Source organism: Peromyscus californicus, unplaced genomic scaffold, assembly GCF_007827085.1.
Source record: "Peromyscus californicus insignis strain IS unplaced genomic scaffold, ASM782708v3 Scaffold_12__1_contigs__length_115047231, whole genome shotgun sequence".
NCBI classification, from domain to species: domain Eukaryota; kingdom Metazoa; phylum Chordata; class Mammalia; order Rodentia; family Cricetidae; genus Peromyscus; species Peromyscus californicus.
In genome coordinates, this window is record NW_026294413.1 from 77,456,720 (window position 1) to 77,528,808 (window position 72,089).

At 43.0% G+C, this 72,089-nt stretch overlaps 1 pseudogene; it reads right to left on the reverse strand.

Moving 5' to 3' along the window:
- Window positions 1–32,576: 32,576 nt before the first annotated feature.
- Window positions 32,577–33,378, reverse strand: LOC128106965 (proteasome subunit alpha type-3-like; annotated as a pseudogene).
- Window positions 33,379–72,089: the final 38,711 nt, after the last annotated feature.

Here is a 72,089-nt window from a genome sequence, read left to right on the forward strand (position 1 = left end):
TCCCCTTTTCCGTTTCTCGATGCCTGCTTCTCCCGCTCACCAAAATCTCCTCACGCTGGGCTGTCTCTCCTGAACTTCTTGGAGGAACACCACAGGTCAGCTCCCTCGGGCTGCTCCTCACACCCATGTTCTTCCTGGTGAACTCGCCCCAAGTTGCTGAACACACTTTCCTCTTGCCCTTGGAGCCATTCAATAAGACGGTTCCTCCAGACATTCCTTGCCCCTTTTCACACACCTCTCTCTAGCTCTTCTAAGCTCTCCCAATGCACAGTTTGCCTAAAATTCTGTCTTGAAACTCTGTTTTGTAATCTATTGCTTTTGTTCCTTCCTTGAGAAAGGACACCATCAAATCTAAGAGTTAACCTCAAAACTGCTCACTCCGAATTGTGTGCGCCACACCTTCACATCGAAGAAGTGTCAAGGATGACATGGGGCGGAGGGGCGGGGGGAGTTGTAACAGCCATGTGATTTCTGGGAATTGAACCTAGGTCCTCTGGAAGAACAGCCAGTGCTCTTAACTACTGAGCATCTCTCCAGCCCCCAGAGAGTATTTCTTAAAACAACAACAAAACCCCCACCTGATTTGTTGTTTTCTTCTCAAAACTTAATTGTTAGAGAAGCTCTTAGGTTCTTACATGACAGTTTGGAATTGTCAGAGTCACAAGGATTTTGTGCTGTGGGATGGTCTGTATGTCAAGTGTGTTGCTGATTGGTCAATAAATAAATCACTGATTGGCCAGTGGCCAGGCAGGAAGTATAGGCGGGACAAGGAGGAGAATAAAGCTGGGAAGTGGAAGGCTGAGTCAGAGACACTGCCAGCCACCATGATGACAAACAGCATGTGAAGATGCCGGTCAACCACGAGCCATGTGGCAAGGTATAGATTAATGGAAATGGATTAATTTAAGCTGTAAGAACAGTTAGCAGGAAGCCTGCCACGGCCATACAGTTTGTAAGCAATATAAGTCTCTGTGTTTACTTGGTTGGGTCTGAGTGGCTGTGGGACTGGCAGGTGAGAGAGATTTGTCCTGACTGTGGGCCAGGCAGGAAAACTCTAGCTACAATTTTGTTTTCAGCCACATGCAGTATCAGCTTTTCTCTTTTCTAGAAAAATATTTAATGCACCACATCACCTTTACAATGTCACCATTGCTATAGTGAATTGACATTTGAACAGTGACAATCTCAATCCAGAAAGTCTAACTATACTGCCTTCTTCCTTGAGAATCTTCATGAACCTAATTTCTTATAATCTCACCAAAATATAATAATAATAATAATAATAATAATAATAATAATAATAAAATAATTTGAATGGGAGTACCCAATGTGGAAAGGTAATGCTTTCCCCAGAAACCATAGCTTATGAAAAAAATAAAGAAAGGAAGGAAGGAAGGAAAGAAAAGAAAAGAAAAGAAAAGAAAAGAAAAGAAAAGAAAAGAAAAGAAAAGAAAAGAAAAGAAAAGCAATGTCAGGTGTGGAACAACTCTCAAGTTCCTGTTTGGAAGAATATCAGAAACCTTCAAAAACAATGCAGGCTAATGCCATTGCTCTTGGCTGTCCACCAAAACTTGATGATAAATAAGATCCTATTTCTGAAAACACAACACATGTTGGTCACAGGTCATGAGGAAGTCAAACTGGCACTGGGAAGCTTCCTCCCTACTCTCGAGCTCATATAACTGCTTGAAAGTGCTACATAAGGTACTGGGGGAAAGTCATCAACAGTCTTACCCAGCTGTAGACCCAGCCTGGTAAAATGTGCTCATTGGTACAATAGTGGCGTGAATGTTATGGGGGTAAACAACCGTTCGTTTTCTGATTGGATTTAAGGCCCACCCCACAGGAGGGAACTCATGCCTGGTGCTGTGAGCCTGGCCAGGAACCCATGAGAGCACTAGGGGTGAAGCCACTACTATTATTTTGCTAAATGGACATAATATCAAAGTGCCTTCTAAACACTTATCTTTATACTCATATATTAGTGCATCTCAGCCCTCTTAGAATAGCTTCTTGTTGTAGTTAACAGTGGTTAATACCAGGCTCACAACTTGTAACTTGTCAAAGTTCTCAGCCCTAAGTGTGTCTCACCCTCCCTCCCCCAAGGCTCAGAGAATATCTTAGAAGAGTCTGTAAGAAACCAGGGAAGATCACTGCCAATCAGTGTCTTCGGGACATGATGGGCTCATGAACTCACAGGAGCTGTGGTTTCCTGTATAAGACCTGCAGAAGATCAAGCCAGTCATCATTCCAGCATTGGGAGGGTGTTCACGGTGCCCCACTCCTAGCTGAGAAGCTATTGGCAATTGATGGCTATTGGGAAAGGGAGAATAATTTCTCTACAGATGTGTTGGCCCCTATGGTATTGGAAAGAAAAGACCTCAAGTTGGTAGGGGTATGCATTGAAAGAAATCCAGGAGAAGCTGGAAGGGGGGAATGAAAGATAGATGTGATCAAAATATATTGTATCCATCTATGGAATTCTCCAAAAGATAAATAAAAACATTATAATAATTTTTAAACATAATCTCTATAGATTCACAAAGCTACAAATGAATAATTACCTGTGTGTGTGTGTGTGTGTGTGTGTGTGTGTGTCTCCTGTCTTCCACTGGCAGCCAGGAGCCTCTTTTTCAGAGCCAGGTGTAACACCTACTATGTTCCCATAGTAATCATCCCCCCAGGAATGTTTCTGGCAAGAATCATGATGTGACTTAGCCCCTGAGTCATCCCCAAATAGTTCCGCCTTTCGTGGAGAAGATCTCAGCCAATATGACTCACAAAACCCCTATCTCTGTGCCCAAAGTCCAAAGTCACCATTACTATTCTAAGTTATCAATAAAACACATATAAACATTCTGTTAAACATTAAAGATTAAAAGCGTTTGCCTCCACTGACTGCCATGTGCCAAAAAATATTACAGTAAAGAAAAAACAAAATATGACGATCCTTAAGGGGAAATTGGAATTTGTTCAATTTTGGAAGCTACAAAGCAGACAGAGTCAAGACAACTGGCTTGGTGGACTTGAGGGGGAGGAAAGCTGAACTGACAGCGATGGCGCAGAGGCAAGTCCATCTGTGCTCCTCAGAGGGCTCAAGCACTGGAGAGCCCTGGTCCCACAGAAGAAACTAAACCTGAACCTAGTGCTGACTACGGCATGGGATCCATTTCAACCCCGAGTGACTGAACACTGTTCTGTTTCCCGCACCATTTTACAGGTCTGAAATTTAAAAAGGGTTCAGCTGCCTTGGTCATCTCTGACCCTAGTGGCATCAGATGGGGCAGCTGAAACAGGAGACCCATTCCAGGGGTGGTTTTGTTGCACATGTTCTGGTTCCTCAGAGACTGCTGACATCTGTTCTCCTGGAACACTTGACACCAGGTGTCAATTTGATTAGACTGAAGAATCTTTCGAGAATGGGTAGAGGAAGGATACGTGTGAGCAGGTTTGTGTGACTCCACTGAAGACTGGCTTCTGGGTCAGTAAGATGAATGGTGAAGACCTGTCTTGAATGTGCACATACATAACATCACCCTAGAAGCATTCCTCCTCCACCCCAGAGAAAGGAAGTTTTTCCTAAGTAGGGCATTTCGTCTCTTGCTGCTGCCCATGGACATCAGACACTAGATTCTTCAGCCTTTGAACATAGACTTGTACCCGGTGTTCTTCCAGGGAGCTTTTGAGTCTTCAGCTTTGGACTGGGGGTTACATGTTGGCCTCCTCACTCTGGGGCCTCTGATTTCTTTTCTTTTCTTTTTTTTTTTTCTTTTTTTTGCAATACAATTCAGTTCTACATATCAGCCACGGATTCCCTTTTTCTCCCCCCTCCTGCCCCCTCACCTTCCCCCCAGCCCACCCCCCATTCCCACCTCCTCCAGAGCAAAGCCTCCCCCGTGGACTGAGATCAACCTGGTAGACTCAGTCCAGGCAGGTCCAGTCCCCTCCTCCCAGGCCGAGCCAAGCGACCCTGCATAGGCCCCAGGTTTCAAACAGCCAACTCATGCAATGAGCACAGGACCCGGTCCCACTGCCTGGATGCCTCCCAAACAGATCAAGCCAATCAACTGTCTCACCCATTCAGAGGGCCTGATCCAGTTGGTGACCCCTCAGCCATTGGTTCGTAGTTCATGTGTTTCCATTCATTTGGCTATTTGTCCCTGTGCTTTATCCAACCTTGGTCTCAACAGTTCTTGCTCATATAAACCCTCCTCTTTCTCGCTAATTGGACTCCCAGAGCTACACCCGGGGCCTGGCCATGGATCTCTGCATCCAGATCCCTCAGTTATTGAATGGGGTTTCTAGCACGACAATTAGGGTGTTCGGCCATCCCATCACCAGAGCAGGTCAGTTCGGGCTGTCTCTCGACCATTGCCAGCAGTCTGTTGTGGGGGTATCTTTGTGGATTTCTGTGGGCCTCTCTAGCACTTTGCTTCTTCCTATTCTCATGTGGTCTTCATTTACCATGGTCTCTGTTGTTGATCCAGCTGGGATCTCCCGCTCCCCCAAGCTCTCTTTCCCTCGTCTCTCACCCTTCATTACCCCATGTCCAGGCTGTTCATGTAGATCTCTTCCATTTCTCCGTCATTGGGCGATCCCCGTGTCTTTCTTGGGGTCCTGTTTTCCAGGTAGCCTCCCTGGTGATGTGAGTAGCAGTCCAGTCATCCTTGTTCCACATCTAGTATCCTCCTATGAGTGAGTACATACCATGTTTGTCTTTCTGAGTCTGGGTTACCTCACTCAGGATGATTTTTTCTAGATCCATCCATTTGCCTGCAAACTTCATGATGTCATTGTTTTTCTCTGCTGAGTAGTATTCCATTGTGTATATGTACCACATTTTGTTTATCCATTCTTCAGTTGAAGGGCATCTAGGTTGTTTCCATGTTCTGGCTATTACAAACAATGCTGATATGAACATAGCTGAACAAGTGCTCTTATGGTGTGGTTGAGCATTTCTTGGGTATATGCCCAAGAGTGGTATAGCTGGATCTTGCGGGAGATTGATTCCCAATTTTCTAAGAAAGTGCCATATTGATTTCCAAAGTGGTTGTACAAGCTTGCATTCCTACCAGCAGTGGAGGAGAGTTCCCCTAGCTCCACATCCTCTCCAGCATAAGGTGTCTTCAGTGTTTTTGATCTTAGCCATTCTGACAGGCATAAGGTGGTATCTCAGAGTTGCTGCCCTAGCTCTCCACCCTGCAAGTGACCATTGTGGAACTTTTTAAATACTGGGATCAAGTGATCTAATCAAATAAAAACTCTCATCTCATATCCTAATGATTCTAGTTTCTCTTTTTCACTCTCTATCCCTTTTCATCTCCATATCCATTTCCCTATATATCTATCCATCCATCCATCCATCCTATCATCCATCATTCATCTATCTATCTATCTATCTATCTATCTATCTATCTATATTTTTCTATCTCACTCACTCACTCATTCCCTTTTTCTCCAAAACCTTTCCATCCTGGCTTGGGGCTTCTCACAGTACAGTGGTCTCAAGATAATTATGTTTTCTACATGGTTACTTCCAAACCCAGCAGAAGCAACTAGACTAATTAACCAAAGTGGCCCAACATAATTACTACCATATCCCATTGGACAATGTAGTCCCAGAACTGTCCAGATTCAGAGAAGCAGAGAAATAGACTCCTTTGGATGAGAGGGCAAGTTGAATCTGAAGAAAAGTACACAGGATGGGAGACACTGTGGTTGCCATGTTCTAGAACTGTAACGCATCACAGCCCACTCTATTCCAGTAGCTTGGAGCCTTCCCACATGCAGAATGTGTTTTTTCTATGCCCGAGATAAGGTCTCACCCTCGGCAATGTGTAGTCTAACACAAGATCTCCTCATCTAAACAAGATCTGGACGCAGATACATTTCTCCAAGCCTGTATCAGTTTCTTTTCTGTGGCTGCGATAAAATCCCATGACCAAAAGCAACTCACAAATGAAAGCATTCATTTTGACTTATGGTTCCAGAGTTTAATAGTCCATCATGGTGGCAAAGTATGACAGCAAGTGGCAGAAGCAGGAAGCTGGGGTGTTTTTCATCTCAACTCATCTAACAAAAGTCTGGGGATTCCTTTCATTGGATCATCATTGCTCATGGGCTCTCAGACACTCTGGGAACCATGATAGTATCTAGAAGGAAAGTGAAACAAATCGAGAAAGATGGAATGGGCAGTGGAAGGGAACCATGACCCCCGAGTCCTTCAAACCCAGAGTATTTTCAGCAGGTGCCTGGCCTGTCAGTGCCAAATACATGGGGTGGGGGAAGAGTCTAGAAATAAAGAGCTGGACATAGAGTTGTAATCTCCAAATTAAGACTTTCTTATAAAAGCCCTAAAAACTAAAAGGTTATAGGGACTATTCAAATATGTGTGATGCTAACCTTTAAAAATGTATAAGAAAATATAACATAGTTCATTTTTCATGATTATCGCTGTGATGTGGCTTTTTTTCTATTTTTTTTTTAAGATTTATTTATTTATCATGTATACAGTGTTTTGCCTGCATGTATGCCTAGAGGCCAGAAGAGGGCACCAGATCTCATTAAAAATGATGTGAGCCATCGTGTTGCTGGTAATCGAACTCCACCTCTGGAAGAGCAGCCAGTGCTCCTTACTGCTGAGCCATCTCTCCAGCCCCTGATGTGGCTTTTTAATATAGCAAATATTACATTGTTTCTGCAAAATGCGGTGCCCACTTCTTGAGTAAAGGCTTCACCTGCGTCCTCCCCGTGGGGATGAAAGTGACTGGAAAAACAGAGAAGCGAGAGAGAACTGCGAGTGAACGGATGCTGTACCTCAGCCACTCCAGCAATGTTTTGAAGTCCACTGGAGTGTAAACACATGATCAATTCCTGAGAGTGATGTCTATAACTCCTTCGTCTTCCAAAGGTAGATTCTGGAATTCTAAAACTAGAAAGGACAACAGAAAAGTTCATACCAACCACTTTCCAGATGAGGACATTGAGGCTAAAGAAGTCCTTCAGCCGAGGTCACAGTTGGGAAGAAAATGACGCCAGCCCCGAAATGTGCCAACATCCAGCAGAGCATTCCTCCATTGCAGAACTACTTCCCTTGGTGACAGGAAGCTGTCTGATAGTGAGATCTCCTGAGCTGTGTGAGGATGAGCTCTGCACTCTCTACTCGGGCTTTGTTGATGCACAGATAATGTGCACATTATCAAAACTTCATGTCACCTCGAGTAGGACAGTCAACTTGGAAGAGCACTGATACGCACTTTCCAGAGACACTCAGTAAAGGGTGGGAGGTATTTTTGCTGGTATTGTGGCTTAGCGACGGTAGGGCAATGGTATGTTAATCAGCAAAGAATAAATCATGGCTGCCATTTCTTTCCTCTTTTCCCCCCTAAAAGGCAAATTGTTTTTGGATGCATAAACTTCAAGTGATATTCATGGAATTGATTATTTTTCACAGTCCTGGTCATAAGCTTGCTCCCCAAGTGGGGACCCCGGTTTAAAATAGCCCTGGCATGAAAGCTACCAGTGGTATGAAATATTCCATGAAGCAAATCCAATATCTCCATTTTCTTGAGTACTCCATTATTCTCACATCTGATATGACCACAAATAGCTTTTTAAACTGGACCAGGTACAGAAAACAGCCAGAAAAACCAAAAGGATAAAAACTGGACAAGCTTGCCATCCATATACTTTCGCTTCCAAGAACAGCAACCAAATTTTAATATTCAACAGCTTCAGCTAAATGTCTCCATGGCTTATGTTCACTGCAGTGAATTCTGGGTCAATTGACTTACCACAAACATGATACCAAGGGAGGGACCCCATGGAGTAGAACCTGTCCTATAGAGCCATACCCGAGCAACGTGGGCCTGATGTCATAGTGTGAGAAGCAATAGAAAAAAAAAATGCACACTCTTTGAGAGCCGTGTTTTAGCCTAAGATGCTTTGTTCTAGTGAGAAGCGGCAGGATCTTGGTCTCTTCTGGTCATCAGCCAGCCTGTCAACTGAACGCCAAATACCCCATTTATGCTGTAAGGCAGATAGTGAATAAGGCTACGTTATTTTCTCTGACCCTGCAGGGCTGTGGTATGATGTCAGAATGTCTTCAGTGGGTCTGAAAAGAGCTTTGTGTGAGATGGAACAAGACTCTAAAGATAGCAGAGCAGCTGGATCGCTCGGGATGGGGCCACAAAGAGTGCCACATGAAGCTGGCTGGGCACAGCTGGTGCCAGAAGCTCCCAGGGACTCTCTGGCTGGTTACAGAGGGCGCGTGGAGGGCTCCAGATGCAAGTCCTCCTCAACACGGAGATCGGGGAGCTTAAAAGAAGAAATCCAAGTCATAAATCCTAATAAACAAGTATTTAAATTTACTAACTCAATAAAAGTGTGATGCGGTAAGACAAGACACTTTCTCCGGGGACAGGTGCACTCTTTAATATTAAACCTTCGGAGAATCGCACGAGAGACAGCCGTCTGCAAACAACGGATGTGTCCTGGCAGAATTTGAGACAAAACTATTTTTTCTCTCTCTGTAAACCTTCCATCAGTGGGAAGGACAGCCCTGCCAAACGGAGGAGCCCAACCTGGAGGCGGTGAGGCTCCCACTTAGACCAGGGCAACCTGCCAAGTCTTCCAAGGCCAAATCGGAAACCAGCACATTGAGTTCATTAAAACAGCCAAGGGATCAAAGGCACCCAAACCTTCACAAAGGCAAACAATTAATCTGTTTAGTACTTGGCTAAATTCTCGACTGCTGAAGTAAATTTGAAATGAAATTCGTCAAATTCCCCTCTTCCTGTGGAAAAATCCTTTGAGTTCCTCGGAGTGCCCACGAGGGGGCAGAAGCGCTCTTCGAGTCAGTGTGTGGACAGTTGCTGCGGCTCCAGATCCGATTTAACATGTACGCGTAGATGCAAGTCAACTAAGGAAATGTGAACATCAAATACATACGGGAGCAGGGGAGCAGGGGAGCAGGGGAGCAGGGGAGCAGGGGAGCAGGGGAGCAGGGGAGGGACTGGAACAGGAGGGCCAAATGGGGAAGGGAGGGACTGCTAAAACTACGGGCTATTTGAGAGGTCATGTGGAACCCTAATACAGTAGAAGCTTGCTAAAATGTATAGATATATGCAGGTGATCTAAATGTAATCTTCAAAAAATGAGAGAGAGAGAGAGAGAGAGAGAGAGAGAGAGAGAGAGAGAGAGAGAGAGAGAGAGAGAGAGAGAGAGAGAGAGAGAGAGAGAGGAGAGAGAGAGAGAGAGGAGAGAGAGAGAGAGAGAGAGAGAGAGAGAGAGAGAGAGAGAGAGGAGGAGAGAGAGAGAGAGGAGAGAGAGAGAGAGAGAGGAGAGAGAGAGAGAGAGAGAGAGCCCCAGAGAGCCCCAACTGGACATCATCACCAAATGAAGTTTCCACTACAAGGAATGGGTTATGTCTAATAAAGTTGTTGGCCCACGGGGGCCCACAAGAACTGTCCACCAGCCAACCCAGGCTATTACCAAGGCTATTGGTTGCTCCCCAAAAACTGATTGCAAGGCCCAATTGCTGAAGACAACACTTGCCTAACTCAGGGAACATGGAGAAGTCTAGCTGGTGTGTACCTAGAGTCTTCACCCCTAGGGAAGAGCTCTCATGGTACTGGAAGGTACTCGGCAGGCTACCAAAGGAGAAAGGTAAACACGAACCTAGCTACAAACCCTGCTGCCTACTGTGGTGACCTGCCTGCGTGATACACCGGTGCCATGGTACACAAGTTGTGGGGACAGCCAAGTCACCATCTGACTAGATTTAAGGCCCACTCCGTGAGATGGAGCCTGACACTGCTCGGATGGACAAGAGTCTGAGACTAGACAGGCCAGGGTCCCGGGGAGGGGGTGGGGGGGAGTGTAAACCAAATACTACTACTTTGCTAAAGGGATAGCAATAAAATGACTCTTAACAACATTCTGCTTGACTCGTGAATCAGGGCCTTGTTCAGCCATCATCAAAGAAGCTTCCTCTGCGTAGATGGGAACAAATACAGAGACCCACAGCAAGACAGTGTGCAGAGAGCGAGAGACCATGGAACACTCAGTCCTAAATGGGATGTCTCTATCGAATCCCTCTTCAGGGGAGCTCTTCAAAGGAAGAGATGGAAAGAAGGTCAGAGCAGAGGGGCTGGAGGACACTGAGGAAGCAAGGCTTTCTACACACAGTAGGAACGACATACATAATGACACGCATATGAACTCACAGAGACCGTGGCAGCATGCACAGGCCCTCACCAGTCTATGCCAGATGGGGTCCCAGGGTTGAGAGGAGAAGTGGACACAAGCCCCCGTCCCTAACTCAGAAGCTGTCTCCAATTGACAGCCACTCGAAAATGAAAAAAAAAAAGCTTTTCTCCAGCGGAGTTTCACTGGGTACACAAAGCACTCTTAAGGGCAGGCCCCAGGCCCAGCAGTAGATGCCGACGCAGCATGAACTCGGTGGCATCTCTGGAGGTCCCTTGTCTCATGGTGCTTTATCAGAGGTTTCCTTTTTTAACCTTACAAATCCTTTGTGTATGTATATATTATGGCTTCTGGTCCTGTGTTTCAATGGGATTCCTGTGTGTACAAATCTGTATGCATGTGTGTGTATGTGTCTGTGTGTCTGTGTGTCTGTCTGTCTATGTCTATATGTTTCTTGTGCTTTTCTTTGACTCTTTGTTTGTTTGTTTTGTCATATTCCAGTTTGTTTTATCTTATTTTATTATTGTTGTTCACATGCCTGTTTGTTTTCTAAGGAGAGACAGAAAGGGTGGTTATGGGTTCAGATGTTAAGGGGAAGTTGGGAGGATCCTGAAGGAGTTAGGGGAGGGAAAACCATAATCAGAATATGTTGTATGGAAAAAAATTATTTTCAATAAAAGGAAAAAATTTAAATACATTTTCAGGCTATCAGGAACTGTATTCAATTATGACTAAGCCTAATTATGCTTAGCAGTCTCTCTCTCCCCTCTCTCTCTCTCTCTCTCTCTCTCTCTCTTTCTCTCTCTCTCTCTCTCTCTCTCTCTCTCTCTCTCTCTCTCTCTCGTGTGTGTGTGTGTGTGTGTGTGTGTTCATGTGGGGGGGGTGCATGTTTCTGTGTGTGCAATTGGACGCTTGTGGAGGCCAGAGGCCAGCCTCGGGTGCCCTTCCTCAGGAGCTATCCACCTTGTCTTATGAAAGAGTTTCCCCCTGACTGGAACTTGCCAGGCAGGCTAGGCCAGCTGGCCACAGAGACCCAGGGATCCACCTGCACTGAAACTATAAGACATGCGCCACACCCAACATTTTACGTGGGTTCTGAGGCTCCAACTTGGCTCGCCATGCTTGTCCAGCACGCACTCCACTGGCAGAGCTGGCTCCCCAGCCCAACAATCCTTCTGAATGAGAAATGGTAAAACCAAAAGGTAAATCTTGGCTAGCAATGGGAAGGCCGATGGGATATGTACCTCTCCTGGCCTCTGAGGGCCGGACGTCTCCCACCCTGCCACACCCCACCTCCCTTCCTTTTATTAGTTTTTAAAGACTCATGCACCTCCAAAGTCACATGAAACCGAGACCTTGTCACCAAATGAAGAGCAGGAAACCTGCCCTCCCCGCCCCCACCTCCACCAACCCCTTCAGCCTGGACCAGTCTTCAAAGCCGGAGGACCTGAAGATCAGGTTCTCCTACCCTGAACACAGTGACCATGTGTTCCTGTTGGACAAGCTGAAGCCAGTGTCCCATCTCAGATTCATGCGTTTCCTGGGAGGGCATGTAAAATATTAATACATTGCACCGTGAGAATCAAAACTCATTAAAAATACATTGAAATTCGCAAAAATGTCCTCACTCTTTATTTCATGAAGTGAAAACATCTATTCCAACGAGATCAGGGGAGAGGAGTAAATATTTTTTGTAGCTCCAATTTCACACGCTCTGGTACAAAATGAATCAACAGCAGCGGGAAGGAGCACAATCAAAGATTTCCTTTCCAACAGTAATAAATCCAGCTCCACCCTACGTGGTCCGGCACTCGGCGGCATACTTGTAAAAGCTGAAGTTACTAAATTATGTATTTCAATAGTAATCCTTCACAAAATTAATAGGAAGGGCTAAGTTAGCACAAACGGCCTCCAATCAAATCCAGATGCTCAACCCACACCAGGTAAAAACTCATGAACAATGAGAAGCAGCATTGACTCTTTCCTCCAGAGTTGAGCATGGAATGTAAACACTTGGGACAGGATCCACAGGAAAGCGTGAGTGATGTGGCAGTCCGAGTCCCAGCTGTGTTTATACTGAGGTTCTGACATATCTGAGCCTAGAAGCAGGCTGGTAGTATAAGAAGGACAGGGGAGCCTCCTGAGACAGGCTGACCACAAGGAGACAGAGAAAAAAAAACACCAACTCAAGACCAGAGGACCAATGTTGGAGGTGAGATGCAGTTGTTCACGGAGTAGAATGCTGGGGCTCAGCTTGTCTGCTAGCTTCCATCTCAGACTCAGATCCGAGTCCAAGACGAAGGAGAAAATGTGGCCCTGTCGGTAGTAGAGGCAATAATAAAGACATCACCACCTCAGTCTGGAGGACTGGCAGTGTCCACAGGCGCATGGTGCCTTTGGAAGCATCTGTGGTCCTGATGCTGCTTGTGCCATTGAGAGAGAAGACTTATTCACAACTGGGGAAGTTATTGATGAGTGAAGCCACACTGTGGTGATCTAGAATAAAGATGACCATTGGGGACAGGGAGATGGCTTAGGAGAGAAAGTGCTTGTCAGGCAAGCTGGAGTTCACATTCACATTCCTCATGCAAAGGTCAGGTACAGCAGCTCAAACCTGTAATCTCTGCTAGGAGGAAGAGGTGGATAGATCCCTGGAGTTCATTAGTCAGGGAGGAAAAGTGGGTAGATCCTGGAGTTCACTGGTCAGGGTGGGAGAGGTGGGTAGATCCCTGGAGTTCATTGGTCAGGGAGGAAGAGGTGGGTAGATCCCTGGAGTTCATTGGTCAGGGAGGAAGAGGTGGGTAGATCCCTGGGGTTCATTGGTCAGGGAGGAAGAGGTGGGTAGATCCCTGGAGTTCATTGGTCAGGGAGGAAGAAGTGGATAGATCCCTAGAGTTTACTGGTCAGCCAGCCTAGCCAAGTCCATGGAGCTTCAGTGAGTGACCATGACTCAAAAAATAAGGTGGAAAATAATCAGAAAGAACATTAGATATCAACCTCTGGCCCCTACATACACATACACCCACCTGTACACATGCACATGCCCACACCAACACATAGACAATACACATACAAATACACAGACAGAGAGAAAAAATAACAGGCTTCATGTTGTGACCAAGAGATAGTGCACACTGGAGTGCACGTGCACACACACACACACACACACACACACATACACACACACACACACATACAAATGGCCATGTTCTCGACCGCAGAACCTGGAGATGTAACATCTTACATGGCAGAAAGGACTTATTTGATGCAATTAAATGAAGGACCTTGAGATGGGGGGATTATGCTGGAAAAGTAAGGCAGGCCCAAGGTAAGCCATCAAAAAGATACTCAATAGAAGGCAGAATCAGAGGCCTTGAAAGACAGAAACATAAGTCAGATACAGCTTGGAAGACGTGGCATTGCTGGCTTTGAAGATAAAGAAAGAAGCTCCAAGCCAAGAACCTTTAGAAGCTGTGAGTTGTCTCCTGATTGATGGGCAGGAGCATCAATCACTCTGGTACCTACTTCAGACTTCAAGTCTGCAGGTTATGAGAGTGCATAGTTTCAAATCACTGAGTGTGGTGATTTTTTACAGCAACAGTGGGGACACGCTTCTCTGAGAGCCTTCACAGTCCTTTGTATAAGATCCAAGAGCTCAGACTTCCATAGAAGAGGCAGCAGCATGAGAATGTGAGGGGCCCATTCTCAGTCACTGTGTTGGCCGTGAAGTTTGAGTCAGGTAGACCAGACACCATCTCATGTTCCCTTGCCAAACCACCCGCGCTCCTGCCTTGATCTGTCATTCAAATCACTAGCAATTGTTCTCTATGACATTAATATTCAAGACCCAAACATCACACATTATCTTGCTCTCCTCTCTTCTTTTCAAGGACATCCAGGAGGCAAGTGTGCCTTAAGTACCCCAGTGGATATCACAGATCTTTGGGAGCGAACTCCTGAGCCATCTAAAGCTGAACCCCAAGCCATTTCATATCTTCTGGATCCTAATAATAACTTAGCAACTCTTAGTCATTGGCTCTGAATTTTAGCTCAGTCCTTAAACTTGCCCTGCTGATGGGGCACTCTGAAAATGTCCTCAAAGATCTGTCATGGGACTAAAAAGAACCTAGCCCACCCACCTGAAGGCCAAGGCTCCTTTCCAACCAGGTCATCATTAAAGAGGGGGGCTGTGTTTCTAGACCAAGAAAAGTATTTAATTGGCTGGACATACTCTGTACATATCCCTGTAAGTGGATTAGTTGTTTCTTCTCAAAAGCCAAATGCATGCTAGGTCTGAAAAAAACACAGCCTTCCTAATAGTAACTCCTATATTGCGTGTTAGAGTTGTACACAACTCTTTTGACAACTGGGATCAGAAAACATTCCAAAGATTGTAGCTAAATGACTTTGAAACTTCATGTCAGCTCTGATGTCATTTATTTTAATCCTTAAAAAAGAGCTATCATCAAGAAGGGGGGGAAATAATGAGTTTTTTTCCAATCCCTTTTGTTAGTGTTCCTGGCCATCTTTTGGCAGAGGAACTCACCGATGCTCAGACAGTATAAATGAAAACAGTAACAGAGCTCAAGCCAAAGGAAAAAAAAATCTCGTGAGCATGACTGACCTGCCCCATGAGTTGTCAATTGAGCAGTTCGGTGACCCTGGACAGGTCACCACCTTTCCGGAATTCTGTTTCCAACTCTCCTTCCCAGAGCTTCCCTGCTTAATATGAAATATTTCATTCACCTGCCAGTGACGTTGATCAACATATTCCTCCTGTTTAAAAGTTGAAATGGGCACCAGAAGAGATGACCCCCTACCATGGAGTTCAGTACTCCATCGGGAAGGCGCGTGGTCTCGGCTGCAAAGCTGGAGTTTCTTCCCTTCTTCACCTCCCTGCTTCCTCCAGCCCACACGCACCACTAGGCTGGGCTGCCACCCTCATCGCCTCTGTTTACTGCACTTTATCATCTGTTTCCTGCCCAGTTGAAAAGTCATCTTCTTTTACCATCTCTCTCACACTGAAAGGGTAACCCATACACTGCCTCTGTGTAAACCTCTCTGGTGCCCATGTTGGTGGTGGTCCTCGCCTTTAATCCCAGCACTGCGGAGGCAGAGGCAGGCTCTGTGAGTTTGAGACCAGCCTGGTCTACAGAGTGAGATCCAGGACAGTCAGAACTGTTTCACAGAGAAATCCTATCTAAAAAAAAAAAAAAAAATCGTCTTCAAGCTTGCGACTGCGCTCACCTTTTGCAGCATCCAGGTAGAACACAGTTGAAACTTCCTGGATACCTTACCACTTAATTCCTGTACTATTTCAGTTTGCTGTGAATGCTCCTGATTTTCCAACTGTATTACAAGCCTCTCAGACAGCAGAGACTATGTAGCCATGTAAGCTATCATGTAGAAGCCGACCTGCCACCCCACCAGCACTCAGATCTGTACCTTGTATTAAGAAGTTCACATTCGCTTATTATTCATTCTCAATGTTTGTTTATTAAAATATGTGGCAATGCATGATTGCTGAGTGATGAAGTTAAAATGCCGCATGTGACCTAAACTCTGAGAAACCTGATGATCCTTGATAAGTCGGAGTGTGTGTTCTCGTCTCATGTTTACTCTGTCAACATTATAAGACAGATGGTTGACAAATCGAAACTACAAATGTTCCAAGCAGGGTTCAAGTGTGAGAACTGCCATTTTTATAATTGCAACTGACACAAAAATGTTACAAATTAATGACATGACTTAGGGGAACACATTTTGCAAACTTGGGAACTGCATAAATGACCAAGACTGACAGGCCAGGAAAAACACTCTCTATAAGTGCTATTTTCAACGGCATATTGAGTGACAGCATGCTCCCCGTGATTCAGTCAAGCTGTGTCTATGAAATGCCGCCCTTTAATTCCTTCAAGACCAACGAAATAGATGCCCTTCCTCTACTTGGTAGGCGGAGGGCTACCTGCCATCTCTACCATAGCTTTCAAGTTTCAGGACTCTAACGTATTTTAACTAATGAAAGTCAGGTTAAGCTGAGTTATCATGAAAACTATTAAACTAGATTTTATTTCAGTTCGTATTAAAATGGATTACATTTGTTGAACTAAAGATAGAAGTCCCCAAACAGTGAGAAGTGTTTCCACAAGTGCTATGTGAGACAGGATCCCTTCCAGAGCAAATACATTCCCTCTCTTTTAGCTATTTCATCCACTAGGAAGGTGCCAAATAATTCCCCTATAAATGGAACCTTGGTCAGCGCCACCTGGTGGTCAGATTTGAACCTTTTTTTTTTTTTTTAACCACATAAATTTTACTGAGAAGATTGAATACTGAGTTTCAGGTGGGGGAAAGATTTAAATCAGACTGATATGCATCTAAATACTAGCTCTAGCATTTTTTTTTGGTCAGTACATTTTTTCATATTGAGATAAGTCAAATCTTATGGGCTTTTTTTCTTATCCATATTGTATAACCATCTACAGAATAGGGAAAATAAAGACTTAAACAGAATAAAATAATACCTTGATTTAACAAGCATCAGTCAATTGCACCAACAGATTCTATTGCTGTTGCCAGAAATGCATGCTTCTGTGCACTGAATGCTTGTCATATACCAGGAACACGTGCTGTTTATCTGTGCTGCCTCAGTTAATTCTTTAAGAAATCTGTCAAGTTGGTATCATTATCGACCAGTTTAGCAATCAAGCCATGACTGCTGAGAAAGGAAAAATTAGTCTCTCCCAGAAATGAGCCCCCTAACTGGTATTCAATACAAAATGATCAGTCCCAAAATCATATACACACAAACCACACTAAACATAGTCAGCAGGTTGTATTTACATATTTATGCATTTATATATATATATATATATATATATATATATATATATATATATATATATATATATTATGTATATCACCAATAGTCCAAAAAGGACACGAATCAATTTGGGAAGAATTAAGAGGGGGACATGGGGGATCTTGGAGAGAGGACAGGAACAAGGGGAACGATGTAATTATATTTTAATTTTTTACTGAAATTCTAAAAACAGAAGACAATGGTTACAAACTTAAGTGGTTGAGGATCATTTAGCAAATAAAAGAGCCAAGATTCAAACTTACCTGTGGGGCACCCAGGCTATCGTCTTCACGAGTATTACAATACTACTGTTATCCCAAATGATGATGAATATTTTACAGATTTCTCCTATAAAAAATTTTTCATAGATAAATCAAGCTGAAACTGATCCAAAAATTTTAGCCCTATGAGCTAGTTTGCATGGTACTGGGAGGTGCTATGCAGAGGGAGTGAAAACATAGATGGAATTACCCAGCAGCAAACCCTGACTGCCGTGATACTAGCCTGCCAGGCAAGATTTTTCCACTTGTGCAGTAGCGGCACAAAGGTTATGGGAGTAACCAACCGCTTTTGGATTGCACTGGAGGCCTGCTTATTTATCTTCAAAAAAATAAATAAATAAAACTAATCAAAAGCCCATATCTCAGTAGGTCAGATGCCCAAGGGGAGAACCTACCACTGCTATCTTCCTAAATGGACATGTTGTCCTCCTGCCTTCTATACTTAGATGTTATCCTACTGTGTTTCTATACTAGGTTGGTGTTGCCCTCAACTTTGGCCAAAGAAGCTTCTCTCTGCAGAGGTCTACAGTTAATACAGATGCATAGCCAGTCAAAGTGTTGAGAATAAGTTACTATTGAATGCTCAATCCTGAATGGCACATCTATGTCAATACCACCACCACCACCACCACCACCAAGGCTCAGGGAACATTAAGGAAGAGGGGGAAGCAAGAATGTAGGATGGAGAGGGGCGCCGTCTGCTGGACATGGCACAGCCATGGCATTCATGGAGTCACGGCAACTCTAGTTACCTGCACAAGACCTGAAAATGCCCAAGCCAAAAAGATCAGTGAACATCCCAAGAGGCAGCACTAATTGAACTCAGTAGGTCACCAAAAGAGAGAGGATGTGTCATAAGAAGACAGATGTATCGGGAATGTCTAGGAGGAATGAAAAGGAAGTAGAAGTGGATGTGACCAAAGTACATTGTTCCCATGCGTTAAATTGTCAACAGGTAACAGATATTCTATGAAAATAAAGTCATTTACTAAAATCATAAATCATAACAAAAAATCATAGATCAAAGATAAATATTCTCTCCCAACCCTGGCACAAAGGTCATATGAGTGCCTATGAGAACAGTCTTTACTGACTTTTCCCCCAGTATTCATAACACTAATTGAAAAGATAGCCTTCTAGTTTACTTATAGGATGTCAACACTCTATCTCGTGTGTGTGTGTGTGTGTGTGTGTGTGTGTGTGTGTGTGTGTGTGTGTGTATTCATGGATGTGATTGCAAGCACGTGTGCACCACAGTGTGAGTGTGAAGGTCAGAGGACAAGCTTGGATGTCAGCCCTTGCCTCTCACTCTGTTTGAGACATTGTTTCTTTGTTGTTTCCCACGGTCAATATCAGGATAACTGGCCTAGAAACTTCCCTAGGTTTTCCTGTCTTTGCCTCCCATATAGCCACAGGAGTGCTTAGATCGTAGATGATCTCCACCACAGATGATGGCTACCACACCTGGCTTTATGTAGGTCCTGGGGATTTGAACTTGGGTCCTCAGGCTTGTGAGGCAGGTGCTTTACCACTGAACCACCTCAGTCCAGGACATCAGTGTTCTCCCCCTTGACAAATGTAACTACCTTCAAATATCCCCTCTTAGCAGAACACTTGGGGAGGCTTATACAATTATATATAAAGTGCTGTAGGAACAGAGTCATTTAAGCATCTGTTCAAATCAGCCTGTTTCCAGGAGCCGCTTCAGAGGGACTCAATACCTTTCCTCCTATTTGACTCATCCAATTAAAACAAAAGGTTTAAAAGCAAAGGTGTTATAGTTAACATTTTATTGTGAATGGGATATGTACTTATTGTTGCTATGTTTAGGAAAGTATGCTTTTAAAAAAGCACACAAATCAACTGTGAAGGCGGTACACAGATCATGTCACTCATATGCAAATCTATCTTACAGAGCATGACACGGAGTGTATGTGTCCCTACACTCTCAGCACCGTCACTGTGCAAAGTGGTAGTGACAAGGGTCATAAATAAAGACCTGTGGCCCGGAAAGTCCAGAGACAGAGGCTATGGTGGTAATACCTAGCTCAAAGTGGGGGGGGGGGGAGTAGCACAAGTTTAGCAAATAAAAGATACCAACCAGAAAACTCAGGGAAATACAGGTGTGCAGGGAACCTGCAAACATTCCGGGGGAAGCTAAGGAGGCCATTCAAGTGATGCAAACTTTGACACCTGTGAGCCAAACCTGTCTCCTAAATGAGAAATAGCAGAGGCCGCTGCTCCTCAGTCCTTCTCAGCAACAGCGTCAGCATAGGAAGTACCTAGGACCAGTCTGGAATGGGAGACACAATCCTCTAGAAGTGATGCAGCCAGGCTACAGGACCACAGTCATCACCACAATGAGCCAATACTGCAGCCGAGGACATCGTTGAAGCATCTATTTCAATGAAGAAGCAAAAACCAGCAAATCGGCGTAGCCAACTGGTGTGACGGGAGGGCCATCAACATCTCTTCTGCATGTCAGTATTACCCTGTGGCCACTGCCCAGAGGACCATGGGCCAGAAGACCTTTGTAAGAAAAGGAGCTAAAGAGCAAAGATATTCATGTCCTGGTTTGATAGACAGGGCAATTACCCAGTGGAGGAAGGAGGAAGTTACACAAACCTAAGCAGGGTGAAGCCAGCCTCACTGGTGCAAAGGGCAGGTGGACTCAGCCAAAGGGCCAGCAACGTGGGACACTTACCTCCCCTGAGTGTGAGATCAGGGAATAAACAAACACTCACACTCAAAATGAGTCACCAAGAATTCACAAATAGGAGGCCTGAAGTCATTGCTTAATATCTTAAGTTTGGTATCTCTGAAAAAAAAAAACACCAATATACAATAGAATATTGTCTTCATTCCCCATCAAGAGTATATATATATATATATATATATATATATATATATATATATATATATATATATATGTATGTATGTATGTATGTATATATGTATATATGTATATGTATATGTATATATGTATATATATGTATATATGTATATATGTATATATATGTATGTATATGCATATGTATATACACACATATGTATATACATAAAATTCTGATATACACACCTTTAATGTGTCTAGTATATATATATACATATACATATATACATATATATATGCATGCTTTTTCCATGAATAGGAAGCTGCCTATCAGGGTCCTGGCACCAGGGAATGGGAGATCATGAGAACTCTACAGAGGCCGTGAAGCATTAAAGGAGGCTCACTTCAGAGTGCTCCATATAGCATCAAGTTTTGCTGGCTGAACCGAGAACAACAAGGACAAAAATGAAATGAGAGACAGGACGCTCCACTTGGCACGTGTGTGTATATAACGAGTAGTGTTGTGAATTGTTCAGACTCAGTTGTGCAAATCGCGAGTCCCTGGCTGAGGGCTCTGCTGGGCCACCTGGATGCACAGATGTGACTGTTAGCAGCTTAGCAGTGTGAGCACCATAAGACAGAGGCCATGAGCATGGCATGCAAGTGTCCTTTATCTTCTAGGCCTCCGTGATCTTTTTTTCTTCTATTTCACTCCATTTTGTCCTCTGGGTTTTTCAATGCTACTGAATTACTGTTTTCCAGAAGGAGTTTTTAAATTATAATTAATTCAGCAGTAAAAATGTACACTGAGCACTCTCAGCTGTTGGAGTATAAATCTCAGTTAAATGTAGGGTCATGCACCAGAGCAAACCACATAGCCAGTAGAATGAGCCTAGAGGGTGATAAGAAGTCAGGGCATTACACAAATGAACTTCTAATTAACATCAACTGTAGACAATTAATGGGCATAACAGGAAGATATCTCCACAGAGACTGTGCTGTTGACTTCAAATGGTCCTGATCAGATACTGATCAGTATCACAAATCAGAAAAAGGATCAGCCCGTGGGCCTGGCAATTTCCCCCCAAGTCTTTTATCCTAAGAAAATAATGCAAATGAAAGAAAAAAACAATAGGCAAGAAAATGTTCTTTGAAAATGATTTATGCATATATAGCTAACAATAGGAGAATGATTGAAATTGTATCACAATCTACTCAAGTCATTATGAAGATCACACGGTATGAGAAATGCTAAAGACACAATACTAATTATCAAAAAAAGAAAGGAAGGAAGGAAGGAAGGAAGGAAGAAAGAAAGAAAGAAAGAAAGAGCAACTATATGCAAAAGGCATCCATAAGAAAAATTTGAATGTACAAATAATGAGTTACACGTGGCATACTTTCATATTTTTAAGGTTTTCTTTATATTTTAAAGTATGTGTATATACATACGCCTGTGTGTATGAGTATACGAATGTAGTGCCTGCAAAGGCCAGAAGAGGCATCAGATCCCCAGGAGTTACAGTTATGAGCAGCTGGTAGGTGCTGGGAACCAAACCCTGGACCTCTTGAAGAACAGGACACACTCATAACTACTGAGCCTTCCCTCCAGTCCGGCTGTCACATTTTTAATAATGCTTCCATGTTAATGTGTTTAAAGCTAGGCGAAAGACAATAAATGGATGAACACATTGTCTTGAGCCACAGTTAGTACTTCAGGATTTTAAACGACAATACAGTGATTTTTATCTCAAGCTATCTTGATTTTTCTTTGATATTGTCCTATTAATGTTTCTATTGCTGTGATAAAGACTGTGACCAAGAGTTACTTGGGATGTAAAGGGTCTATTTCATCTCCCAGCTTGCAGTTTATCATAAAGTCAGGGCAAGAACCCCAGGCAACAACCTGGAGGCATGAACAGATGCAGAGACCATGAAGGAATACTGCTTACTGGCTTGCTTTGTTTGCTTTCTAGTACAAGCCAGGACCACCTACCTAGGCACAGCACGGCCCACAGTAAACTAAGCCCTCCCACATCAATCATTAATCAAGAAAATGATCCGTGGGCTTACCTTCAGGCCAATCTGATAGGGGCACTTTCTCAGTTGAGATTCCCTCTTCCCAGATGACTTGTGTCAAGTTGACAAAAAAAACTAATCAGAACAGATGTTACATAAATAATATCCAGATAATTACATCACTATGCTTTCTTTTTGCAAATTAAAACTAAGGGGCTGAGGTTGTAGCCCAGTGATAGAGCACTGACCCAGTAAGCACAAGGCTTCGGGTTCAGTCCCCAGCAGCACACACACACACACACACACACACACACACACACACACACACACCCCAAAAGAAAATAAGAAAACATAACAGAGAAATGCAATATGAAGCCAGGGAGTTGGGAGCTTACAAGCCTGAGTTTGAATGCAAACTAGTGACCCTGAGCAGTATTTCATTTGTTTTAGGCTTTGGTCTTGTTGAGTGTAAAATAGAAATAACCTCTGTTACTTACATTATGCTTAGAAAGCACGACGGTGTCTGGAAATAGGAAGCATCAATAATCATCAGCCATTAGGTGGTGATGATGACAACTGGTGAGGGCAAGAAAATCCAGATGTGCAGGAGGGGACCAAGGAAGGAGGGAGAGCTGTCTACAAGATGCAACCGCTGGGAGAAACAGACAGGAAGTGTGTTTCCAAGTCTAGGCTTGAGTGGCTTGCTACCTGAATCCCATGACACTAAAGCTGGTGGTGGCATCTAGAGGGATCCCACTGTCACGGAGTCTCCTGAAGACAGGAGCCATATCGTTCCAATCAAACAATGCATAACCTTTGTCAGAGGCGCCCCCCTCCTAGGTACACACCATGAAGAGGAACACATGTCAAAAAGATGTGCACACAGATGCTCATAGCATTCCTGAGATGCAAGCAACCTTTATCTCAACAGAATGCGTGGTACAAACACTGGAATACTACATCATAGTGAAAGTTACAGCCACTTCTATCATCATGGACAAACATGAGAAATACAAATTTGAAGGGGAAAAGCAGATAACAATACAAATGGGAAGTACAATGATGTCTTTATTATCTTAACGTGCAAAATAATACTGTAACTAGCATAGTGTTTATGACACTAATGAAAAGGAATAAAACATTAAGCAATTAACCAAAGAGGTAAAGGACTATGTGCAATGAAAACTACAAAGCATTGGTGAAAGAAATTAAATATAAAACTATGAGAAATAAAAGCATATCCCATATTCATGATCTGGGAGAGGGTACTGCTACAGTGTCACATGCTGGGGCTGGGAATGTAGCTCAGTGATCAGATAGAGCACTTGCCCAGCATGTGTGAGTGACTACTTCCTGTCCATTAGGATGGCTGCTATCACAAAACAAAGTAACAACCATCGCAGAGTAATTGGGAAATGGTGTATTGTTGGCAATGCAAAGTGGTATAGCCGCCACGGAACACAGAATACAGTTTCTCAAATACCATAAACAGAATTATGATACAATTCAACTGTCCTACTTCTTAGAATATATTATCGTTTGGATGTTGTATTCCTTCAATGGCCCCTGTGAAATGTGCTTAGTACCCAAGGAGGTCTTGGGAAGGGGCGAGGTCTCAGGAGAGGCCACTGAGTGTACACCTTTCAAGGTTCCTATGGGATCTGTTTCTTTATTTTTCTTACTCTACTCCTTGGTCCATGAGGTAAGTGGGTGTGTTTCTTTCACAGTGAGTGGCTCTTTCCAGAGTCCCTAAGAAATGGGGTCACTCAATCTTGGACTGGAATCTCCAGAACTGTGAGTAACAGTTAACGTTTTCCCTTTTTAAGTTAATAGTCTCAGATATTTCAATGTTATAATAGAGAATTAACATATGCCAAAAATGACTTAAATCGGAGATTCAAACATCACATTCATATCAATATTATTCATACTATCTAAAACACAGAAGCATCCCAAGTGTTCGATGATGGATGAATCAAGAAGCAAAGTGTGGCAAATTAATGCAGTGAAGTATTATTCAGCCTTGAAAAACTTCTGGAAACATTCCACAACATGGAGAAAACTGAAGAACATTATAACAAGTAATACCACACACCTGTCATCCTAGTCCCAAGGGTTACACATCCTCATAATTCCATTTATATAACATTCTTGAAGTGACAAAAATATCGGAATGGGAATGAATCCCTGATCATCAGTGGTTAAAGAAGGGTTTGCGTTGGAGGTAAGTGGGTGTGGCTGTACAAGAGGAACGAGGGACACTTTGGGTGACAGGCTCCCTGCCTCACTGTCTGTCTAGCTTTCTGATTATAATCATGGCACTACAAGTTTCAAGATGTCACCACCAGGAGAAAGCAGGTGATGAGTTCAGGGATTCCTATATTACTTCTTTTTTTTTTTTTTTTTTTTTTTTTTTTTTTTTTTTTTTTTTTTAAAGAGATTTATTTATTATGTGTACAACATTCTGCCTCCATGTACGCCTGCATGCCAGGAGAGGGCACCAGATCTCGTTACAAATGGTTGTGAGCCACCATGTGGTTGCCGGGAATTGAACTCAGGACCTCTGGAAGAACAGCCAGTGTTCTTAACCTCTGAGCCATCTCTCCAGCCCCCCTATATTATTTCTTATATACAATTATCGTAGCATTTAAACTTTTAAAAATATTAACATCGGGGAGTTGGGGAGATGATTCATTCAGTAAAGTACTTGCTGGAAAAGCATGAGGCCATGAGTTCAGATCCCAGCAGCCACGTGAAAGAGATGAGTGTGGTGACATGCTTGGGGAGGCAGGAAGGTCCCAGGGCCTTGCTGAACAGCCAGACTAAGCAAATCGGCAAGGTCCAGGGTTAGTGTCAGGGCTCTGTTTCAAAAATAAGGTGAGAAGTGACAAAGACACCAGGTGTCAACTTCTAGCCTCCACACAAGTGCGTAGGCTAGCACATACACATACACATGCACACACATGGGCATATTGATATGCATACACATGCAAAAACAAAGATAACAGTACCACAGTTTTTATGGATATGTACAGGACATACTATTTTGGAATCCATGCACAGTAAAAGAAAAAAATAAACATAAGAATGGAGAAAACTGAGTTTAATATGATGTCTATCTTTGAAAACAAAGGGCTACTTTTTTGCATCATAATAAAAATCTGTTCAACTATGATAAAAAAAATATTGAGTTATTAAAAAGCCAGACAAAGATAAATGTTCATCATGTTATTCTCTATAGAACTCTGCCTGTCAGTGACATGCCAAGGACAAAGCCATGGAAGTTGCTTGATGTGAGCAAAGGTAGGACATTTCAGAAGAACAGGGGCTGGGGAATGGCTCACTAAGTAGGTGAAGGGGAAAATTGGTGGCGGTATTAGATTTAATGATGCAAATAAATAATTATTTCATTCAATAAAATAAATACAAAAAGGCGCTTTGCTATCAATATATCAACATAATTGGATCACACCATTAAAATGACTGAAGAAACTTACTGTAGGTAGAGCAAGAACATTTTGACCCCCCAGACATGAAGGTGATGTTTTTCACTCTGTATTGAATAGCAGTCACTATTATAAAAGTTTATTGTCAAATCGGCCACTTTTCTCCAAAGACAGGCATGATAATAGCATTTACAATCACATATCGTGTATTCAGTTGACAATAATGTACAAGCTCATATAAGTGGAAGAAAAGGTAATTTGCCAGCAAGAAACTAACTGTTCTTTGTGAATTTGAAATAACAAGGTTTCAAGGATCTGGTTTGTATAAAATGCAGAATGCTGCCGGGCTTCCTGCCATGATGAACTCTTATCTCTCATAAACCCAAGTCAGCTCCTCCTGTAAGTTGCTTTGGCTGTGGTGTTTTATCGCAGCAACGGAAATATACTAACACAAAGTGTACTAAATATCTATTCATCTCATATAATCCAAATATGTCATGACAAAGACCATTTGTTGTAAACAAATTGAAAGCAATAAAGCTGGGCAGAGGGAAAGATCAGTGAAATGGACAAATTCCTTAAAATAACACTACTTGGGACTGGAAAGATGGCTTAGCAGTTAAGAGTGCTTGCTGCTCTTGCAGAGGACCCAGGTTCAGTCCCTAACACCCACATGGCAACTCACAGCCATCTGTAACTCCAGTTCAGATCTGATGCCCTCTTCTGGCCTCCACAAGTACCAGGTATGAATGTGGTACACATTCATATGAAGGCAAAACACCCCTGGGCATGAAATAAGTTAATTTTTAAAATGTTTAAAGGAAAATAATTATGTTTTCAGGATCTGCCTCTTCCTATAGGAGCTAACTACAGACCCCTACGGTGTCCATTAAAGAATACCATCTGGCAAGCATGGCCTATAATCTGGAAACTTCGTATCCATGGTGGTGCTTCTTCTAGCCTCTACATTTTCAGTTTTAAGAAAAGTCTCCACTTCCCAGTCTATTCTCTGCTGTCTCAGTCACTTGTGGACATATCCTAAGCCATGTCTCTATCTATAACCTTAGACCTCTCTCTCTTCTCTCTCTCTCTCTCTCTCTCTCTCTCTCTCTCTCTCTCTCTCTCTCTCTGTGTCTGTCTGTCTGTCTCTGTCTCTGTCTCTCTCTGTCTCTGTGTGTGTGTGTGTCTGTCTGTCTCTGTCTCTGTCTCTGTCTCTGTCTCTCTCTCTCACACACACACACACACACACACACACACACACACACACACACACAATCTGAGTTCTGCACACTCAGCTTCCATGGGCCATCACTTCTTATCACCACACACCTTCAGCTTCATTGTTCTCTCTTCCTACAACCCTTTGTCATGTTAATTTGAGCTCCTCTGCACCTGTTGCTGGATGTAGGTGGAGAAAAACACACGCGCATGCCAACTGGTCTTGATTTAAACCATTGATACATCAGGACAAGTAGGTCACTGTTGCCTCACGTCCCTCCCACACCTTCCACTCTCACCTTAGGTGTCTCCCTTTCTCTACATAATCACTTCCGGACTCTGCTTCTGTTTCAGTGTGTCTTCACTGTGTGCATCCACATGGTTCTGCAGCCACAGGACCCACATGGACCCACATGGACCCGCAATTGCATCCTGACTTTCCATCTGTTGTGGTGGAATGCACTGTGCATGCTCCTAACCAGCCCATACCCCTTTCTATCCTAGTTGGACATGTGACCACATAATCCTCTCACCTACCCAAGGGTATAACTCTACAAAATGTGCTCTTTCCCCTAAGTTATCAAATGTTTCCTTACTACTGAGTCACTCCACAGGTATATTATTTATATTTTATAAATAATATATTTTAATAGTATATTTTAAAACTTCCCTATTCCCCACCAGAGTTAACACCGCATTTCTGTGCCCCTTTGATGAAAGCTTTTTAAAGAAGTTTTATATATTATAGATGATTTCAAGCAGGATTCTTTCCTGCCCTTCCACCACTGCTGATTCTGTGTAGGTCAAATCTATGGACCTCAAATCTATTTGCTGTCATGCTATCCACTCTTCCAACGGCATTCAATCCACCAGTCACAAGTTCCTTCTATAAATGCTGTTCCTTTAATTTGAGGACACCTCTATCTCTCTTCTCCGTCTCTGTGTTTCTCGATGTCTCTGTGTCCCTGTCTCTCTCTTGCTCTATCGATTTTATTTATTTGTAACATGAATCTTAAATGGTCTTATTAATAAAAACAAACCCAGAGCCAGGTATTAGGGTGAATGCTGAAAAGATCCGAGAAGCAGAACCAGCCACAGCCACCTCACCTCGCTGGTGCCTCAGCTAATCCTGTTTCCTCAGACTGGAAGCCTCTGAGTCCTCACCCAGAAGGGATCTCAGCTGAACTGCTAAAAACCTAAAAGCTAAAAAGCCTCTAGTTCCTGGTTTTCATGCCTTATATACCTTTCTGCTTCTTACCATCACTTCCTGGCATTAAAGGCATGTGTCTTTCCCAAGCAAAACATGAGATCTCAAGTGCTGGGATTAAAGGTATATGCCACCATGCCTGGCTCTGTTTACAGTGTGGCCTTGAACTCACAGAGATTCAGATGGATCTCTGCCTCCGGAATGCTAGAATTTAAGGTGTGTGCTACCACTGCCTAACTTCTATGTTCAATATAGTGGCTGTTCTGTTCTCTGACACTCAGATAAGTTTATTGGGGTGCACAATATATCAACCACATTTTGTGTGTGTGTGTGTGTGTGTGTGTGTGTGTGTGTGTGTGTGTGTGTGTGTGTGTGTGTGTTAGGGTTTGCCAGTATGTATGTGTGTATATCGTATGTGTGCCTGGTAGCTTTAGAGTCCAGAAAAGAGTGCTGGAGCTGGAGTCACAGATGTCATGTGGGTGCTGGGCTGAGTCCTCTGAAAGAGCAGCAAGTGCTCTTAACTGCTGAGCCATCTCTTCAGCCCCAACACCTCTGTCTGTCTATCTATCTATCTATCTATCTATCTATCTATCTATCTATCTATCTATCTCTATCTCTATCTCTATATCTATCTATTCCTGTCTCCCTGGGGGCTGAGCGTGTGTTTCCTTATAGGAACAGGAACATACTCTCCTTGAAGTACACAGTCAACAGGCATCTTTCACATCCTTCTCATTCCTCTATGATTTCAGTTTGTCATTTTTTAACTCTATGTGTACATTAAGAATACCCATATATTTTCTCAATCCCTGATAATCCTTGTTTTTAAGATGTTAACTTTAGGGTTTTCCTCTGTACAACTACCACCCCTCCACACATGGAGGCATCCCACCTTCCTGGTACCCAGAGCCTTACAGTGAGTGACCTTAGAGTTTTCAATGCTCTTGGCTGCATCTCTGACCTCCCTTCCTGGGAACGTGCCCTCACCTACAGAAGTAACTTCTTGACATTCTTCAAACAGGTCACACAGCTCCAGCCTGAAAAGCTTTGCACTTAAAGATATCCACATGCCTCAGTGTTTTAACACCTTCAGCTCTCTGGTAAAAGTCGCATTATCAGCAAAACCCTTACTGGTGACCCTCTATCAAAATAGTAGCCCATCCCAAGACAAAAACTTTTCCCTTTTCATGATTTTTTTTCCTCAATAGGACTTCTTATCACTTAACTTTTGAGACATGTATTTTCAAACTGGGAAGCGTTGGCTGTTTTGTGTTTCCTGCACCCAGAACTTAGCAGTAAGTGCTCAGTCGGGAACTGGTAAGTGAATAAATCAATGGTTTTTTTGCATTATCTTTGTACACTCTGTGACTTGATATCCCTTTAGAAATGTTTTTGTTGCAGCTTATTCTTGGTTCTGAGTAAATTACCCCCTTTGCTTCTGTCAGTGTTTACTGCTTCATTCTCTATTTGGCATTTAAGAATCTAGATACTTTGGGGCATCAGAGTAAATATTTTTCTCTCATTAGCTACTACTGATGTTTCTTGTTGGCAGTTAATACCCTTTCTGTTGAAATCTTCGGCTGGTTTGAATGTTCTGAAATTATAAATGTATTGACAATCTTTCTGACAATTCTCCTCTCCCATTTGATATTTTAACAGTTATAGCTTGGACCCGTGTTTCTAATTTAAGAGTCCGTCACTGTTTTACAACTTTCTTTGGAAAGAGAAAGGGTGGGGGGTAGGATAGCAGGATGTGAGGATGGGTTCTATTAAAAGGCCTACAACACTGTATGGACTTCAAGGCTCTAGAGTCGGAAGTGTCTGCACTGCAGCCCCGTCACTTTCCAGTTCGAGCTTCCTGTCTCACCTAAACAAGCTGTCTAGGGAAACTGTGATCAAGCTGGGGGGGGGGGGAATTAATTAATTGATTAGTAAATAAAAAATAAGGATCACTGTGTAAAAAAAAAAAAGGTGTGCCTCTGCTGGATCTTAGTTCCCTTGTTTCTGAAATGAAGTCGCTGGAGTGGAGCAGTATAATGCAGACAAAACATTTAACCCAGTAATTCAATTCAAGTGTATTCACTATAAATAAGAGGCCATTGACTAGGAGGACTTAAAGCATAGACTTATCAGAGGCACGCCATTAAACTAAAGGAGAGCTCAGAATCTGCACCAGTCTGAGACGGCCAGCCACACAGAGTGAGTGGAAACCTAGAGTCGGAGCTAAGACTGGACAAGTAATAAATGTTCCTTGTTTTTGTTGAAATAAGACTCACTGGGGAGGAACATAATGGAAGGCTTTTCTCTAAGGAATGCTATGATTATATACATTGCTTAACACTTCGCCACTGTTGGATGCATAACTTTGAAGTCTGAGCTTCGGTGTATGATCTGCAGAAGAGAGACTAGCTACAGATAGCCAGACCTGATGAGGATGTGCGAAAGGTCGGTCTGCTTAGCTAATTGCATCAAAAGACAGCTGGCAATCCCCTGAACAATTCAAACTGAATTGAGTTACCTGCGTGAGCACCATTTTAAAAGGTCAAGTTTACAAGTGGGGAGAGCTATCACTTTTTTCAAAACATTATTCTCTTCCAAGAGATACTTTAAAAGGCAACCAGTGGAACCAATGCACAAACAGATCTTGTTATGATAAACGTATTAATAATAGCTTCCAAAATGATGTATTAATCACATAGAAAACCTGTAGACAAGAATTGGTTCTCATGTGAGAGGAAACTAGATTTGAAAGAGGTGGTTAAATTCAAGGAATTTTTTTTTTTTTTTTTTTTTTTTTTTTTTTTTTTTTGGTTTTTCGAGACAAGGTTTCTCTGTGTAGCTTTGCGCCTTTCTGGAACTCACTTGGTAGCCCAGGCTGGCCTCGAACTCACAGAGATCCGCCTGGCTCTGCCTCCCGAGTGCTGGGATTAAAGGCATGCGCCACCACCGCCCGGCTCAAGGAATTTTTAAAGCACAAGTCCACTGAGCACACAGGGCCTTGTAACCACCAGGGAACATCAGAGCCGTGGGAAGAAAGCCGAGACCTAAGTGGAGCAGAGGCTGCCTGGAGAGGAGAGGGACGCTGTCCCAGCTGCCCACATGTTTTTTGTCTGACTGTCTTATCCAGCAGCAGCAAGGACGACCGTGGGGTTTTTGCAAGGCCTCTTCCTTCTTTCAAAACCCCACAGTGGGAGGTTAAGAGTCTGCTGAGTTCCTAAAGAAAACAGGGTGTGTACTATGTCCAGTTGCCTGAGCCAGGAAGCAAGTCCTGTGGAAACCCAAACAGCCTATGTCCCCGTCTAGAAGCCAACCTGGAGGTCTAAAGAGGAACCACTAACCCAAGAGCTGTGTGAGCCTTCAGATGACCTAAAATGAGTTTGCTTCTTACAGTGGCAAAGTAGGCCATTTTCAAACCAACACTTCCTGCCAAAAGCAACTCAAAAAGCTAGGTGAAACTTTTTTTTCCAGATCTGTAGAAAGGCATTGGAGATCTCTTGAGATGGAGGCTTGTTAAATAAACATCCAATAGGCGATTCGGCATTACTTTCCCAAATGTGCTGATTCTCAAAGCAGCACCTGAGAACCTGAACGTAGACTGCACTTAGTGTGATACAAATATTGTTTTAAGTTGAACAAAGATTTCTCAGAGCCTTTCTGATCTGAATACAGCAGAAATTTCTGAGAAATGGAAACTGTCTTCAGGCAGTGTAGCGTGAATCCTAATTGGTCTTAATAGTAAAAACCCAGTGTCAGATATCGGGGTAAATGCTGAAAGATCAGAGAGAGAAAGGGACAAGCCACAGCCACCTCTTACCTCGCCAATTCTTCAGCCTGAAAGGGGCCAAGCTCCTGTCTCTGCCCACCTTATATTCCTCTCTCTGCCCAGCCGTATCACTTCCTGTTTCCTCCTCCCTAGTGCTGGGATTAAAGGTGTGAGCCACCACTGCCTGGCCTCTATGGTTAGCGAGTGGCTAGCTCTGATCCCCAGGCAAGCTTTACTTGTTAGAGCACAAACAAAATATCACTACAAGATAATCTAGTCCCAGGAAAAGGAGGGGGCAAAGTTCCCACAAACCCCTCCTCAAGGAGTTCCATGCCACGAAGGAGACGGAGAGGCACATCAATCTTTCCTTTTTGTTGGTTTTTTAACGTAATTTTTAAAATTCTAGATAAAGCAAAATGGATTTTAAATTCTAAAACCTTATTGTACAGTAAGTTCTCTAAGCTTTTTTGCTGTCTAGCCCAGGCTGGACTTTGAATTGTGGGCCCAACCCTTCTGCCTCAGTCTAAGCTCTAAGAAATTTTAATCAAACATGAATCTACATTTTAATATTAAATACACATCTTCAATTATCCAATAATACGTGTATATTAATTAAGCCTGAATATTCATAAGAAAAAAATGTAATGAAAATCAGCCAGTGGGTGTGTACAATCAGTCCACGGTGCTAGTCACAGGGGACCGTCAGAGAAATGTAAAAAAGAAGAGATGGTGAGGAACATGTTACATATTGTCATCATGACTCCTTTTCTTCCTTCAGAGTTTCCTCAGCCTGTTTCTTCGCCTCCTCCATTATATCTTTTAGAGCAATTTCATGTCTTCCTTTACTTCATTCACCAACCGACATGAGCGCTCATTCAAAAGCTCCATCCTTAACTTCATTGTGTACGATGTGAATTATTTTTGCAACTTCTTTGACTACATCGCGGCAGGTCATTCCTTTCATCTGAAGCTTTTCTATTTCTGTCTTTGCAGCTTGCCTGGCTTTGCCAAGGGCACAGCCCCAATGACCATATGAAACACCTGATGGGTCACACATGTAAAGCTGTGCACCATCAATCACACTCTACAACTCTAACATGGAACCAGAGCCCAAGATCTAACAGCACTGTAGCGTGTGTAAGCATGTTCGTACATGACCACTCTGTCTGCACAATGTTGGGAACGTTACAGCGAGAGTTAGATCCCGAGTTTGAAACTTCTTCTCTTGCTATGTCTGCTAACGAACGAGCATCCCCCAACAGACCTGCTCGTGCCATTCCGACATGTCTATCAATGTTACAAAGTCATTTAGGGGAGCCTTCTTCGCAAAGTTTAGAAAGGACCAGCTTTTCTACACAAGACGACACTGTCTTTACCTCTGATCTCAATAGCTTACTACTGTTTCCACAGCCTTCACGGCATCCTCAGCTTCAAAAACTCTTCCACCAGGAGAGAATGCAGAGGCTGACAGGTCATGCTCAGGGCCAGGGCAGCTCACAGTGCTGACGCAGCAGGCCGCAGAGATAGGCCTGAGGTCACACATCAGACTTTCTTTCTTTTTATTTTTTTTTAATTAAGAAATTTTCCATTCATCCTATATATCAGTCACAGATTCTCCTGTTCTCCCTCCTCCCAATTCCCAGCCCCCCCCCCAACACACCCCCTATTCCCACCTCCTCCAAGGCAAGGTCTCCCATGGGAAGTCAGCAGAGCCTGGCACATTCAGTAGAGGCAGGTCCAAGCCCCTCTCCCCTGCACCAAGGCTGAGCAAAGTGTGTTACCATAGGCACTAGGTTCCAAAAAGCCAGCTTATGCACTAGGGACAGGTCCCAGTCCCACTGCCTGGGGGCCCCCCCAAACAGTTCAAGCTAAACAATTGTCTCACTTATTCAGAGGGCCTAGTCCAGTACCTTGGGGACTCCTCAGCTTTTGGTCCACAGTTCATGCATTTCCACTAGTTTGGCAAGTTGTCTCTGTACTTTTTCCAATCATGGTCTCGATATCTCTTGCTCATAGAATCCCTCCTCTCTGTCTCTCTGTCTCTGTCTCTGTCTCTCTGTCTCTCTGTCTCTCTGTCTGTCTCTGTCTCTGTCTCTCTGTCTCTCTGTCTCTCTGTCTCTCTCTCTCTCTCGTCGATTGGACTCCTGGAGCTCCGCCTGGGACCCGGTCATGGATCTCTGCATCTGGTTCCATCAGTCACTGGATGAGGGTTCTATGATGACAGTTAGGGTATTCAGCCATCCATCACCAGAGTAGGTCAGCTCAGGCACCCTCTCCACCATTGCCAGTAGTCTATAGTGGAGTCATCTTTGTAGATTCCTGGGGACCTCTCTAGCACTCTGCTTCTTCCTATTCCCATGGGGTCTTCATTTATCATGGTATCTCTTTCCATGTTCTCCCACCCTGTTCCTGATCCAGCTAGAACCTCCCGCTCCCCTAAGCTCTCTTTCTCCCGACTCTTGCCCTCCATTACCACCCCCCCCACCCCGCTCACCCCTAATTTGTGCATGTAGACCTCATCCATTTCTCCCTCACTGGGCGATCCCTGTGTCTTTGCTAGGGTCCTCCTTACTAGCTAGCCTCCCTGGAGCTGTGGGTTTCAGTCTAGTTATCCTTTGCTTTACATCTAGTATCCACTTATGAGTGAGTACATACTGTGTTTGTCTTTCTGAGTCTGGGTTACCTCACTCAGGATAATATTTTCTAGTTCCATCCATTTGCCTGCGAACTTCATGATGTCCTTGTTTTTGTCTGCTGAGTAGTACTCCATTGTGTATATGTACTACATTTTCTTTATCCATTCTTCAGTTGAGGGGCATCTAGGTTGTTTCCAGGTTCTGGCTATTACAAATAATGCTGCTATGAACATAGTTGAGCATGTCCTTGTGATGTGATTGAGCATTCCTTGGGTATATGCCCAAGAGTGATATAGCTGGGTCTTGAGGGAGATTGATTCCCAATTTTCTGAGAAACTGCCATACTGATTTCCAAAGTGGTTGTACAAGTTTGCATTACCACCAACAGTGTAGGAGTGTTCTCCTTGCTCCACATTCTCTCCAACATAAGCTGTCTCCAGTGTTTTTTTTTTTTTTTTTTTTTTTTTTTTTTTTTTTTTTTGGTTTTTCGAGACAGGGTTTCTCTGTGTAGCTTTGCGCCTTTCCTGGGACTCACTTGGTAGCCCAGGCTGGCCTCGAACTCACAGAGATCCGCCTGGCTCTGCCTCCCGAGTGCTGGGATTAAAGGCGTGCGCCACCACCGCCCGGCTAAATAAATATTTTTTTGTTTGTTTGTTTGTTTTTTTTGTTTTTCGAGACAGGGTTTCTCTGTGTAGCTTTGCGCCTTTCCTGGATCTCGCGCTGTAGACCAGGCTGGCCTCGAACTCACAGAGATCCGCCTGCCTCTGCCTCCCGAGTGCTGGGATTAAAGGCGTGCGCCACCACCGCCCGGCCTCCAGTGTTTTTTATCTCAGCCATTCTGACAGGTGTAAGATAGTATCTCAGAGTCGTTTTGATTTGCATTTCCCTGATGACTAAGGATGTTGAGCAATTCCTTAAATGTCTTTCAGCCATTTGAGATTCTTCTGTTGAGAATTCTGTTTAGCTCTATAGCCCATTTTTTAATTGGATTGTTCAGTATTTTGATGTCTAGTTTCTTGAGTTCTTTATGTATTCTAGAGATCAGTCCTCTGTCAGATGTGGGGTTGGTGAAGATCTTTTCCCATTCTGTAGGCTGCTGTTTTGTCTTATTGACTGTGTCCTTTGCCCTACAAAAGCTTCTCAGTTTCAGGAGGTTCCATTTACTAATTGTTATTCTCAGTGTCTGTGTTACTGGTGTTATATTTAGGAAGTGATCTCTGGTGCCAATGCGTTCAAGACTACTTCCTACTTTCTCTTCTATCAGGTTCAGAGTAACTGGATTTATGTTGAGGTCTTTGATCCACTTGGACTTAAGGTTTATACATGGTGACAGATACGGATCTATTTGCAATCTTCAATATGTTGACATCCAGTTATACCAGCACCATTTGCTGAAGATGCTTTCTTTTTTCCATTGTACAGTTTTGGCTTCTTTGTCAAAAATTAGGTGTTCATAAGTGTGTGGATTAATGTCAGGGTCTTCAATTCGATTCCATTGATCCACATGTTGGTTTTTATGCCAGTACCAAGCTGCTTTTATTAGTGTAGCTCTATAGTAGAGCTTGAAGTCAGGGATCATGATGCCTCCAGAGGTTGTTTTATTGTACAGAATACTTTTAGCTATCCTGGGTTTTTTGTTTTTCCATATGAAATTGAGTATTGTTCTTTCCAGGTCTGTGAAGAATTATGTTAGGATTTTGACACATCAGACTTTCATGAGTAGATGTTATAAACGTTTGTGGCTGCATTACTGCTGAGCTACTCCTGGCCTAGCTCAGTAGCACAGAGCCCTAATCCATCCTTTGCTTAATGGGCACCTTTTGTTTCTCTTATCCCTTTGGTTTCTCTTATTGCCCTATGTGAATCTTGTCTGAGAGTCTCCCAAGGATTAAATGTCTATGAAAAACTTGGTTCAGGAAACTGTAGTATCTGAGAAATGGAGGAATTTGCACTTGGCATTTTATCTTCGGGAGCTCCTTTCAGGTTGCTTTAAAGATATGGAAATTAACTGGCTAAACTGTAAATAGAGAGAAAATAAAAATGCCCTGGGTGAAGGGAAAGGCTTCAGTCCTTCGAGGCTGGACCCCCCTGCAGCCCTGAAAGGCTGGATTCATTCTTAAGCTGCCTCTGAATCTTCTTTCCATGGATCTGTGTGAACCCACACACCTGTGCCGCAACACTCTGAGACAAATTTTTTTATCTCACATTTGTTCTCCAGAAAATCCACTAATCTCTCATAAAGAAGCCTCTCTGTTCCCATAAGACCCTCACAGGAGCCTTTATTTCCAGGACTTTTCCCACTAAATTAAGAATAAGCCCCAAATTCTAATCTCTCCTTTGAGGTCCTCATCAGTGAGCCCTTCTATGAACAGATGGATTGCAAATGTAAAGGGGCTTTTACTCCTGCTAATCTGTCTTTTGTCAGTTAAAAGGGTAGAGAGGAGACACCTCCTCCCCCCAAAAAAAACTTCCATAAATCACCAGGACCAGAAAAATAGAAAGCCCTCAGAAAGCAGACTTGGTGAGTCCAATGGATGCTCATGAGTGACATCTTGGCTTATGTGATAGGATAAGAATGAGCCACAAATAGCCTCATCCTCATAAAGGTACACAGTAGACTTGAGTCATTCAGCCTTGAGTAGAGCATGAGAAACTGGTTTTCATGGCTGATTCCATGGCTAGATTGTTTGCCAGAAAACCTCCCTCCAGGATGATGGCACTGTCTGGAATCTGAAATCATCTTTACTGAACAGTCAGGTTGCTTGACACTTCTGTTTTTAAAAGCCTGCAAAATAATGACGTGATTGAAAACAAAGAAATAAAACAGATGCTCACACTGGTGGAAAAGAAGAACTAAGAAGTGGGATGCCACCAACAATAAGATGTAAGATTCCTTTTGAGGATGATGAAAACACCCTAAAACTTGTTTGCGGGATTGGCTATACAAGTCTGTCCCTAAGGACCATTGAACTGTCTATTTTAAGGGAGTTAACCTTAGTATTTGTAAAGGATAGATTTTAAAAAATGCTGATTTTTAAGTAATTCATTCATTTAAAAGTAAAGGGGCCTGAGGCTTCCAGAACAGTGAAGAAGTCACACACAGGGAATCTGGTGGAGCTGCTGGTGGGCGGAAAGGGGTTCAGAAGAGGACCGGGTACTGGGTGAAGATGCCAGTTCTACCAAGTGTAAATATCAAGTTCAGAGAGCAGCATATGAGTCCGGCGTTTGAAAGAAATACCTGGGCTGGAAATACAGAGTTTAAAGTGGTAATCGATACAACCCAGAGACAGACTGACATCACCACATGAGTGAGAAGAAATCAGAATCGAAGAGTTGTGCGAATCCACGATGAGGGAAAGAGAAGGGAGAGGAAAGGGAGGGTGGGAGAGGGGGGGAGGGAGGGACAGTGAACAGCAGTAAGGGAGGGAGAGGAGGAGGAAGATTGACTGGTGAACCAAGGGTTTTCAAGGTCCTGATAACAAGTAAAGAGATGTATCTAAGAAGAGGGAGTGAAAAAAAGAGAGGGACCGACAATTGATCGTTGTGTTGACAGCGTGGAGGGATGAACAACACAGAAAAGCAGACTGTTGGAGGCCACACGGGATGCCTACTCACACTGAGTTCCATTTAAAAATGGGTGAAGATAACTAGAAGATCTTTAAAAAAAAATAATCAGCTCTTTCTAGAATGGGAAAAGGGAAGAGAATAAATAAGATGCTTTCCTGGCCAGCGGGATGAGTGAGACGGAGAAACAGACTGCATCCTCCATTAGGCATCTGGTCTTCAAATTTAATTGATGATGAAATGATTACTTCATTAAAAATCAGATCTTAAATGGATCCGCACACAGGAAGCATCCACTATAATGTTGAAAATAATTGTGATTAATATGTTTGAGAAACTAAGACACATGGTTGAAGATATTAGTAGTTTAAAACCCTGAGAATTATACAGCTAAAAAAAATGTCATAAATGAAATTAAGAACTCAATGAATAGATTTTTCAATTTTAGACGAAATAAAGGAATTCTATTTCTGTTCATGGCCAAATTAATTTGAATTACATTAACCATTTCAGAGATAAGAAACCTAAACTTTAAACAAAAAGCTAAAAGGAGAAACAGGCGTACTTTGCAGAGGAGTCTCCACTTGAAGGAATGCACCAGGACTGAGCAGGTGTTGATCCCACAGCTGCAAGGAGAAAGACCACCAACCCAAATCATCATGGCCAAATTAATTAAAGCAAGCTTTTTTTATCCTTGTTCACGGGTGGCCACCTCCTAAAGCCAAGTTCGAGAGATGAGCATTGGACCTGAGGAAGATAAGGTTTTTATACCTTAGGAGTAGGGGATTTCCAAATGGAGGATGTGGCAGAAAATAGGTGGGGTTACAGAAGCGGAACTTAAGCACAACAAGTTGGTCAAAACAACCTTCTGAAACAAAGATATAGTTGCAAGATGGTCATAACAAGGTAGTCATGACAAGGTGGTCATAACAACAGGTGGTCATAATAACCTTTTGAAACAAAGGCATGATTGCTGTTTCCTGGAACAGGCAGTCAGCACCATTGGTAGTTAAGGCTATAGGTGGGGTATAGTTCAATCCTTGAGAAACAAAGATTTAATCACAAACAGGGATGAGGCTCGTTTGTCTTTGCTCTAAGATGCCTTTCAACCTTAAGATGGAGGCAGGCTGGTTCATTGCAGGTTCTCCATGCTTCTTTACCCTCTCTCTAGCTGAGGGGACATCAGTCAGGTCCCTTCAAGGCTTCAAAAACACAAGCAAGAAACTTTGTCACCTTTCTGGTGTGAGAAGCCAACACTCAGAATTTAGAGCCACTAAGGCAGCTTCGAGGAGGGAGATACCCACTTCCTACTTTGAGAACCCCTTCCAGAAATTACCCAAAGGTAATTACAACTAGGCAGCCTTGTCTTTGGTGTCACTGGGAGAAAAGAAAAAAGACCACAGGCATCCCCCAGGGACTCCTCAGTGCCCTCCCTCCATCATCCATTTCCAGCCTATCTCCCAGATATTTTGATCCAGATTTTGGAGACTTGCATTCATGGTCCCAACAACTATATGTGACTTAGATACAAAAACTCCATTTCAATTGCAGGGACAATGAATGTTGTTGACATCACTAAAATAAAGCTTGAAGTTCACTGTCAACAGTTGGGTGTGTACCACATATTATTGCTTTTTTTCCCCCCTCCATAAATATATTAATGACCTCACCCTTGTTGATTCATGTGGTAGGAAAAAATTTCCAGTGTCAAATGATGAGCTGACATGTTACAATTCAAAATAGTAATGAATAACCCTGACTCTGTGTTAGATGCAACTCTAAATGTGTTACACATATGAGCTCACTTAACAGTCATAACAACCCTATGATGTTTGTGCTGCTGCTCTTATTCTGTAATAAAGGACCTGAGGCATAAGGTTAAGTGTTTTATACAAAGTCAATGTTGTATGATCAGCCCAAAACAGGATACTATTATCACCCCAACTCAGACTCAGGGAACATCACAGAAAAGGAGGCAGAAAGAACGTAAGAGTTGGAGGAAAGGGTAGAGTGTGAAACCATCTTCTGGGCATGACTCAGCTGCTGCCCTCTTGAACTCTCTGCAGCTGTGATGAACAGCACAAGATCTACACAAGATTGGGCTGTTGACATTCCATCAGGAGATAGGGAAGGACTCTTGAGGCCCTGCCCCTCTCTGAGGAATCAGAGACAGTTAATGGTTGCCTGGGGGAGGAAAAGACGTTTTCTTTAGTGGTGTAGCAACCAGTAAGTTGCCCATGCTTCTGTAGCTCCTCACTCATGTTCTCCTTAACAGCCCTAATTGACTTTACAAGGTCGTCACAAAAGCTGCCCAGGGAGAAAAGCAATCGTTACCCATAGATATAAAAAGATATAAAAGCCACAAACCACAACCATGACCAGCAAGGCACTAGAGCACAACAAATACAGATTTATTAAGGAAAAAAATGAGGAAAAACGCCGGGCGGTGGTGGCGCACGCCTTTAATCCCAGCACTCGGGAGGCAGAGCCAGGCGGATCTCTGTGAGTTCGAGGCCAGTCTGGGCTACCAAGTGAGTTCCAGGAGAGGCGCAAAGCTACACAGAGAAACCCTGTCTCGAAAAACCAAAAAAAAAAAAAAAAAAATGAGGAAAAACTCCCCAAAATGGGAGGGGTTCCCAAACAAAAATGAATATTTACTAATTCAAAACAATAAAAAAAAACTTAAGAATGGTCAAATTATGCATTGCTAATATAATTGGTTCATTTCTGGGCTTCAGAATCCACACACTTCATCTTAATCCAAGAGGCTTCTCATGTGCTTAGTAGCTCTCTCAGTGAAAGTGTAAAATGCAAGAATATTGTCATACCAAAAGGCATAAAAGGATGACAGACACTCTTACAATTTTACAGGTTGATCTGGCCCTGTATTTTGCATAATTTTACACACATTTAGAAAGACAGAAAGCTAAAGAGATGGTTTTAAAGTCTAGAATTGATATGGAATTCCACAGGTTGTATGAATCTAGCTTTTATCTAAATAAATAAATAAATTACTATGGTATATTAACACAGTTGTCCCTTAGTAACCACAAAAGATTGGTTCCAGAGCCCACGCATGGACACCAAAATCCGTGGACCACTGAGTCCCTTATGTCAAATGGCATCATGTTTGCATGTAATCCCACATGTCTTCCCATGTTCTTTAAGTTATCTCTGGATTTTTCTTGTTCTTTTCCCAACCTAATGTTATAGAAACAGTTGTCAAACTATTCTGTTCAGAAAATAATGACAGGAAACAAATCCACGTGTTCGTACTACTGCAAAGTGCTAATGACATCGGGGTATTTTTAACTGGGTGAACATAAATACATCAAAGAATGGTGTTTCCATGTGAAAGCACATTAACATTGAGACTAAAGCCTACATTTTATTATAATTGAATATATCAGTAAGCCAGATAAACTTGCAAGTCATAATTAAGTATCATAAATTAATCTTGCCTCAGTCATCTGTATGTATGTATTTATGTATAAAGGAAATCGGACAAGATTGTGAATGATCTTTCTTATAGATTCACTTTGAACATCTGACACGAAGAACCCTGAGGGAAATATAATGACATATTACCCCAGAACATACAGGGTCATGAAAACCATCTGTTGAAAGGAATTTAATAGGCATGTGACAATAACTTGGGCTTGATATGCAGGAGATCTGTTATTAATGATGGAATTCACAGCTAAATCTGAAGACATAGCTAAATCTGAAGACAGTCTGAAGTTGTGAGTTGTTTTAGCTCACAACTAAAAAGAATAAGAACATAATGAAGAACAATAGAGGCTGTCTTCTAGTTAGTGTTGGTTTAGTGTGTGTGTGTGTGTGTGTGTGTGTGTGTGTGTGTGTGTGTGTGTGTGTTCGTTCCTATGCTGCTCAGGCTGACTTATATTAGAACAGCTCCCCCCCCCCCCCAACCCCAGGTTCTCCAGTAGGAGAGATTACAAAGGCATTTTCTTACCTCTTTACAACTAAGACCTTGGGGGAAAACAGGCATTTTTTTGTGAGACAGATGACGATTCTTACTGAGAGCAATTTCTAAAGCTGCTCGTGCTCTTTGCAAGCCTTTGCTGATGTCAGCCTCCAGCAGAATCAAACCCAGTTCCCGGCATCTAGGCCACTTCTTCCCAGTGAGTGCAGCCTGCCCTCATCCCCACTCCCGTGGCTGTGAGGCCTGCAGCTGGACCCCTGACCTTCCCAAGCCTCAGTGTCCTCACTTCCAAACAGATTATAAATAGTGCTTCTTTCCCTGGGAGGTCATGTCAGTCAAAACCAGGCAGGGAAGCTGAAACCACCCTAGTACTTCAGAGAGGAAATCTAATACAGCTCATGGGTTAGCAGGTGATGAAATGGCTGAGAAGTCAGGCAGGGTAGGTTAAAATGAGAAGAAAAGGCATGTGTCTGGAAAGAACATCAACTTGGGGTAGGAATAACGACATACTATATATAATAAGGTATAAGGATGTGTGTGTGTGTGTGTGTGTGTGTGTGTGTGTGTGTACATGGGTATATGTAATAAGATATATAATAAGGGTATATGTGCTATATATAATAAGTGTATTATTTATAATAAGATTATTCACTGTGTAGAATCCCAGAGGGAAGAGCCCTTAGCTCAACCAGGGGTTTGGACAATGACTTCTGCCAGAAGCTAGGTGTGATATGTCCGAGGATGTTGCAGAGATTTACGGACCAGCAGAATGTTCTGAGCCAGGGCAGGGAGGATCAGACAGCTGTATGGAGGATGTGTCTACAAGGGGCAAAGGGTGTGGCTTGCATGCCTAGCAACAGTCGCGTCGCTCCCCCCCCCCCCCCCCCCCCCCCCCCCCCCCCCCCCCCCCCCCCGCGCTGGAGCCAGGGGTCTGGTCTGTTCAGGCTGTGTTTGGGTTTGACTCAGAAACGCCCTTCACAGGCTCGCATCTTCAACACTTGCTTCCTGGCTGGTGGCACTGTTTTGGAAGACTGTGGGGTAGCTGATGGAAGTAGGTCATTGGGGACCAGCCTCGGAAGGCTATTAGCCTGCCCCCTAGCACTGGTGACAGACACAAAGCTACTAGCATAGGCCTCACTGCCACAGACTGAGCCTCCATCCAAACTTTTCCCGCTAAGAGGGGCTGGAATCCTGAGCCAAAAATAAATCTTTCTTCCCACACCTTGTCTCTATCAGGTATTTTGACCAGAGTCAGGAGAGTAACTAAGGCAGGCTACTACAACAAACTGTCAGAGACTGGGCGACTGAACAGCGGACATTGATTTCTGTGACTTTAAAGGCTAGAGAGTCTAACACCAAGACAGCAGCAGAGCCAATACCTTGTAAGAACCTGTTTCCTGCCTTGTGTGTGTGTGCATGTGTACTAGCATGTTACTCAAGACCTCCTGTGTTCTAAGCATGGCTCTGTAGATCCACCTGCCTCTGCCTCCTGAGTGCTGGGATTAAAGGCATGTGTGCCTCCCAAGTACTGGGAGCAAAGGCATGAGATGCCTGGTCTCTATGGCTAACTGGTAGCTGGCTTTGCCCTCTGATCTTCAGGCAAGCTTTATGTGCTAGAGCATACACAAAATATCACCACACAGTCTGACACACTCCATCCATCCGTCACTGAAGGAAGCCTAGCCGGTAACAAGCCGGAGCAGAGGCAGGAACAGTGGATTAGCGCTCTTTTGAAAGAGGTCCAGGCAACCCCTCTCCCAAAATGTTTCCACCCACAGGGAACAACAAAGTAACATAGTAGCCAGTACTACTGTTTCTCAGCCCAGATTCCTGAAGCCCTGCCGTTTACACAAAGGTCTAAACTTAAAACCATCTCCTGTGCTGGAATAAAATCAAATGAAACTTTATAAGGTTAATTCTGTGGGTGCAGAGGATGATTAATGAAAAGGCTACTATCTCCCAGATTGGCTACCAACAGGGGCTACAATGTGTCCCAGACATGGGAAACCATAATGCTTTAAATAGAAAGTGCTCTACAATATTTAAAATCAATTTATTGACTAATTACCTGATGGCCTCAACATAAAATGATGAAAATATACGGTATTGCTTATCAATTTAGCAATTACTGGGGTAAATAATTTTATTAATTTATATTTATATTAACGTAAAGCATGGATTGTCCCAGGTGATTTGCATTCATGTGTTTGCTTTCTGCCTGTGCTCATAACACATTCCTTATCTCAACTACTTTGATGTTCTCCCATTTGGGGACATTTGCTGCAGGGAACAATATAAATAAAGGATCTTTATGCTTTATTCACGGTAGTGGTTGCCATCTCGAGGCATTCATCTATGCACTGGTTGTAACAGCTGTACCAAGTAACTCCCCTTCTCCTCCTGTTTAACACATCAGAATTCATCTCTGGCTCTTGTCAGAACCCATCAGTTGCATAGAGGAGATGGAGTGCAGGTTACGCTCCAGACATTCAGGGTCCAGGCTACTGCAGGTTCTGCCTTCTTTTCCCTGCAGCCAGCCAGGCACAGATAGCCAAGGGAAGAGGGGGAATGTTCTAAAGATGTGTGATGAGGCCACAGAGCTAAATGCAGCAAGTATGCCCACATCCTGCTATCAAGAATTAGACCATTTTAGATACATAGAAGATTGAGAATGTAGTTCACCTGTGGGTCCAGACATGACCAAATGAGACCATTCCTAGAATCGATCTTAAATTACCAGTCTAAATACAGAATATGGTTTACATAGATGATCTCTTATAATAGCGAAAAACCTGAAAGCAACCTATTTATGCAAAATCACTTCAGTCAAACCCCAGTATAGTCATTTGGTAGGTATGATTTAATACACTAATTTTTGAAAGTTTTATTGAGCTCATACAGAAACATCAAGGAAAGCTATAAATGTAAATAAACCGAAAGTAGAGCGCTGAGTTTGATTTACTGATTACTATATTCAGCTATGTTTGCAGTAAAATAAAAGGTTGCAGAAATTTTCTAATAACTAAAAGGCAGTTATGATAATGCTGCCATATCATTTAATGCATGCCCAGGGTAGAGTAGGCAAAGTGCTGGCAGCTTTATGGTTCTCCCTAATGGCTCCTGCCTCTACACCCCACAAGATGGATCTAACTTGTAGCAGACAGAGATGCTAAGCAATCTTAGCAGATAACTCCCAGTTCAATCACACGCTACAGCGGTGGTTGGTTGTAGCTAGAGTTTTCCTGCCTGGCCCACAGTCAGGACAAATCTCTCTCACCTGCCAGTCCCACAGCCGCTCAGACCCGACCAAGTAAACACAGAGACTTATATTGGTTACAAACTGTATGGCCATGGCAGGCTTCTTGCTAACTGTTCTTACAGTTTAAATTAATCCATTTCCATTAATCTATACCTTGCCACATGGCTCGTGGCTTACTGGCATCTTCACATGCTGTTTGTCATCGTGGCGGCTGGCAGTGTCTCTCTGACTCAGCCTTCCACTTCCCAGCTTTATTCTCCTCCTTGTCCCGCCTATACTTCCTGCCTGGCCACGGGCCAATCAGTGATTTATTTATTGACCAATCAGCAACACACTTGACATACAGGCCATCCCACAGCAGTTGGTGGGCATGACTGGGTGAGCAGACATGGCTGAATATTAATTAGCCAATGTGACATAGGGGAAACTTAGCAAAGGAATTTCTTCCATATGAAGGACCAAGCCAGTAAGTGTAGGACCCTGAATTCAATCCCCAGTGCCACAAAATTAGATGATAGATAGATAGATGGATGGATAGATGGATGGATAGATAGATAGATGGATGGATAGATGGATAGATAGATAGATAGATAGAACATAGATGATGATAGTAGATAGATAGATAGATAGATAGATAGATAGATAGATAGATAGATAGATAGATAGACAGATAGACAGACAGACACATACATATACATACATACATACATACATACATAGATGATAGGTAGATAGACAGACAGATAAAATTAAGAAAGGCCAAGCCTTGTAAGCGGTAAGACCTGCTGTCCCCACTCCTCGCCTGTCTACACTGGCCACAGTTACATGTTAGGCAGTATTTTTAAGCTAAGTGGTGATCTTGGAACCCACTCTTGATCACATGATAATGAAAAGCCATTAGCTTTGCTTAAGACCTTTGACTGTGTTTCTGGACTGCTGTACTGGCTCTAAATCAGCAAGTTTTAGACTTCTTTTTAAGTAATATCATTTAATGTTTTAATTCTTCAGCCACATTCAAAGAAATGTTCTACATTTTCAGTAGAAAATGTTCTCAAATAGCATATTATGCTTCCTTTATTAGTCTTTATTTATTAGGCTACACTGCAGACTGAGCTGGTAGAAGGCGGACTGGGCTGGTGGAAGGCGGACTGGGCTGGTAGAAGGCAGACTGGGCTGGTAGAAGGCAGACTGGGCTGGTGGAAGGCGGACTGGGCTGGTAGAAGGCAGACTTAGCTGGTAGAAGGTGGACTGGGCTGGTAGAAGGCAGACTGAGCTGGTAGAAAGCAGACTGGGCTGGTAGAAAGCAGACTGGGCTGGTAGAAGGCAGACTGGGCTGGTAGAAGGCGGACTGGGCTGGTGGAAGGTGGACTGGGCTGGTAGAAGGCAGACTGGGCTGGTAGAAGGCAGACTGGGCTGGTAGAAGGCAGACTGGGCTGGTAGAAGGCAGACTGAGCAGGTAGAAGGTGGACTGAGCAGGTAGAAGGTGGACTGAGCAGGTAGAAGGCGGACTGGGCTGGTAGAAGGCAGACTGGGCTGGTAGAAGGCAGACTGGGCTGGTAGAAGGCAGACTGGGCTGGTAGAAGGCAGACTAGGCTGGTAGAAGGCAGACTGGGCTGGTAGAAGGCAGACGGAGCTGGCAGAAGGCAGACTGGGCTGGTAGAAGGTAGACTGAGTGGTAGAAGGTGGACTGAGTGGTAGAAGGCAGACTGGGCTGGTAGAAGTAGGACTGAGTGGTAGAAGGCGGACTGGGCCCAGGCTGCTCAGTCTCTAAGGCCCAAGAACTCTTTAGGACAACACAATGAAACCAAAGCACAGCTTCTCCCACATCTGCTCCCTACTTTACTGGGAAGTGAAGAAACGGAGGACGTGTGCTGTCTCTGCAAGCCACACTCTCCCACACATCATCCCATCAGCCACACTCTACTACACATCATCCCATCAGCCACACTCTACCACACATCATCCCATCAACCACACTCTACCACACATCATCCCATCAACCACACTCTACCACACATCATCCCAACAGCCACCTGTACCACACATCATCCCATTAGCGACACTCTACCACACATCATCCCATCAGCCACACTCTACCATACATCATCCCATCAGCCACACTCTACCACACATTATCCCATCAGCCACAGGCACAGAAAGCCACTTTCCTGCCATCCCCTGCTACTCCTAGATACCCAAGGACTTCATTCACTAAGTCAGCCATTTCTATTGCAAGTGTTTCCAAAATGTCTTTAATACTATTCCTTCTTGGTAGGTCTCTTGACACAGTAATTATAAAGGGAGCTAGATGGTTGAGTGTGGAATGGAGACATCCCCCCGCCCCCAAATAAAAATAACATATCCTTTTCTGGCCTTGTTTCTGACTAGGATAAAATTATCTGATTTTTGTCAAGATTGAAAAATTGTGCTTGGGGTAGGGGGGACAAAGTTGCTCAGAAAGTAAAGGCATGTGCTGCCAAGCTTGGCAACCTGGGTTCAGTCCTCAGGACTCACTCACACGGTGGAAGGAGAGAACCAACTCCTGACAGTTGTCCTCTGACCTCCACATGAGCACAGCAGCATGTATATACCAGCACATTCAGTGACACACGCATATAAAAAAAAAATTTAATTTTTTAAGATGAGAATAACCACTTGAACCTTTACTCAATGAATCAAATCATCCTATCCTTTGGAGCTGAATCTACACTTTCTCCAATAATGTTCTAAATTTCCCATTTGTCATCCTCTAGCTGTGTTCTTTAAAAAAAACACAAACTCATGCAAGTCCGTACTTGTAAGAACTGAAATGCTGACTGTATTGCCAAAGTCACTTTCAGATTGGCTTCTGCCAGATGTCTGGGTAACACATTTCATATTTTTTCCAACCTACAGGGGCATAAAATGCACTATGGCATGGGTCTCTCATGTCCCCACTTAAGCTGATACAATAATACCCTGTAGTTTAGTCTTGACCTAAGGAGGTCCTCAGGAGAGGGATGCACTTTCTGATCAAGAAATATGTCAGACCAGGCATGATGGTGTATGCCTGTAATCCCAGCAATCAGGCTGCTAAGGCAAGAGACTGCCATGAGTTCAAGGTCAGTCAAGGCTTCATAAAGAGTACTTGGCAAACCTGGGCTACATATCAAAACATTGTCTCAAAAAACAAAAATGTTGGCCAATTTGAAGTTGTGCCAACAGATGCTGTGTGGTAGGCATCTCCTCATCATCTGCTGTCACTTACTGCAGCAGAGAAGTCCTGGAAAACGTTACTTCTCCAGATTCAGAAATGTGCCCCATCCCTACAAGACAAGCAAACTCCTGCAACCGCATAAATGGGGGTTAGAAGTCCATTGATGCCCATGAATTCTCATTCTCTTTCCTGTGAGTCCAGGAAATTAATGTGCATCTCAATGTCGAGCCTAACACTGTGAAGAAGAAAGAATGCAAGTGTCGGTCTTATCTCCCAGTCAACAAACAAACAAAAAAAAAAACCTCATCCCTCCAGAGTGAGAAGTGAAACAAGACTTGTCTACAAGTTGAAATAGAACATTTCAGATCTCAGTGGGAGAGATTAACTCTAAACATTCCGATTTTAGTTGCTGACCCATAACTAACCAACAATATGTAAACATTCTGGCAAGTGTCAGCTTTCTTGGACATAAAATGATGATGATGTCGAGAAGAAAGCCATACTGTACCTCATGGGTGTATCTTTATACACTCTGACACAAATGTGGTGAACTGGGTTAAGGAATGTTATCCCATCTTAGGAGCTAGGATGTGAGACCTAGAAGCTTAAGGGACTTGACTTAAGTTCATGTAACCACCAAACTGCAAAAGGCTATCTCAGGTAAGTCTTCCACATCTAAAATCAATGCCTTTATGCCAAGCAGGCAGATCCTCATAGAACTCAAAACCGATAATACTATGCTGGAAATTACAGGAGATAAAATTGAATTATGTGTGAATATCCAGAGGTTAAAATTTCAGTTTTCATTCTTGTTCTTATCATTCCATTCCCAGGACCAAGGCATAGAGGATAATGGGAACAAGCTTGTCCAAAACCCAGGAAGAATCTGAATTACTGCATAGAAAGGAGGGCAGGAGAGGAGAGATGGGAAGGAAAAGACAAGGCAGAGCTTGTAGGAGAAGCTGTTGAATGCTACACAAATAAGAATTTTTGTCAGATACAGAATATTTTGACTTTGGTGAAATAAAATGAACGACATGGTTAAAGGGTAGTTTTGCTTGTCTGTTGTTTTTTCCATCCACTACCCCAGGACAAGTATTTTTACCAGCCCAATAGAAATTTCTGCAGTGAATTCAGCTGGGAAGTAAAATCAGTCATATTCCTCTTGGGGTGCATAAAGGTAATAAAATGAAATAAGCTGGAATGCTTTTCTACTCTCCTGAAACAATTTCTTTCCCATTCAGAAAAAGAGAAAGAGCAAGTGTGTAATACTTTTATTATAGTTAGCTTAAGTTGTCAACTGGACACACCTGGAAAGAGAGAACCTCAGTTGAGGACTTGCCTCCAGCACATTGGCCTGTGGGCATGTCTGTGGGTGGATTATTTAAATCCTGATTGATGTGGGCGGGCCCAGTCCACAGCAGGTGGCACCATTCCTAGGTAGGTGGGCCTGTGCTGTGTAAGAAAGATAGTTGAGCAAGCCAAAGGGAGCAAGCCAGGAAGTAGCATTCCTCTGTAGCACAAATCTTAACAGGTCTTATTAATGAAAATAAGCCTGGAGCCAGGTATCAGAGTGAATGCTGGAAGATCAGAGAAGCAGAACAAGCCACAGCTTCCTTACCTCGCCAATTCCTCAGCTGATCCTGTTTCCTCAGACTGGAAGTCTCTGAGTCCTCATCCAAATGGATCTCAGCTGAACTGCTGCTAAAAGCCTAAAAGCTCAACCAGGCTAGTTCCTGGTTTTCACACCTTATATATCTTTCTGTTTTCTGCCATTACTTCCTGGGATTAAAGGCTCTTGTTACCACACCTGGCCGTTTCTACTATGGCCTTGAACTCACAGAGATCCAGATGGATCTTTGCCTCTGGAATGCTAGGATTAAAGGTGTGTGTGCCACCATTTTCTAGCCTCTATATCTAGTGACTGTTCTGTTCTCTGACCCCAGATAAGTTTATTAGGGTGCACAATAGTTTGGGGAACATAATATCACCACATTCCTCCATTGTTTCTGCTTCAGATCTTACAGGTTCCCTTGATGATGGAACCTGTAAGCAGTAAGCAGAAACAAACATTTTTCCCCCAGGTGGTTTTTGGCTAGTGTTCTATTATAAAGTTTATCTAACATAAAGCAAATCAGGACAACTGCTAAAGCTTGGGAGTGTGAGGAACTCAAGACTCAGAGATGAGATGGAGAATGCTTACATTATCTCCTCTGTGAATTTAATAGTTTTTATAGAAATGTGCACATTTTCTAAAATGAATTTGAAGTCACTTAAAGTAAAAAAAAATACACATACTCATTAATAAACAACAAAAGTCTTTGCTTTCTCTCTCTGTCTTACTCATCCTCAAGGAAATGGTTCTCCATTGAGATACTCAGGCTATTACTCAAGTATGTCATTATATGTGCTAGGTTATTCATGCATGTCATAGTATGTGCAAGAATTCCCTTCTTTGTAAGGCTAATATCCAATATCCACTGTGTGATAGATCTCTTGCCTATCCACCAACCTGTCAATGATCAACTAACTTGTGTTACTTTTTAGCATTGTGAATAACATTACTGTGGACATATCTGTTTGATGCTTTTCTTTCCATTCTTACAGGTAAAAAATGAGATACTATTATGCAAAATGTTGATAATGATATGAAGCAACACATTTTTGGTGAGAGTGTAAATGGTTTAATCATTTTAAGTGAAAGTTTGGGAGTAATTTATATAACTACGACTAGAAATTCCCACCCAAGCAATTACCCAAACAGAGAGATGGGGAAAAGAGAAAGATTCACATAAACAGACTTAGACAAGAATATCCATAATATATTTATTAGTCAATAGTAATTTTAATGAATTAATACAAATGATACAAAATTCATTTATCTTAAAATCATTATTTTCAGTAAAAGAAATCTTACATAAAAGAGTACATGCTACATAATCCCATGTATATGAAGTTGTATCATAGACAACTGTTAAGAAAATCAGAAGAGCCGGGCGGTGGTGGCGCACACCTTTAATCCCAGCACTCGGGAGGCAGAGGCAGGCAGATCTCTGTGAGTTTGAGGCCAGCCTGGTCTACGGCGCGAGATCCAGGAAAGGCGCAAAGCTACACAGAGAAACCCTGTCTCGAAAAACCAAAAAAAAGAAAATCAGAAGAAAGAAAGAAAAAAGAGAAAAGAAGAGCCACTTCCTCTAGCAAACAGGAGACACATATTTCCTTGGAGGAGGCAAAAATGACCTTTTCTAATCTGATGATCCTTTTCTGCATCTTGATTGGTACATAGGTCACTCATGGTGTAAATATAGTGAACTGCACGGCAACTTAATATTTGTGCATTTCAATATTTATTTGTTTTAAATAGGAGTAAAAAGGATCCACAAATATAGAGCTCTGAATTATAGGAATTCTGAGTTATGAGGAGCAACACATGTTGTTTCCTGCAACTGATTTTGAAAGATAATTGATGGCTGCAGAGATTATAAAGCAAACATAACAACATGGTAGTTATAAAAATCACTACAAAATTCTTTCAGTTCTCCTGTTCACTTGAAATTTCTCATAATAAAACATCCAGGAGATGCTATGAGCATACAATCCAGAGAAAATAATTCTCCCTAGGTTTATTAGTTGCTTTTCTGTTGCTATGATAAAAACACCATGACCAAAAGCATCTTGTGGAAGAAAGGGTTTGTTTTGGCTTGAAGTTCCAGGAGGCTTGAGTTTATGACAGTCTGGAGGCATGACAGGAAGCAGCAGGCACAGCACATGAGCAGGAGGCTGAGAGATCACATCTCCAACTGCAGATATGAAGCAGAGAGAGAAAATGGTCCTGGGGTGAGGCTATGAACCCTCTAACTCCACTTCCAATGACATACTTCATCCAGCAAGGCTGTACTATCTCCCAAAACAGAGTCTCCAACTTCGGATCAAGTGTTTAAATATGTGAACCTAAGTGTTCACATGGACACTTCTCATTGAAACTGCCATACTAGGTACAGAGGGAAGTAGGAAGATGTCAAAAGTATTGTCTCTTACAGTGTCTGTGTTGTGCTGAGTGAACAGAATCTTCGGGAGTCAAAGATAATGGTAGGCAGCACATTTGTCTACTCTTGCTAGAGCATGGGTGTGTAGGAAAGAAGGACCAGAAGTATAGTTAAACTGGCAAGCAGAGATCAAATGACAGAAGGTCTGTGTGCCATGCTAAAGCTTTATCCTATTAGTCATGGAGAATTGTTTTAAGGTTTAAACATGGATTATGTTGTGGTATTCTTTATACTTTAGAACGATCACTCTTGAAACAGGATAAGAGAGAAATTTCTAATAGTGAGCCTAGAAGCAGAAATAAAGCAAGCAAGCAAGCGGTGTCTTAGAACCAGCTCAAGATTGTTCTATTACTGTAAAGAGACACCATGACCAAAGCACTCTTATAAAAGAAAGCATTTAATTGGGGGATGGCTTACAGTTTCAGAGTGTTAGTCCATTATCATCATGGCAGGAAGCATGGAGACAGGCAGGCAGCCATAAAGCTGAGAGCTACATCCTGATCCACAGGGAGACAGGTAGAGAGAGACTGAGCCTGGCATGGGCTTTTGAAACTTCAAATCCCACTCCCAGGGACACACTTCCTCCAACAAGGCCACACCTCCTAATCCTTCCCAAATAGTTCCACTAACCAGGGACCAAGCATTCAAACAGATGAGACTGTGGAGGCCATTCTCATTCAAACCACCACGTTCACTCTCTGACCCCCAGAGCTTGCAACCATATCATAACGCAAATATATTTAGTTCAACTTCAAAAGTCCCCATAGTCTTTCACAGTCTTAACAATGTTTGAAAGTGTCTTCTGAGACTCAAGGAAATTCTCTTAATTGTAATCCCCTATATCAAAATCAAAAATAAGATTACAAACTTCCAACATACAATGGCACAGAATACGAATTACCATTCCAAAAGATGGTAAAGGGAGCATATTGTGGTAACAATGCACCAAAGCAAGAATGAAACCCAGCAGGGCAAACTAAAAATTCTACAACTCTATATTGGATGTTAAAGGGTTTATTAGAGGATCTTCCCTTCCAGATTTGCTGACTGCAACACGCTTCTCTCTCTCCTGGGCTGGTTCCACAACCTGTCTGCAGCTTTCCTTGGCAAGTATCCCATGGCTCTGGCTGGGGTCTCCAACACAATCCAGACTTTACCTTCACAGCTTCACACAATGGCCTCCCCTGGCCTCCATGCTGGAACAGCCCTGACACAGTCCTGGCCTCGGCAGCTTTCCTTCACAGTAGAGGAAAATTCCACAACCCCTTTCCCACATCCTTCTTCACTCTAAATCCAGAACTACGTGGTCAAAGCTGCCAAGCTCTTCTGCTGGGGCTGGAACCTGCCCCTCCTTGAATTACATTTACATTAGCTTTGATTTGTTGATGGCTTCCTTGGCTGCTTAGGCTTTTCTCTAATTCCTTTTCTCAAGTTGGAAGCTTAGCTGGGTGGGGTCTTGTCCTGAGATCACCACTCCCTTTGTTCCATTTAGCATCAGGCTTTTCTTTAGACATTTTACCTCCTTGAGCACAGGACTTAGCTCCACTATATTTCCTTGTGCTCCTTTTCTCCCCAAACTGTACACTTTGTATTTCTCTTCTCCCACTCCCTGCTTGCTCCTTTTCATTGTAGGTCTGCATAAGATCTAATAGCCATGTGACAGCCAGTACTAGAATGTCTTGAAATCTCTTCTGGCAATGACATTAATGCAAAACTCTTCCATTTAGCCTCAGGCATATTCTCAGGACAAGGACAAAAAGCAGCCACATTCTTTGCCAAAATATCACAAGAATGGTCTCTAGGCCAGCTGCTAATATTCTTCCCCTCTGAAACTTCTTGAACTAGGTCTCCATAGTCTAAATTGTTCTCCACACTACTGTCTTCTACCTTCCTACTAGGATGTCCCATTTAGTCCTGCTGAAAGCATTGAACCACTTTTTTAGTCCAAAGTCCTAAAGTCTCCAACAAACGGCATGGTGCCTGTAACAGCAATACCCCAGTCCCTGGTACCAACTTCTGTCTTAGTTACTGTTCCATTGATATAAAGAGACGTCTTGACCAAGGCCACTCTTATGAAAGACAGAATTTAAATGGAGGCTTGCTTACAGTTTCAGAGGATTAGTCTGTTATCATCATGGCAGGAAGCATAGAGGCAGGCAGGCAGGCATGAGGCTAAGAGCTTATATCCTTCCTGATCCACAAGCAGCAGCAGCAGCAGCAGCAGGAGAGAGAGAGAGAGAGAGAGAGAGAGAGAGAGAGAGAGAGAGAGAGAGAGAGAGAGACTGGGCCTGGAATGGATTTTTGAAACCTCAAAGTCTACTTCCCAGTGATATGCCTCTTCCAATAAGGCCACACCTACTAATCCTTCTTAAACAGCTCTACTAACTAAAGTCCAAGCATTTAAACACATGAGCCTATGTGGGACATTTTCGTTTCAACCACCACAGGAAAAAAATCTGAAGCAATAGATTGAGTTAGGGCAAACAATAGATCAAATTAAAACAATGGAAGTATGAGTGGTGAAGAGGTATTGGAACTGAATAATTAGAGCTATGATTGACAAGAGATAACACGGATGAAGTTAATGACCGAGCTGACACATGGAGTAAGAGGAAAAGGAAGAATTGAGGATATTTTTCAAGGTTCTAAATGAACAGTGATTGACTGTAGGTGCATGGGAGGTAAGTTTGGGGAGACAATATGCAGTTTGGGACATAATAGTTTTTAAAACCTATATAGCATGTCAAAATAAACTTGGTCAAGAATTTATTGGATACATCACCTGGGCGTCAGTAGGGAAACCAGCAGAAAGTATTGACTCGTGTTATTTTTTACTTTTTTATCATCTATTCACATGCTAACTCATTCTAAAAATGATTTGAGAAATAACCTGTATATATAGTAATGCCAGAAAATTTAGTGACATCTTGTCTATTGCTAGCCCATTAGAGAGAGCAAAGGGGGAAAAAATCAATGACCATGTTCTACATCAATTCACATAGACTGTGTTTCCCCAACATTGACTTGCTCTGTGAGTATCATGTGACCATGGTATAATAGGAAAAGCACTCCCCAAGGAGTTTTGAAATATGGTTTCTGGTTTCTTCTCCCTCATTAGCAATGTGACCCTACGCACCTCATCTGAACTCTCAAAGCCCTGTGATACAAGAGAGATGGATCATTCAATCTCCATAATGTCTTCCGCGGTCAATGGGAATTCACTTTGAGCTCTGTTGCACGGTTCATTACCCAGGCCTTTCCTCTCTTCAGTGACCTCTATTTGCCCTTCAAGGTATGAATTAACACTTCAGTTTGAGAAGAGAAAGGAAGATGAAAGGAAGATGCATGGGCTTCCTCTTCACTAACAGTTAGAACAAGAACAATTTAAAAGGGGAATCTGACATTATTAAATCACTGCTTAGATGTGATGGTTTTAACTGATCTTAATCCCATCCTACCCAATAAGATTATAGATTCTGTAAATTTACTCTGCATTAAGAAAGACAATTTAAAGCAGGTTCCTTTAAAAGCAAATGGTGCTGCCGTTATATTTTGGACTTCCCGTGCATTGTATTGAAATCTTACATTTATGATTATACTATTCTAGTAATAAAAAGCTCTCAGACAACTGCAAAATGTGTTTCAAGAAAAAACAAACACACCACACCACACAACCTAAAGCTTTCCCTATCAATATGATTATGAACCAAATGACCCAAACAAGGAAAGGATCATGTTCCTGAATCAGTAAAGAAACATTGATCAGAGCAAAACTGTTTGGAATTTCTCAGTAGAGTTTGCACAGTGTTTAGGATTTGATGATCCCCACAAATGCTGCTAGTAAGCTTCACACTTTTTCCAATGGCCTGCAATTCCCTTTCCTATCTCCTCTGTGTGGAAAATGCACACACTCAGTGTTCTTAAGTGAGTATATATTATAATCCCAGGACATATTTGTTTAAAAAAAAAAAAACAGTGGCCAGTTCTTATCCTTGGAGTTTGAGTCACTAAGTTTAGAATGGTCCCCAAATTGGCATTTTTACAAGTTTTCCCATGCTGATGCTGATGATGGTGTTCTTATGCTGCTGCTGATGTTGATGTTGTTAATGCTGATGATACTGATATTGATGCTGATATTGATGCTGATGCTGATGGCTCAAGAACCAGGCTGTGGGAAGCAGTAGTCCTACCACCTTTTCCATTTCAAGTGCTCAAGTCCCTCTCCCTGCATGAAGATGGATAGAAAGAGGAGGGGACACTCATCCTAAGGACTGTAGACAGCTCTCTAGCACAACTACTCAAACCTCTAGTCTCAAACTGCTCCAGGGGGCTGAATCCCTCCAGCACCACCCTCCCCTCAGCAATGCCTTTGAAAGGAAAGCCAAGCCCTATCCACACTTTCAAGTTTCTTCATACCTTCAGCAGTGTCTGTCCCAGGGCTGTGAAAATGGCACCACCAATGACTCTCCTAGAGAGAAAGTAAGAGGTAGGCTTCAGAGCGAGTGTGTGACGCCCAAGAGTATGAATTTTTAGCACATTACAGGTGAGGCCAATGCTGCAGTGCTGACAGAACACACTTGAAGTTGTAGGGTCGGAAGTGGTTCCCAGGCTGGACGTACGTTAGAATGAAAGAACTGCGGGATTCTTGGCAACACAGCATCTAGTCAATTTCTTTTCTAAAGATTTATTTATTTTTATGTTATGTGTATAATGCTTTGCCTGCATGTATGTATGTGCACCACGTGTGTGCCTGGTGCCCATGGAAGTCAGAAAAGGACATCAGATCCCTTGGAACTTGAATTACAGATGGGTGTGAGTTGCCACGTAGCTACTGGGAACAAAACCTGGTCCTCTACAAGAGTAATGAGTGCTATTAACAGCTGAACATCTCTCCTGTCCTTCTTGTCAGCTTATTGACAAGTAAGTCAGAGCTGCTAGGGAGGGAGCCCAGGCATCCTTGGTTTTTAAAAGCTCCTCTGTGGCTCTAGTGCCTATCCACAGCTGAGAACAGTTGATGTCTAAGCAAAGAAGCATGGCACATTCAAATTACTCCTTAAAATTCAAATCTGTTTGCTCTAAATTTTAAAGTTTTACACACTTGTGACTTGATCATAGCAGACATATTATGTCTCTCTAAATTTCTTACTTGATATAACATCACATCTCTACTCAACCTACACAGACAAGGCCTAATGTTCACTTCAGGTGTAGTATTTACTTAGGGTTTCACAAGGCAATGTGATTTGTTGTTGTTTTTTTGTTTTTGTTTTTTTTTAATCACTGCTGGAAAGGGATACACACCTAGAATACTAATACCCAGGAGTGTGAAGTAGGAAGACCTAGAGTTCAAGGTTAACCTGTGCCACACAGTGAGGTCCTAACTCAAAAAAAAAGTCAATAACTATTTTGGGGAGCTATGATTATGATGCATATTTTCTCAAAGACAAAGCAATATTTCTCTAAGACACTGCCATCAACTTCAATAGATGTGAAATGTCAGATGTCACAGAATCTGGCCCTGAAATCTTGACTTTCAGAGTGCTCCATTGTTCCCATAATCAATCTTAAAGAGGCAGAGACAAGATTTGTTTGAAAAATCTACTCTACGAAAAAATTTAAAATCCATATTTGCCCAGAAGATACACTATTGTTCTTTTTTATCGCAAAAGAATGCTCTTAATAGCATACTTTCAATTACCAAGTCACCAGAGTTCCTTTAAAATATAGTTCTGTCTACAACCCAATTTGCAACAACTCTCCACAAACACATCTGTGCCACAATGTAAGAAACACTGGGCTGGAGAGATGGCTCAGCAGTTAAGGACACTGGCTGTTCTTGCAAAGGACCAGTGTTTCATTCCCAGTACCCATCAGTAACTCCAGATCCAGGGGATCCAACACCTTCTTCTGGCCTCCAAGGTCACCAAGTACACATAGTGCACATATATACATGAAGGCAAATACACATCACATAAAATAAAAACAAATATTTTTTTAAAAAAGAAATACTTACATGGTTGACTTTGATGTTTAAAGAAACAACACAAATAATGCTAAATCTTCCAGATCTGGGATAGTTTTATCATTGTTCTAGAAATAGGCTGCACAGTTCATTCCTGGCCTCTGACTCCTGGACCCTAAAGAACAGGACCTCTCTCCTTGGCTGGATGTAAATTACAGCATCAGATGCAGTAGGAGAAAGAGGTCCTGGCCAACCCTGTAGACCTAGTGTTGCCAATTCTCAGAACAATAAGTAGCTCCAGGATGCACTTAGATGAACGAAAGCTGAGTGAGGAATTAAGCCTCCCTTGGGCCTTCTGGTTTTTAAAATAATAAAGGATCGAAATGAAAAGCTTTGGAAGACTAATAGTTGAAAATCTTTATTAGTTGAATACTCATCTTTCTTTTCAGGTAATCTTAAATTTCTAGGCAATTGCTACCATGAAAGCATTACTGAATGCCTTGCATTTTAGGAGAACATGTGAATGGTGCCAAGTTCAGCAAATTGTGCTATTGTGAATCAGCATCTAAGAGAAGGGAGAAGTGCCAGGAGTAAGCACGGGGCTGATCACACATACACATCCTAATGGACTGAAAGCCTGTCCTTACGGTTAAATGCAGAGCAGAAGCATGTTTAGAACATATTAAAGAGAAACAGTAGGGTAGCTACGATCTGACCTATTAATCCAACACCCTGGAATCTGTTTTCCAATTTTTCTCCCTTTTCTGAATTTTTTCTAAGATCATCAGTGATGTCCCACAGAAAGCAGATGTGTCAGACGAGAAGAACATTTCACTCTGCCTCCCCAGTTTTCAGCTGAGGCAAGGATGTGAATTGTACAGACTAATGGGAATGGCAGGTAGGACCACTGTGGACTCCAGGGAGGACTCTAGATGGATAGTTTGGAGTACAGTAAGGACTCAGAGAGGGGGGAAATGTGATCACAAAGAATTTCCCTAAATTCGAGGATATTTCTTTAAATAGTTTTCTAAGATTAGTAGTATGGTAAGAATTATGAACACGTAAATTACCTTTTTTCTAAGGTTAATAATGAGGTGGGAAGCCGGGCGGTGGTGGCGCACGCCTTTAATCCCAGCACTCGGGAGGCAGAGCCAGGCGGATCTCTGTGAGTTCGAGGCCAGCCTGGGCTACCAAGTGAGTTCCAGGAAAGGTGCAAAGCTACACGGAGAAACCCTGTCTCAAAAAACAAAAAAAAAACTAATGAGGTGGGATTCACTGATCACTATCAATATAAATCTGCATCCCAGGAGCCATGATGTCACCTGTGGACATCATGTGTGTGGAAGATAGATAAATAGACAATGTTCTCAACTGGAGGAAGACCCTGTGAGAGTCAGCTTCCTATTCCTGATGCAAAATACCTACAGTAAACAGCTTAAAATAAGCAAAGGTTTATCCTTAGTTCCTGGTTTCGGTCTAAGTCCAGGTGGTGTTATTGCCTCTGGGCCTGTGGTAAGGCCCATCATGGCAGGAAGTGTGACAGAAGAAACGTCTTCTTTCTGCTGGCCAGGAAGCAAAGAGATGAGAGACAGCCAGCATGCTCCCATACTGTGATTCCCTTCCATCAGGCTACACTGATGGAATTTCTACCACCAATAGTGCCACAAGGAGGTGACCACATCTTTTAAATAGCCTTCTGGAGGGTAGGTATGATCCATACCAACAGCCAAAGCTAATGAATGCTGAAATTACTGATAAAAATAACCCCAGGGAATGACTTCTAAAACCCTTTCTGCATTCAGAAGAGCTGTGTCCTCGGCCCTGACCAGCTCAAGCTCTTACTGGCAACTTACTTGAAGGCATCTGTGGCCCAATGATCAAATCTTCAGCCAATTTGGAGATAGGCAAGAACAATAATGATAAATGGCTCAATGAAATCACACAAGAGTCGCCGCTAACTGAACCGATAAGCCAAACCTCGTTAGGTTGAACTTATCAAAATAAAAATGAAGTTCCTTGACCCAGCTCATCTGCTCCTTCCTGAACTGGGATGGGAACCTGGAACGGGAGAAAATGCCAAGAGATGCTTCGGCCCGGATCAGGAACAGAATAAGTACACAACATGACTCAGTGTCAACTTCTTCACTATGCACTGACACTTTCATCGCTGCAGGAGGCTCCGTGATAACGTGTGTTCATTGCTGCGATAAGGAGCAATGAAACGAAGGAGATGCTTATTTTACTCCATAGCTGGGAGTCACAAGAGTTACTTCATTCACATCAGCACACAGGAAGTGGAGCACTCAGTCTGAATGAGAAGCAGACAGCACCTTCAAGGTCCACCCCCACCAACCCTCATCAGCTAAATAGATCACTGTCCCGAAAGTTCTACAACCCCCAAAGTAGCATTGCCAGTTGCAGACCACAACTTCAAAATCAGGAGTCGTTCAAACCCTAATGAACATCAGTAGCTACTACGTATTCAAGTTGCAGACAACTGAAAAACAGGATCATACCCCCATTCTGTGCCTGTTTCAGCTCTAGAGAAGGTGCGAGTGCCTAACATCTTGGTATCACTACAAAAAAGGAGAGAAGTGTCAATTGTGTGCTTTGTTTCAATATGTTCATAATCTGGCCTTCCGTGGGCTCCCCATTCTGGCTTTCTAGAACTGTCTCCTTGTATAGTTAGCTGTTCGTAAGCAATAGGTTCTTAAGGGCTGCTATTATTCGGTGTTAACTGTGCACCTATGGCTTACCTGGGCACTTACAGATGAGCCCCAGCAGTGTGTATCCAGCAGAGTAGGTGTTATCCCTATCTTATTTCTGTCCTTGTAGACGCTCAAAGGATCTAGAGGTGTACAGTCAAAGAGTCAGGGCTCAAATGCCTTCTGTGCTTGCTCATTTTTGTTAATTTGGCACAAACCTAGACATATCAGGGAAGAGGGGATCTCATCTGGGGACTGTCTCCCTCAGACTGGCTTGTAGGCAAATCTGTGAGGAATTTCCTTGATTAATGGTTGATGTGGGAGGGCCTAGCTCATTGTGTCAACCCGGGGCAGGTGGTCCTAAGTTATATAAGAAAGCAGGCTGAACAAGCCAGAGTGAGCAAGCCAGTAAGTATTGGTGAAATTATTAAGGCCACTCCACGTAGTTAAAAGGGAGATTTAGTTAATGGCATAACTTACAAATGAAGGGATAGGTAGGTTGCAGGTTCTGTGAAAGACGCAGGGAAGTCCGGCAGTGTTCTCTGGAGAACTCTCCTCTGTCTACCTCTAGTGTCCCCGGTCCAAGAAGGAAGAGAGCACAGCGCATTCAATCTCGGGTCTTCAGGGCCCTCCCTTGGCCCCGCCTTGTAGGCATGACAGTTGCCGAAGTCTCAATGGGGGTTGGAACTTCCAGACCAAAGCTGGAATGCCTACCCACTACAAGTAAGCAATGCTCTTCCATGGCTTCTGCATCAGTTCCTGCCTCCAGGTTCCTGCTTTGAGTTCCTGCCCAGCCCTCCCTTCATAATGATCTGTGATTGGGAAGTGCAAGCCAAATAAAACTCTTTCCTCCCAGGTTGCTGTTGGATGCAGTGTTTTATCACAGCAATTAAAAAAAAAAAAAAAAAAAAAAAAGACCAGAACACCTTTTATCTCCTCTGGGAAGTCATATGATTATCTTCAACATACTTTGGCTGTCTCAGAATAGAAGCCCCCATTCCAACCCTACCAAGATTGCCAAAAAATCTTAACTTTGGCACACTTTCATGGACACTTTTCACACTTTATCTTGGTGTTGAGTGATCGTAGCTTCACCTGATCACCGAGAATCACCTGAAGCACGCCTGTGGTAGAAGCAACCAAGATTCCCTAAGACATTTCCATGACAGCTTCAATCTTCAGCATTCTGAAGGCCATTACATCCTGGGACTGCCACTCTTTTTCACCATGGTCATTTCTGAACCAAAGCCCTCCCTTCCTGCATCTCCCCATTCCCCTCAACCTAAATGACTCATATGGAAGAATAAATTTCCAATTAAAATGCTTTTAAATACCCTCAACCCATACCTAAAGTGGGTGTAACACCTCAGTGGCACTGATTTAACAGAGTTGCACAGGAAATAACATGATAACAAACAGTCACATTTGCTACTGAGATCCCACTAAGGAAGTAATTAAAGATTTTTTAAGACTTTTCTAGGGCTGGAGAGATGGCTCAGAGGTTGAGAGCACTGACTACTCTTCCAGAGGACCTGGGGTTCAATTCCAGCACCCACATGGCAGCTCACAACTGCCTGTAACTCCAAGATCTGACACCCTCACACAGATATACATGTAGGCAAAACACCAATGCATATAAAATAAAAATAAATTATTTTTTTTAATTGGGAGGTAGAGCCAGGTGGATCTCTGTGAGTTCAAGACCAGTCTGGTATACAGAACAAGTTCCAGGAAGCCAGGGCTGTTACACAGAGAAACCCTATCTCAAAAAAACAAACAAATAAAGATCTTTCTATCATGGTAGTGATACAGATTGCTTATCCACAGAGAGTACATTCAAACACACAGGCATCACACACAGGCATCTCACATGGAAGACCGACCACAGCTAATGCTGACGGTATTCCAGGTAGACAGAGCAAAGCCAGACTCTCACATCTCCAACCCTGTGAGGTTTCATTTTGCCCAAGTGACCTTGCTTAAACCCACATGTCAAGCACTTAGGCAGATCGGAACCCCTAATAGGGCTATTGTTGTGAACCGGCACATGAAAGGCCTTGGCAGCTGGAGCCAAGGTGCCTCACAGACTCCATGGAGACGAGGTGGAGGGGCAGCATGGCTCAGTGGAAAGGTACTCACACCATGCAGACATGGTATCCATGTAGAAAGTTTTATTATTAAAGGGGGAGGGGAGAAGGAATAGAGAGACGAGGGAGAGAGAGAGAAAGAGAGAAAACAGAGGTGTGCACTACCTCATGATGAGGGAGGAAAGAAGTAACTAAAGAAGGGGGATTCCTCTTAAAGGGGGTTTTACATAAGATGACATCAGGACACTGGGTGAGTCTCTGGGGGGGCAGTTCAGAGTGCTAACAGCTTTCATTTATGCATTCCAACAACTTTTTATTGAGAAGCTACTGTGTATCAAATTTGACTCTAGGCACTAGAGGCAGGGCATGAAAAACAGATAAACATATGTAGCAAGAATCTTAAAAGTTCTTATTAATAAGATCAAACCTGAGGCCAGTTATTGGGGTGAATACTGGAAGATCAGAGAGACAGAACAAGCCACAGCTAACCTCACCTGGCCAATTTCTCAGCTGATCTTGTTTCCTCAGACTGGAAGCCTCTGTGTCCTCATCCAGAATGAATCTCAGCTGAACTGTGCTGCTCAAAACCTAAAAGCTTAACCAGCCAAATGCTTCTAGTTTCTGGTCCTCATGCCTTATATACCTTTCTGCCTTCTACCATTGCTCCCTGGGATTAAAGGCTCGCTTTCTGGGATTAAAGGCGTGAGTCACCATGCTTGGCTGTATCCTTGAAGAGATGGATTTCTGTCTCTGGAATGCTAGGATTAAAGGTGTGTGCTACCACTGCCTATCCTAAGTATCTAGTGGCTTTTCTGTTCTCTGACCCCAGATAAGTTTATTAGGGTACACAATATTTTGGGGAACACAATACCACCACAAACATAAGCCCTTTCCTCATGAGGTTTACACTCTACATGTGTGAGCAGGCTTCTCGCTCTACAGCCCCTCTATCCTACTGGCTGCTGCACCCTTTCTTTGCCTTGGTGGGAAATATCACATCTTCTTTCCTCAGTCCCCATCAATACAACTGGGGGGGGGGGGGGGCGTGTGTCACAGACTTTCCTAGGAGATAAAAGCTCTCAGAGGGAGGTCACAACATAATGAAATGTGTAAGCGAGTTTTGCAACTCTGGGGGAAAGGTATCCTGACTGTTTGGGGAGTCAGGCAACACCTTGAGCTGCTAGAATAGCTCTGTTCTAGAGGGGAAGGGTATCCCAGATACCTCGAGATGCTAGGACAGCTCTGACAGCTGGAGCTGCAAAGGGACAGCTCAGCCTTGGAGGAAAAGGTATCCCGGATACCTCAAGCTGCTAGGACAGCTCTGACAGCTGGAGCTGCAATGGGACAGCTCAGCCCTGGAGGGGAAGGTATTCTGACTGCTCAGGAGAGTCAGGGCTGGAGCTGTTAGGACAGCTCAGCAGGGAAAGGCATCCTGAGTGTTCAGGAGTCAGGCTATACCTGGTGTGGGTCGGGGATGGTCTCCCCCACAGGACATAGTAATCCTGCTCCTCTTCTGGAGAGCTGCTACAACCCCCACATAAGGGGGCTTCCCTGCAGAGCTCTACTTCTCCGGTCTGAGATGTTGCTTCTTTTACTTCACTCTGCTAAAGGGGAAACCCTTGTGGAAATGTAGCAATCTCCTCTGGCTCCAGAGAAAAGCGTTACTTTTTCTACTCCCCCTTGCTCAGCCCCCTAAGGGATGTCTCAGCAAGGGTTTTTTCTGCTCAGCACTAGGGGATGTCTTAGCAAGGTTCTTCCGTTCAGCTCCATCTTGCTCAGTCCACTAGGGGATATCTCAGCAAGGTTCTCCTGTTCAGCTCTGCTTGGCTCAGCCCCACTAAGGGAACGTCTCTGCAAGGTTTTTTCTGCTCAGTCCACTAAGTCCACTATGTCTTAGCAAGGTTCTTCTTCTCTGCGCCAGCAAATGAAGATCTTCACTCGTAAAACTCTTTTGAAAAAGAGATTTATTTCGGAAGGAGGAGTCCAGGAGAGTGGCTGCCTCTATCAGGATGGGAAAGAACAGCCCACAACTGACCATGCAGGGTGATTTATATAGGGTATCTTGGGGATGGAGTTTCTCCAGGGAGAAGATTTTCTGTCCAGGGATTGGTTAGCTTTTTTCTGCCTAGGGATTGGTTAGTTGTGTGGGTTAGGGGCAGAGATACTCCTGATTTCAGAAGCAAACTGTGTTTCTTTCACTGGCCTTTCTTAGCTTTTTGACTCTAATTCTAAGGCCAGAGCATATTTCTTTCACTGGCTTTGATTCTAGGGACAAAGAGTGTTTCTTTGGCACTGGTTTCAGAGTCAGGGCATGTTTCTTTGGTTCTGGTTTTGGGATAAAGTGTTTCTTTCTCTGGCTCAAGTCCCAGATCTAGGCTGTGTTTCACTGGTTCTGGGCTCCAGGGTCAGGGTGGGTTTCTTTAGCCAGCCCCTTTCCCTACATAATGTAAATAACATTTAGCAGAATGGTGGCAGTAGATTCTCCTCTACAGCTTATGACCTGTTTAGCCACAGGTTCTTGGGTCCATTAATAGTGCCTGGTATGGGTTTCAACTTGTGGAGTGGGCCTTAAATCCAACCAGAGAGTGGTTGGTTACTTCCAAACCATTCATATCATTATGCCTGTAGGTTAGTGCCTCTGTCTGCCCTTATCAGAGAAGCTTTTTGTCAAAGTTAGATGGCATTTAACACAGAGACCCACAACTGGTCAAGATGCAGACAATAAGAGACTGCAGAGTGCTTAGCCCCCAGTGGGACATCTATATTGAAACAGGACAAGGCAGTGCAGAGTTTCCTCCATCTTGTTTTCTTGCTGAGGCCATTTCAGGTTTAACTAGAATTGGATCTCCTTAATGGAAAATTACCCAACTCTATTCTAGAAAACCAAGGTCAAGATGTCCCAGCTAACTTATCTTAGCTTCTGCTAAACTGCCTGCTTGTGCAAAACTCTTCCTCCAGCTAACTGCTTATCTCGGCTTCAGCTAAACTGCTTGCTTGCACAAAATCTCCCCTCCCACCACCTACCATCCCTACCATCACCAGAGCAAGATACCAGAATGTGATTTGGGTTTTTTGTTTGTTTGTTTGTTTTTGTGGGTTTTGTTGTTTTTTGTTTGGTTGGTTGGGGTTGGTTGGTTTTGTGTGTGTGTGGTTTTTTTTTTTTTTCCGGGGGGGGGGGGGGGGCCTTTAAAAGCCCTTAACTCTAAACTCAGGGTGTTACACTTAGGTCCCAAATACCTGAGTATAGTCCCAACCAGCTAGAATAAAGATTTTCAATTGGCTATAAACTGTGCCTAAATAGTCATCTCTGTGGGTTCCCCATAACAATATCATACTGCCTCCTCCCAAGACTCAAGGATCATTGTAGAAGAGGAGTCAAAATACTATAAAAGCCAGAGCAGGTAGGTGACTACAGTCGTTTGTTTGTTTGTTTTTAAGCACATCAGGGCTCATACAGCACTTGTGACAACATGAACAAGTTCAAGCCAGACAAAATCCCAGTGTAGAGAGGGGAGGTAGATGAAGTCCCAGCCCTAGCTAAAGAGGTATTGACTATTGGTAGCTGATGGGAAGAGTTGAGGGAAAGAGAGGTGAATATGATTGAACTATACTATTTAAAATTCTCAAAACACTAATGAAAAACTGAGGAAAATGTGACAACTTAAAGTAGAATTTATGTTCAACATATCTGATCAGAAGCCACCACCCATTGTCACTGGTGGACAGACTCTGTTCTTCCTTGGCTGCTTGCCATCTCCCCTAAGAACTCTCCCTCTCTGCATTACCCACCCCTCCCCACTTCTCTTCCTAGTCCTTATCAGCCTCTGACTTTCAATTTACTTTTACTTTTCTCAGTTCACCTCCCCTTCTGGACTATGTGCTGGTGGATGGAAAGAGAGAGGCTTCACCTTTTCCATCCACATTTTAAAACAAAGACGTATTTTTAAAACAAAAAGCCACCATGCCTGCATGAGTCCTACCACTCTGCTCCAGCGTGAAAGCAGCTGCGGTCTGTTCCAGTCTCAGTAGGGTTTTTGTTTTTCTCTCGCCAAATTCAGCCAGCATTTGCAGAAAACAATATGCAGAATGAATTACTAAAGACCACCTTTAAGGTGGGATTTAAACTCTCACAGACATGGAAAACGTTGTTAAAGACTGGACTTGACTCAGGCCCTTGAAACCTCAAAGCCCACCCCCAGTGATGTACTCTTCCAACAAGGCTATTGGTACCCCACGAAGATCACACCTCCTATTCCTTCTATGTAGTACCACTTCCTGATGACCAAGCATTCAAATATATGAGACCATGGGGGCCATTCTCCTTCAAACCACCACATGTACAGTTCCTATCTGTCTTAGTTAAAGTTACTATTGCTGCAGTGAAACACCATGATCAAAAATAACTTAGGGAGGAAAGGGTTTATTTCACTAGCATTTCCATATAACAGTTCATCATTGAAAGCAATGAGGGTAGGAGCTCAAACAGGATAGGAACCTGGAGGCAGAGGCCATGGAGGAATGTTACTTAATGTTTTGCTCTTCATGGCTTTCTCAGCCTGCTTTCTTAATTGAACCCAGAACAAGCCCAGGGATGCCCCACCCACAATGGGCTGGGTCCTCTCCCATCAATCATTGATCAAGAAGATGTGCTGAAATTTTGTACAATTAGGTAATATCTAGTTCAGAAATTTCACTTGGCAGGATAGTTCCTTAGATATCTGTTAAAGGATTTTATAACAATATTTACCATGGCAACACAACTATAACAATACAAAGGTCCATTGTGAGAGTGACTGTGAACCCTGTACATTCATACAATGCGAAACACTGTGAAGCTGTACTAAAGAATGTAGTAGGTTGGGATGGGGAACTATAAAAGTATAAAAGAACTTCCTCTGCAAGCAGGAGAACATGAGTTCAAATCCCCAGCAGTCCACATAAAAGAATGTCTACAACCCCAGTGTTTATCAGATCCCAAGGACTCACTGACCAGCCAGTCTAGCTGGAAGGATGAGTTTCTGGTTCAGTGAAAGACCCTTCCTCTAGAGAAAGGCCACAGAGGAAGACACTGATTCTCATGCATATCCCCACCCACCCACACACACAAAAAAATGAAGTAGGTTATTGTTAAATTTATGGATATATTAGTAAGTGTGACAGACCAATGATCCTATTTGGATTTTTTTTTTTTTTTTTACGTAAAAAGTGCTTTTGAATCTTATCATCCAAGAAGGTTAACTTTATGTCCCTAGAAATAGATATTTATATCTACATTGAATTCCTAGTCTACAAAGTGGCAAAAACTTAACTGCTTAGATGTCCATTTCCCCAGAGCTATTTTTAAGTACTAGGGTGTAGAAATTGGGAAGGCATCCAGAGACAAGTACATCTATCCACAGTGGCTTGCATCTATCCCCTAGAATGTGATCTATCCACAATGGCATCCATGGGTCACCCTTCTTCCATCTGGCCTTCCTGATCATTTCACCAAGAATTGATACTTAATGGAAACCCAAAAATACCACCAATATGACAGTTTAACCAACTGTTAAAATAGTGAAATATTGTTGTTGGAATTCATCCCCCAGCTACATGACCGCGCATGCGCTGGCAAAACAATTAGTCATTCCAGGGCCTTATGTCCTATGTAATCTGTGCGCTGCATGATCACATAATTTGCATGCAGCGTGATCACACAGTATATGCGCATGCGTGGCCTAGCTCCATAAGCCCATATGTGCATGTCCTGGGGAATCCATAAAGCGAGTCACAGACTCCTCCCCCTTCTTCTTCCCCCTTCTTCTTCCTCTCTCAAATAGGCCTGAGCACAGCTTCTCCTGTGCCCTCCCCACCCTCCACCCCCCACCCCCGCCTTCTCCTAATAAACCCTCATAGTGGGTTTTGTTGTGCCTTGTAGCTTTCCTCACATGGTAAATAGCGCTTCTTAATGAATAACATTGGGCCGCCGCATAAAACCAACAACTGTGTCAGAAATATGATCAATTGGTAAAGGTACTTATTGTACAAGCCTGGTAATCTGAATTTGATCCCCAAAACCTATGTAAAGGTCAAAGGGGAGAACCAACTCCACAAAGTCTTCCTCTGACCTACACACATATACACATAGATAGATATATAGATAGATAGATAGATAGATAGATAGATAGATGATAAATTATTCTATACTAGTTGATAGAATCTATCCCAAAGACTACTCCACTTTCTAGATTTGCCCACCTCAGCTCTCTTTCCTGTGGTCCTCCTACACCTTCCCCACAAACCAACAACCACTGCTAGGCACAAGAGTTTGTAAGACCTGCTCAGTGACAAAGCCATCATGTTAGATTAGCGGGGGTCTGTGTGATACCAGTTACTGTGTAGAACTCAAATATTCATTCCATCCAAACATCACTAAAATAACCCATTGGGCTGGGAATACAACTCAGTGGTAAAGCACGTGCCTAGAATGTCCCGGATTCAATCCCAGCACCACAAAATAAACACACTGGTAAGGAAAAGCTGAGCTCATGACTTCCTGCAGTGTGGAGAGTACTACTGTGGTAGTGAGACAACAGTATCTTAGAGTGGGAGGCAAAGTTAGGCATTTATGGGGCTTGGGTTTAGGATAGAATGTAAGCCTTCCTATTAGAGAGCAGTTTGATTAATATTAGGTGAAGATTATGAAATAATAATTAAGAATTTGTGTACTTGGTAAAGAATTTTTAAGACAAGGGTTTTAAAGTCTTAGAGATGTAAACCAAATTCAGGAACATATAAAAAAAAAATCCACCAAAGTAAGATGCCTTGGAATAAACCTGACAAAGAATGTGAAACACCTCTACAAAACACTGAAGAAAGAAATTTAATAGACACTAGAAAATGGAAAGCTTACTCATGATCATGAACTAGAAGAATCAATATTATAAAACTAACAATTCTACCAAAAACAGTCTATAGATTTATGCAATCCTAATGAAGTTCCAGTGACATCCTTCGTAGAAATAGAAGAAACAGCTGGGTGGTGGTGGTGCACATCTTTAATCTCAGCACTCAGGAGGCAGAGACAGGTGGATCTGAGTTCAAGGCCAGTCTGGTCTACAAAGCGAGTTCCAGGACAGTCAGGGATACACAGAGAAACCTTGTCTCAAAAACAAACAAACAAGCAAAAAGAATTTTAAAAAATAGGGAAAGCAATCTTAAAATTCATATGAAAGCAAAAATAAATAAATAAACAAACAAGCAGATAGCTAAAGCAACCCTGAGCAAAAACAAATACTACTGGAATCACCATTCCTGATTTCAAGTTACACTAAAGAGGCAGAATAATAAAAACAGCCTGGTACTAGCACACAAACAGACACATAGATCAATGGAATAGAAGAGAGGACCCAGACACAAGGCAGAAAACCATAGCCACCTGATATTTGACAAAGACGCCAAAAATACACATTGGAGAAAAGATAGCATCTTCAACAAACAGTGCTGGGGAGATGGAATGTCTCCATGCAGGAGAATGAAACTAGATGCACCCTACACAAAAGTCAGCTCCAAATGGATCAAGGGCCCCGCCATAAGACCTAAAACTGAAAGACTAGATCACCGGTTCTCAACCTGTGGGGCAAGATTCCAAGAGTTCTCAAAATCGGGGGAAATATATTTACATTACAATTCATAACAGTAGCAAAATTACAGTGATGAAGGAGCAAGAAAAATAATTTTATGGCTGGGGGTCCCCACAACATGAAGAACCCTATTAAGGGTTGCAACGTTGGGAAGGTTGAGAACCACTGCACTAGAGGAAAACATAGAGTGTACTTGAAGATATAAGCATAGGCCAGTGATGCTCTCAACCCTGGTCAGAGAGGCTTCTCTTTGCAGCGGGCAGCAGTGCCAAGTACTCAGTGACTATCGGGTGTTCAGCCTTAAATGGGACATTTAGGTCAGCCTTGGGTGTCACTCTTTGGGAACTGTCCACCTTGTGTTTTCAAACAGGGTCCCTCGCTGACCTGGAGCTCATCCATTAGGCTAGCACAGCTAAGCAGTGAGCCTCAAGGATCCATCTGTCTTTATCCCTGGGCTGGGGCTGCAAGCATGTGCCACCGTACCAAGCGATAGGCAAACCAATCTATTACCCTCCGACAGGGCCAGCAGGTTTGGTCACTGAGTCAAGAGACTATAATGAGCAATTGTTGGATAAATATCAAGAAGCTGAATTGAAGCATTGAGGACCTGTCTAGGTCTCTCAAGTAAAAAACAAAAACATGAAATAAGCACTCTTAAGATGAGTAAGCAAGCCACGACCAGCTAATGTGTAGGATAATAGGAAAGCGGATTGGCTTTCCATGACTTTATTAGAACATGTGGTGGCAGAGAAATTTCAGGAAAAAAATTAGAAATACATTACATGTGGTAGCAGTGAGGCCCAGGAATCTTCTAATTATTTCTCATTGCTAGATTTGCAAAGTTTTAAAATAGTTGATACTCTGTCAAAAACAAGAAATTTAACCACCTTTGAAAAAACTAGATCCTATCACAAAGCAAAATGACAATTTCTGTTTGGAAATCATGTGCCTTTCTCACCTAAAGCAGTAAATCGATAGAATGGTTTGTTTTAGAATGCACCTTTAGAAAGTGACGAAGGGATTGTCACCTATGTACTGCATGAGAACGGAACCACAAGTCCTTGCTGAGACTCATGAGCTGTTCAAGAGTGTTTCAATAAAGCCCTGGCGCCTAACCAATCAGTGTGTTCTCGACTTTCTCAGAAGGCAAATAAGGATTGACTATTTTGAATCTGAAAGGGATGCTAATGAAAGAAGCACACACATCTACAATTGTAAAATAATATGAGTA